Source organism: Canis lupus, chromosome 21 (genome assembly GCF_048164855.1).
Source record: "Canis lupus baileyi chromosome 21, mCanLup2.hap1, whole genome shotgun sequence".
In the NCBI taxonomy this organism is placed as follows: Eukaryota; Metazoa; Chordata; class Mammalia; order Carnivora; family Canidae; genus Canis; species Canis lupus.
Window position 1 is genome coordinate 16,122,504 of NC_132858.1, and position 60,948 is coordinate 16,183,451.

General features: G+C 36.1%; 7 protein-coding genes and 1 non-coding gene across 8 annotated transcripts in view; all 8 read left to right on the forward strand.

The window, feature by feature from the left end:
* LOC140613617 (olfactory receptor 5D13-like) overlaps positions 1-296 on the forward strand; it is a 3,979-nt gene extending 3,683 nt beyond the window's left edge. Inside the window, exon 2 of the mRNA XM_072792048.1 lies at positions 1-296. This exon is cut by the window's left edge and continues 694 nt beyond it. Coding sequence (XP_072648149.1) covers positions 1-296 — 296 coding nt within the window.
* An 8,805-nt stretch (positions 297-9,101) lies between these two features.
* LOC140613387 (olfactory receptor 1165-like) lies at positions 9,102-10,052 on the forward strand. Its single transcript, XM_072791916.1, has one exon. The coding sequence runs from the start codon at positions 9,102-9,104 to the stop codon at positions 10,050-10,052; it is 951 nt and encodes a 316-aa protein (XP_072648017.1).
* Positions 10,053-22,038: 11,986 nt separating this feature from the next.
* LOC140613388 (olfactory receptor 5D13-like) lies at positions 22,039-22,989 on the forward strand. The gene has a single exon (XM_072791917.1). The coding sequence runs from the start codon at positions 22,039-22,041 to the stop codon at positions 22,987-22,989; it is 951 nt and encodes a 316-aa protein (XP_072648018.1).
* Positions 22,990-25,629: 2,640 nt separating this feature from the next.
* LOC140613675 (U6 spliceosomal RNA) lies at positions 25,630-25,731 on the forward strand. The gene has a single exon (XR_012014567.1). It is a non-coding gene; the product is annotated as a U6 spliceosomal RNA (small nuclear RNA).
* A 4,721-nt stretch (positions 25,732-30,452) lies between these two features.
* On the forward strand, positions 30,453-31,397 carry LOC140613618 (olfactory receptor 5D13-like). The gene has a single exon (XM_072792050.1). It carries the CDS (start codon positions 30,453-30,455, stop codon positions 31,395-31,397), a length of 945 nt encoding a protein of 314 aa, XP_072648151.1.
* A 7,750-nt stretch (positions 31,398-39,147) lies between these two features.
* OR5D14 (olfactory receptor family 5 subfamily D member 14) lies at positions 39,148-40,059 on the forward strand. The gene has a single exon (XM_072791918.1). The coding sequence runs from the start codon at positions 39,148-39,150 to the stop codon at positions 40,057-40,059; it is 912 nt and encodes a 303-aa protein (XP_072648019.1).
* An 8,520-nt stretch (positions 40,060-48,579) lies between these two features.
* On the forward strand, positions 48,580-49,521 carry OR5D18 (olfactory receptor family 5 subfamily D member 18). The gene has a single exon (XM_072791919.1). The coding sequence runs from the start codon at positions 48,580-48,582 to the stop codon at positions 49,519-49,521; it is 942 nt and encodes a 313-aa protein (XP_072648020.1).
* An 8,056-nt stretch (positions 49,522-57,577) lies between these two features.
* On the forward strand, positions 57,578-58,513 carry LOC140613391 (olfactory receptor 5L1-like). Its single transcript, XM_072791920.1, has one exon. The coding sequence runs from the start codon at positions 57,578-57,580 to the stop codon at positions 58,511-58,513; it is 936 nt and encodes a 311-aa protein (XP_072648021.1).
* The last annotated feature ends 2,435 nt before the right edge of the window (positions 58,514-60,948 follow it).

Sequence of the window (60,948 nt, forward strand, 5' to 3'; positions counted from 1 at the left end):
CCTATGTTTTTATCTTTATCACTGTCATGAAGATGCCTTCAACTGGAGGTCGCCACAAAGTCTTCTCAACATGTGCCTCTCATCTGACTGCTATTACAATCTTCCATGGGACCATCCTATTCCTCTACTGTGTACCTGACTCCAGAAGTTCATGGCTCATGGTCAAGGTGGCTTCTGTGTTTTACACTGTGGTCATCCCCATGCTGAACCCACTGATCTACAGTCTCAGGAACAAAGATGTGAAGGAGACAGTAAAGAAGTTAATTAATGTTAAATTGCTCTGTGACAAAATATAAAGCCAGAAATATTAATTAGTTCTTTTGGAGAGTATTGGTAAGAGTTGTTCAAGGCTCTATCAGTACATACGTGTATGACAATCTTGCCATTGAAAGTCCATTATCTGTTCACTCTAATATTTACTAAAGTAACTTTAATACTACATATGATATTAGGGATAAAAGATTAAGCTATTTAAACTCGAAGTTTTTGATTCATAAATTGGAATACAAAAGTTTCTATGTCAGTGTACATGACTTTTTAATTGCCTAGGCCAAATTTCAGTTTAGTTCATGTCATGTGAGGTGTGATATTTTTGAGATGATCTGAAGAGTTATGGCTTATAAAAGAGTTAGCGTTTATAAAAGTAGAACATTAAAAGCTGTTTAACACAAAATTCTAAATTTCTAATATAAATATTATATATAATTCCTAAATTTCTAATATATATATGTTATATATATTACATAATTAAATATATATATTTAATTCCACAAGAACCATTTTGGTATTAGAAGACTCCCAGGAAAACAAAAATAAATAAGGAATATGTCTCCCTTAAAAAGTCCATAATACAATGTAAATTATAATTGGTAGTATAACCAAATATAAAATATTTTCTATGTACTAGCACAAGAAAATAATATACATTTTGAAAATATATATCCATTACCCTAGTTTTTCTATTTATGTCAATGTGGTTGTCCTTTACTCATTTATTCAAAATTTTATTGGAATAGTTTTAGATCTGAAAATATAAGAAGTGATAAAGAGATTCCAATTATTTTTTACCCAGTTTTCCCTCTGATCATATAATACAACAACCAGGATATTAATAATGATACAATGTACAGATCTTACTTGTGCATCAATATTTTATTAACAAAAAAATCTCAAATCCCAGAGGGTCATAACAAAAGCAATCCTTTAGAACCAGTGACTTGACTAAAGTAGCTCTGCTGATACCACCTGGGTCACTTGGGTGTCAATACTGAGCTGACCATATCAGCTAACCTTCAGCCTTTGGCCTGTTTGTAGGTCATCTTTATTGGACTATTCAACTAATGATCTCTGTTGTAAGTAGAGTCACAATAAAGTAGGCAAAAATAAAAGCATATTTTAAGCACCTGTTTGTGTCTTACCTGTTAACATTTTATGAGTTCAAGCAAATCATATGGCTAAGCCCAAAGTCAAGGTGTGAGAAATGTATCTGCCTCTTGTGAAACTGTTAAGTTATAAGTCAACAGTCAGGGTATAAGGAGATGTGAAGAATCTGGTTCAAAATTTACCAAAGATTGATGAAAACATTTACCTCATTGAACACATTCCTCCTTGATAATGACAGGTAATTTTATGGCCTATAACAGATAACCCATGACTGGGGTAGGTTTCACCCAAGTTTTCTAACAGTTGACAGGTCACTGGATTGCTTTAAGGAAATGACTGGTTGAGATTAAATATAAGAACTCACCTTTTCTTTTCTGTCTTATTAATCATGATTAAGGTTTACAAGCAAAGAGTAGGGAGATGTTCTTGTGTGGCTGGTCTAATTCAACCATTTAATCATTAACTTATTTCCTTCCGTAATTTAGAGTCTTATTTTCATTTGAAAATTATCTGCTCTTTCCCATAATGCTTTATGCTGAATCAAATATCTTATGTAATTAAGAATATGTAAAAATTATCAATACTCATGGTATATTGCAACAGTAACAAAGGATTTAGTTTAATTTTAATTGTCAACCAGTGATCATAAGTAAATGATCCTTTCAGATAACTTTAAAGTGTGTATGCCTCTGTGTGTGTGTGTGTATGTGTGTATGTAGCTTAAGAAGGATCTTTCTGAAACACAAAAATAAGTTAGGAAGCTTGAGCATATATCATTGAATATTTGGTATATTCAATATGTTTTCTAAGATTAAAAATTAGAATATATTGGGATGCCTGGGTGGCTCAGTGGTTGAGTGCCTGCCTTGGCCTCAGGGTGTGATCCTAGGGTCTGGAATCAAGTCCCACATCAGGCTGCCTGCATAGAGCCTGCTTCTCCCTCCACCTATGTCTCTGCATCTCTCTTTCTGTGTCTCTCATGAGTAAATAAATAAAATCTTTAAAAAATTAGAATATATTATTTTTAAAGATTTTTAAAAAAGATTTTATTTATTTATTCACGAGAGACACAGAGATAGAGCAAGAGAGGCAGAGACACAGGCAGAGGGAGAAGCAAACTTCATGCAGGGAGCCTGACTTGGGACTTGATCCCGGGACTCCAGGATCATGCCCTGGGCCGAAGGCAGGTGCTAAACCCACTGAGCCACTCAGGGATCCTCTGAATATATTATTTTTAAATACTGATTTTGAAGGTATGTAACTTGGAGTTTGATACTTTAGTTTTCTGTCTTTTAGTGGAAAATAAAACAAGAAAAAGTAAGGAGTTTGCAGAATCCTTTAAAACATTATGTTCCTTTAATTTGGTAAGTGTTCTTGCATATGCAGCTTTATTGACACAAATATAATGCAAAATTCTTTTCAAAAAGCCTCAGGTTGTACTTTCAACCTGAAAGTTGACATTCTAATCATGAAGCTAAATGAATGTTAGGTAATATGCTAGTTCACTAATGATTGTGTTCAGTGATAGTTACGGGCTATTTTTTTTTTCTACCAATGGATTTATATATTATTCTTCCTTTAAAATTTTGGATGTAGTAGGCATAAGTGTGACTTTTTCTTCTCCAAGACCTGTGACAAAACAGGTACAAATGGTTAAAATATCAACACTACGACCTCTGTGATTGAACTGAAGACTGCAGCTGGATCTATAGCCAAGATCAGGATAACTAACATGTCTCCACTCTCCCAACCCCCCGAGGGCAAACATATCAGCAAAATAAGCCTTAATGGTTGAATGTAAAAATATCTATAGTATAATGTTAAATGTGCTTCTATATAAATCCAAATGGGATCACATAAGCAAAATTAAGAGACTTAGCAAGTGTTAACACATGTAGTGTTATCCTAATAACCATAATTATGTTGGGATCATTGGGATAGATATGACTCTAATTTTTTCATAATTTTAACAAGTATAACATTGATAGGGAGCAAATTATTATTTTATTTTATTTTATTTTATTTATTTTATTTTATTTTATTATCTTTATTTTATTTTATTTTTGGGAGTGCAAACAGGAGGGGCAGAGGGAGAGGGAGAGAGAGAGAATCTTAAGCAGGCTCCACGCCCAGCACAGAGCCCCATGTGGGGTTCATCTCAAGACCCTGAGATCAAGACCTGAGCTAAAATCAAGAGTTGGATGCTTAACTGACTGAGCCACCCAGGAGGCCCAGGAGCAAATTATTTTTTAAGATGTAAAGATCAATCTGTCAATGATTTGGAAGAAATTATAGTCCAAGTTGCAGAAGAGCAATTCTTTCTAATTATTTTGTTTGTAGCTAATGGCTGCACATGCTGTCAGGATTCTCTGGAGTCTGTGTCCCCAAGGTTATATACTTAGAATAAAACCAACACCATCATGGCATATAGTTTTCAGGTCTGTCTACTCCTGAAGTATATCTCTGTACTCCCTCCAAAATCTCTTGACCTTCACAAAAAATGACATTTCTTGATATCTTTGTTCAATGACATTTTGCCAAAATTATCAACCTTCTGATTAAAGAACTGAAACTATTGAACAAAAATTTCAATTTTGAGACAGAAAGCATATGCAGTTTATTCATACTGGCAAGGAAGCCTTCAATTAAAATGCATCAGGAAAATCTGGTTTTTGGTGAGTTCATTCAACAACCTAGGATTGATTATATTTTCTTTTTTAAAGATTTTACTTATTTATTCATGAGAGACATAGAGAGTGAGGCAGAGACATAGGCAGAGGGAGACATAGGCTCCCTGCAGGGAGCCTGATTCAGAGCTCAATCCCAGGACCCTGGATAATGACCTGAGCCAGAGATAGATGCTCAACCACTGAGCCACCCAGGCACTCCTGATTACCTTTTCATTCTCCTGTGAAAGACACTGGAATCCAGCACATTGCAGGAGGAACAACCTATCTGAACTGAGTAGTAACTGCCATCTCTACTTGGTTTATGTTTATACTCAGCCGGCTGCATTCTGCTTGCATTATCCCCAGGACCATTATCCTGAACTTAAAAATATGTCTCCACTGGTTAAGCTAATCACATTAGGGGTTCATAAAGAAAATGTTAAATGTGAGTCTTATTCTTAAGAAGTGATTTTCTTCAGGGAAAAAGCTGATGCACACATACATGCACTCATGCACACATATGTAGCAAATGTGCCAGGCATTGCACAAGCTTTGTGGTAATGTGAGTGGAAAGAACATAGAATAAGAGAAAAGACATTTAGATTAACCAGCAGTTTTCTTGGAAGCTCTGTGGTACCTAATGAAATGGTGACAAGATATAAAACAAGGGTAAAGATGCCATTTCAGAGGGATGAATAGTGGATCAGAAACTACAAATGCTTGTTTTTGTACAATAAAGATTTAAAATCCTACTAAGGGGATGCCCGGGTGGCTCAGCAGTTGAGTGTCTGCCTTTGGCTCAGGGTGTGATTGTGGAGTCCTGGGATCAAGTCCCACATCAGGCTCCCTGCAAGGAGCCTGCTTCTCCCTCTGCCTATGCCTCTGCCTCTCTCTCTCTCTCTGTGTCTCATGAATAAATGAATAAAATCTTTAAAAAAAAAAACCTACTATGAATGTAAAAGTATTGTAGTGGCTGCAGGATGCCAGGAGGTATTAAAGACATCTAGGCAGAAGAGTTTCAATGTGATTCATTTAGTATAAAATGCCCTCAAAAATATTTATACTGCTGCGTTCCAGGCTAAGTGAGAGTCAACAAAAGTTAATCTTATAGATTGGACTATAGTTTGACAGTTGACTCATATCCAGATGAGTGGATAGTAGATATAGTAAAAATGAAGAAGGTGACTTTGACTGTTCTCTTTTTCCTTCTTTCCTGATTGCCTTTCCCACAGTCACAGATACAAGATAGCAGAAGAGTCAGAAAGAACAGAAAGGGTTAGGAAAGCAAAGGAAAATTGAGATTATATGTTGCTGGATTAGAAACATACATCATTGGGAATCCCACACTCAGTGAAAAATCTAAAATTAAGATGAGTCCAGGACATAAAACTTAAAAAAAAAATTAAATGTTTTATTTATTTATTTGAGAGAGAGTGAGTGAGTGAGAGAGAGCATGAACAGAGGGATGGACAGAGGAAGAGGAATAAGCAGACTCCCCACTGAGCAGGGAGCCTCACATGGGGCTTACTCCCAGGACCCTGGGATCATGACCTGAGCCCAAGGCAGATACTTAATGGACTGAATCACCCAGGTTCCCCCATATAATCCCTTTAAAAATAACTTTCCAAATACGCAGTGCAAAGACATTTCAAAACTCAGAATTCATACTAATTTCATGGAGATTAATTCTAACATTAGACAATTCAGATGGAAGGAAACTGGTTTTGTGGAGGCCTTAACCAAGTGCAGGATTTGTTCCCAGATATTCTAAAGTTAGTTCTCAGTTAAGATGTTCACGCTAAACATTAAGTGAGCTAGCATAGTGTTATTACCCACGTTTTATAGATGACACAATTGAGGCTCATAAAATTAAACAATTTGTTAAAGAAGCTTATGTGAAATGTGACATAGGCTGAATATGAACTAATGGAATCTGTTTCCTAACCCCAAGTGCTCTATAAAATAGCAGGATGTGAGACTGCCTTTTCTCCACTCATTCAAAATAGCCTCTTCTGAATGTAGAGAACAGAAAAGGTTGATAGTACAGTTTTATAAGAAAAGTTTCTGATAAGAAAAGGTAAGTGGGGGCTGCCTGGGTGGCTCAGTAGGTTGGGTGACTGCCTTCTGCTCAGGTCATTATCCAGAGTTCTGTGATGGAGTCCCGTGTTGACGTCCTTGCTCAACAGGGTAGTATGCTTCTCTGCATTTGTACTCTCTATCTCAAATAAATAAATAAAACCTTTAAAAAAAAGGTAAGTAGGATAATTTATTTTCCGTTTTCTGTGGTGTAATGGATACAATTTCTTTATTCAACCCCAATCATATTTCCAGATACCAGGCTGTTAGTTAAAAATACTCAAATTGCTTTGATAAAATCATCACCATAACATTATTGTTAAGATAATATTAACAATTATTACCTTCTTTGTGCATTTTTGTACCTGCATACTTTGTAAACCAGCAAATATATAATGTAAGCCTGGTCCTCAAAAGGATTTTGGAATGGGTGAAGAAGTCTCACGTTCATTGTAAGTGCCCTTGAGCTCTTCTAGTCCTGAAGACATCCTGTTATTCTTTTATTTAAAGTTTACGTGGGGCACATGTTGAATACAGTACGTTCACTCTTCAGAAGTGAAAGCAAAATAATATTTACCAAAAATTTAACAAATAGACCAAATAATGAGAGTGATTGGTGATACAAATGGAATGTGAAGGCATTCTGGGCAGACAGATGGCCCGAGAAAAGGCAAGCAGTAGTGTGGTCTTCAGCAATTCAGTTAGGCTGAAAGGCCGTGCAAGCAGCAGAGAGAAAAAGGAGTCGACAGTGCATGAAATTGAATAACAAATGCACAATCCTCAGCTTTGAACATTCCAAGCGCACAAATGTGAGATTTGTTGCTTTCTGGTAAATCCTGGACACAGTTTGACATGGCAGTAAATTGACCTAACACAGCTCAAATATTTGACTACAAGTACTCAGGCATTATTATTAGATATATAACATATGGAAGCAGATTGCAGAGTTCATTGCCTTTGGCTTGGCAAGGTAACCCTGAAAAGATTAGTCTTAGTTTCAATATCAGCTCAGAGAGTCTATGCTATCGATACCCAGAATATTGAGTAGGTAGGTCCTCAGGAGTATTTAGAAATCAGTATGAGGAAGAAAATGGAAAAACAAAGCACAACAAAACAAAAACTTTAAAAATGCTTATCCGGAGGGTAAGAGAACAAGAGATCTCTTTTAATGTCCTCAAATATTTGAAAAGTCTCTTGATGGAGAGGGTTAGCTTTAATTTCTGAGAATTCCAAAGAAAAAGAGAGAAAGAGATCCATTTGGATCTGGAAAGCACCAGAAAAATACACTAGGATTTATACTGCTCAGGATAAATTTTCAAAGAGAGGATTGACTATGGTGGTTACTGCTTTGGTAATTTCCATTGACTGATGCTGAAAAGAGATCATTAAATGTGAGGACAGAAGCTTTAATATAAGGAGGGGGCAGTGGAAGTATTACTAAAGAAGACTAAACTAAAGACATGTGAAAATATTCAGGAATTCTCCACTTTTCAACTGTATCAGGTCTTGTCTTAATTTAATTTGGAGTCTTTGCCAAAGATGATGGTAATGGTTCCCTCTAGCGCTTGGCAGTTATAGCAGATTCTATCTCAGAATTTTTAACCTGCATGAACGTGACCTGATAAAAGCCATCAAAGTTCCTGAATTTAGAGAGCCATTTTTTTTTTTTTTAAAGTAGATACCCATAACTAAATGCATGAAGTTCACTACAGGTCAACCCAATCTTCTATGTAACGGAAAATGTGATCATGTACCTGATGCTTTGCTCCTGATTAGTGGTAGATTTAACGATAAGCTGGTGCTGGTTACAGACAAAGCTAAACTTTGTGAAAGTTCACAGATGTGTTCAAGATGACAGCAACATATTCACTGTGTCTCCATGTCCACTTCTAGATTTAATCATGTGAAGTTTTAAAAAAATTACTCATGTGAAATGTGTAATGTTTAAACTTCTGTTGGTTTATGGAAACAAAATACTCATATTTTTTAATCTAACGTATTTTTTCCCATTCTTCACCATTCAGGCTTGTTGCATCAGAAAAAGGCTTTGCGTTGTTGTTGTAAGAGATATTTCTTTTTCAGTACTATATATATATATATATAGAGAGAGAGTGTGTGTGTGTGTGCACACGTTATAATCACTGGTAAATAAGCAGACTTTTTTCCACTTTGATACAGTTTGTACTACCGACAGCATAACCAACAGAAGATAGTTATGTGAAGCTTTCAAGACTTATTTCCAAGACACTGCTTCTAAAAACAGTTTTAAATGATTAAGCATGTTGAGCCTTAAAAATGACCATCTGATGGGGATGTAATTGACAGAACATAGTTATTATTGAAATTTTTTACCAGACCAAGTATAGAGCCTCTTAAGTAGATGTTTTGTGAGTCCCTGATAATAAGATATACTGAGAATAGATAAACATTCAATATATCAATAAATATTTGTGATTATCTGATGATGTATTCCCCCCAAAAAATTTACTATTCTGTTTTTCTTTATGTATTAGAAATGTTTAAAAAAATTAAAAAAAAAAGAAATGTTTAATCTTCCCAAAGCCACTTCTGCTGCAGTCACATGACTACTATGATACGCTCAATTGTTTCCTGATTTTGCTGTTTCCTTTGTACTCATATACTTCTATTTTATCATGGGGCCATTCAAGGGGCTCAGGATCATATATATTTACAGATCATTTATGTCACATACTACTGATAAGTCCTATTCTTATTCCTTATTTTCCAGATGAAGAAACTAAAGCCCTGAATGATACAGCTAATTCCGCAAAAAGTCAGTAAGTTGTTAAGTAAGATTCTAAAGTGAAGCAGAGCACCCATGAGAACCTGCTGGCCATATTGCCTTCCCTGCCTTACACAGACCTGCCCCAATTTCTTTCTACTCTTCCTTCTCAAGTTCTGCTGCTCAGTTTTCTGTTCTTCTCCTTTATTCGTCTTTTAAAATCAAGAGCCATGGAACTAGATGAAGGAAATCAGAGCTCTGTGACCACATTCATTCTCCTGGGTTTCTCAGAATACCCACACCTCCAGATGCCCCTCTTCCTGGTGTTCTTGACTGTCTACACGGTCACTCTGGTGGGGAATCTGGGCATAATCATGGTCATAAGGATCAATCCCAAACTCCACACCCCCATGTACTTTTTCCTCAGCCACCTATCCTTTTTGGATATTTGTTATTCCAGTGTCTTTACACCGAAACTATTAGAAACCTTGGTCACAGAAGACAGAAGTATCTCCTTCAAAGGATGCATGGTGCAATTTTTCTTCATTTGTGCATTTGTAATTACGGAAATGTTCATGTTGGCAGTAATGGCCTATGACCGATTTGTGGCTGTCTGTAACCCTCTGCTCTACACAGTTGCTATGTCTCAGAAACTCTGTGCCCTCTTGGTAGCTGGAACCTACACGTGGGGTGGCATATGTTCCTTGACACTCACATACTCTCTTTTGGAACTATCCTACTGTGGTTCCAATATCATAAATCACTTTGGCTGTGAGTATTCTGCCATCCTCTCTTTATCCTGTTCTGACCCCTACTTCAGTCAGATGACATGTTTGGTCATTTCTACATTCAACGAGGCTTGCAGCCTCCTGATTATCCTGGCCTCCTATATATTCATAGTTGTCACCATCATCAAGATGCCTTCTGCTGGTGGACTCCAGAAGGCCTTCTCCACCTGTGCCTCCCACCTGACCGCCATCACCATCTTCCATGGAATAATCCTTCTTCTCTACTGTGTGCCCAACTCCAAAAGCTCGTGGCTCCTAGTCAAAGTGGCCACGGTGTTTTTTACTGTCATGATCCCCATGTTGAACCCCCTTATTTACAGCCTGAGGAACAAAGACGTGAAAGACACAGCCAGGAAGTTAATCCATACCAAACTGCTTTCTCACTCAATGTGATTTTGATTTTTACACACACACACACTTTAAATATTTTTATACATTGCATTGATGGTTATTAATTTTTTCTTCAAATAATTGGAGAAAATTTATTCAGGAAATCAGTTAATTTATATACATCTGTGATTATTAAGTCTCACTGCACTTAAAAAAAAAATCACTCGCAGGTGAAAAGAAAAGAAAGAAAGAAAATTCTGCTCAAGTTCCACTCCCAAAGCATAGATCAGGGGCCTCTAAAGAAGTCCTTGTCCTACCTCCCAGAACCAGTGAATATGTTACCTTTCATGTTCCCTTTCTCCCCTCACTCCTTATTCTTCCCTTCTCTTCCTCTCTCAAATCATGAACTATGACAAACAACACATAGAGAAGCAATTTTGAATAATTTTTCTGTGCATTACCTTCTCCAAGAAAGTAAAGACAAAACATTATCTGCAACTTTCAAAATACTCATAAGCATTTTCTAATCATTGCTTCTTCAGCATCCCTAGGGGCAAACTCCACTGTGGAGTTTGTGACAGTCAGAACTCTTTCTGTTTAGCTACAAGCCCTATGAATTGGTTATTAGAGTATAAATGTTAACCTTGCCTCCTTTTGAAATTCATATAAGTGAAACCTTAGAGTATATATTCCATTATGTCTGGCTTCTTTGGCTCAACATTTGTTTTAAATGGATGTTGAAGTTATTAGCTGTAATAGTAGTTCATTTCTATTGGTGAAGAATGTTCCATAAAATAAATATGCCACGATTGGTTTATTTATTCTGTTAATAGACTTTTAGTTATTTACTCTTCTTGGGTTTTATGAAAATGCTATGAACATCCTTGCACAGACATCTGCTGCCCTCACATGAGCAAGCATTCTTTTGGTGGGATGTGTCCTATGACTGAAAGTTCTGGATTGCAGGGAGCTGGTTTTTTCTCTTTTACTAGATGCTTTTTTTTTTAATTTTTAATTTTTATTTTTTTATTGGTGTTCAATTTGCCAACATGTAGCATAACACCCAGTGCTCATCCCATCAAGTGCCCCCTCAGTGCCCGTCACCCAGTCACTCCCACCTCCCGCCCACCACCCTTTCTACCACCCCTTGTTTGTTTCCCAGAGTTAGGAGTCTCTCGTGTTCTGTCTCACTTTCTGATATTTCCCACTCATTTTTTCTCCTTTCCCCTTTATTCCCTTTCACTATTTTTTATATTCCCCCAATGAATGAGACCATATAATGTGTGTCCTTCTCCGATTGACTTATTTCACTCAGCATATTACCCTCCAGTTCCATCCATGTCAAAGCAAATGGTGGGTATTTGTCGTTTCTAATGGCTGAGTAATATTGCATCAAATGATTTTCCAAAGTTGTATTAATTTAAATCCCCCGTATATAGTGTGTGATTTCTAATTATTGCCCATTCTTGCCAACATTTTTTTAATTGAAGTTCGATTTGCCAACATATAATATAACACCTAGTGGTCATCTTATCAAGTGCCCTCCTCAGTGCCTGTCATCCAGTTACCCACATTTAATATTGTCACATTAGATATGTTAATATCTTCAGCATTGGTAGGTGAATAGTGGTATCTCATTTTGGTTATACTTTAAATGCCTCTTAGTATTGATGTGGTTGAATTTCTTTTTTAAAAAAGATTTATTTATTTATTTATTTATTTATTTATTTATTTATTTATGACAGATAGAGAGTAGAGGGAGGGGCAGAAGGAGATACTCTTCAAGCAAACTCCCTGCTGAGTGCGGAGCTGGACACAGGGCTCCATCTCATGACCCATGAGATGATGACATGAGCTGAAATCAAGAGTCCAATGCTTAACTGACTGACCCACCCAGGCATGCCTTGAATTTCTTTAAATATGGTTATTCGTAGTCATTTGAGTCTTTTCTTTTGTGAGATGCTTATTTAAGTTTTTTGCCCACTTTTCTATTAGGCAGTTGGTCTTTTATCATAAAATCTAGTTCATTTTAAATAAATAAAATACATTTAAATACATTTTATTTAGCTTAAATTACATAAAATACATTTTAAATACATTTTAAATAAAAATCCTTTGTTTGATAAAAGTACCATGACTATTATCTCCTAGTGTATGGCTGTCCACTCTCTTGATTATGTATTTAGGTCCACAGATTTCCTAATGTTTACTGAAGCAGGGTTTATTGAACTATTCCTTTACAGAGATATGCTTCTAATATCCTATTCATGATATATTTATTTCCTCTAAATGAATGAAGATATTCCCATATTTTATGTGCTAAGTTGTCCCAAAAATTTCATACATTATTATGTCTTTTCTATTATATTCTATCTTCTCTTGGATCCTAGATTTTATTTTTTTTTTCTCTTTACACTGGTTTTTTAATTTATTTCCAAGATCAAATTGGAATTAAATTTTGGTGTCATATGAAAATCAGCTGATTTTATTTTTTAACCTATGGATATATATTTTCCCAGCAATCTTTATTGTAAAGTCACTCCATTAGCACTAGCCCATAGTGCCAGGATTTCATAAAGTAAATGTCCCTATATGTTTAGCATACAAGCTTTCTATATGTCTCTCTCTGTTTTATAGCCATACCTATCCATAACTAACAATGTATGGTATCCAGTAAAGCCACTCCTGAAAAGTTACTTTTTTTCTTTCAGGTTAATTGAGATATCTTTTGAACCTCACCTTTTCAAACACATTTTAGTCATTCCTATTTGGATTTTAGGTAGAATTACAGTAGAAGTATAGATCCATTTGGAAAGAAATAGCACATTTGCATCTGTAAGTTTTCCAAATCATGAGCATGCTATATCTTTCTGTTTGTTTAGATTTACTTCAATTTTTGCAATAAACATTTTACTACATTGTTTTTCTGTAAAGTTCTTGCATATATTTTGTGAAACTAATCCCTGAGTATGTGATCTTTATCATACTATTTTAAGTTTCATTTGTAAGACATGTTATTTTTAGATCAGAATCTAATTTACTGTTATATGATTTTACTTTGGGCCACTCTACCAAAATCTCATAATAATTTTATAATTCTTTTGTAGATTAGTTTGGATTTTCAACATGCATATCATATAATCTCCAATTAAACATACTTTGATGTTGTTGTTTCCATTTTATTCCTTTTAATTACTTTTTTGTTTTATTTTGTTTTTGCTAACTGTCTAAGAATATCAGCATAATTTTGAATAAATATAGTAAAAGTAGGCATCCTTAATTTCCTCACCTCACAAAGAAGGCATTGAATATTTCATATTTAAAATGATGTTTTTTAGGTGTGCTCGAGTGGCTCAAGTCAGTTAAGTGTCTACCTTTGGCTCAGGTCATGTCTCAGATCATGATCTCAGGGTCCTAGGATGGAACTCTGCTCTGGCTCCCTGCTCAGTGGGGAGTCTGCTTCTCCCTTTCTTTCTGCCCCACCTCTCCACTCATGCTCTCTCTTTCTCTCTCTGTACTAAATAAACAAATAAAATCTTAAAAAAAATAAATGGTGTTTCCTATAGATTTTTGTACTTTCCTCCCTCCAGATTAACAAAGTTATCTGCTTTCTCTGTGTTTTTGCAATATTTTGGTTTTTGGTGAATAGATGTGGAATTTCATTAAGTTGCTTTTTCTTCATCTGAGTTCCTTTAATATTTTCATGTGGCAACTTACATTTTTTTAATTTTCTACTATTAAATCAAGTGGTTTTTGTACTGAGAGCATGAATTTAAATGTTATATAATAGAATATTCTGTTAGTTGATTAGTTTGTGTCCATATTTTATTTATAATTAAAAATTCTATGTTCATGAGTATAATAGTTTTGTAATTTTCTTTTATTGTACCACCCTTGTTAGTTTTTGGCATCAAAATCATATTAGCCTCTTCAGATGAACTGATAAGAATGTCTTCTTATTTAACTCAATGAAAAATATTGCTTAATAGAATTCACTGAAACATAAGAGGATTTTTTAAAATATTTTATTTATTTATTCATGAGAAACAGAGAGAGAGAGAGAGAGAGAGAGGCAGAGACACAGGCACAGAAAGAAGCAGGCTCCATGCAGGGATCCTGATGTGGGACTCGATCCCGGGTCTCCAGGATCACGCCCTGGGCTGAAGGCAGATGCTCAACCGCTGAGCCACCCAGGTGTCCCCACAAGAGGATTTTTGATCACATAGGAATGTTTTCAATTATGAATGCCCTTCTAAAAATAGTGGTAAGAAAATCTAATCCCAATTTCTTCTTGAGTCAGTTTCATTGTTTTGTTTTCACTTTTTGGAGTTCATTCATTCATTTTTGCTGTTTTCAAAGTCAGCAGCACAACTTTTTTCATAATAGTTTCTAAAGTTGGAAGGAGCTATAGTTGTGATCAGTTTTCATTGCTGATACTAGTTATTAGCTATCTCTGCCTTCTCTCTCACTTGTTTAGATATATGAGACTTTAATTTTATTGGTTTTCTTAAACAGCCAGTTTTAGATTTGTTTATCCCTTATATTTTATATATACTATTTATTAAGTTCTTCTGTTTTTGCTTTTTAATTTTTTTTTCTTTCTTCAGATGTTTTCTTACTGAAAATACTTGTGACTCTATCTGAAGGCTCTTTTTTTTTTCTTTACTATTTGTGGGAGTATCTTCAGTCCACACATAGGCCAGGTTGAAAGTGCCAAGCAGTTAACATCTCCAAGAATAGCTCTCAACTAATGGTAGTAAATGGTAGTAGGTCCATAAATACCCCAATTTCTTCATTCCTTTGCAGGGTGGCAAATATAAATTAGGTTCTACATGTTCTTCCAGGAGTCCTCATTGGGACTGACCCAGTTGTCCACGCAAATAACCTGTTCATGTAATGTTGTCTCTCTTTTTCCTACTTAGTTTCAGGTGCTGCCTAAGATCATTTTCCAAATAAACTACTTGAATCCAAATCCTTGTTTTAAGGTCTGCTACTGTGGAAAATCAACCTCATATAGAATGGAAAACATTGTTGGAACATCTACGAGAGATACATGTAATAGCTATTATGAAAGAGCTCCTACTTACAGTGAAGTACAAAAACTCCAATAAATATTAGCAAACATATCACTTACCAGAGTTTATCCCCTGGGCCAGATCCTATACCCATGCCTTAACTATCATGTGGGCACGTTGGCTCTGTATAGCTGAGGTCAGTCCTGATGGAGTTCACTGCTGGGAGAATAAGTCCCTCCTTGAAGAGGGATTTGTATGGTGCATTTCTGTGCCCACCACAACAAGAAGGGAGGGGTGGTGGATCAAGCATTCTCACATTGCTGGTAAGAGTAGAAATTAGCAGAATTACTTTAAAGAGTAGTTTGGTAATAGTTATTCTAAGAAAATATACATAGCAATACTACTTCTGAGAATTTATCCTAGAGATACTTTGAAAAAGAAAGTAGAGAGATATACATGTAGATACTTCTGAAGCATTATTTATAATAGCAAAAGACTAAAGAATCTGAAATACTCATTGGTATGTGTTTGGCTTATAAATTATAGTATTTTTTAAAAAAGAACATACTGTGTAACCATTAAAAATCCTGTCTTTTTTAAAAAATATTTTATGTATTTATTCATGACACACACACACACACAGAAGCAGAGACACAGGCAGAGGGAGAAGCAGGCTCCCCACAGGGGGACTCAGTCCCAGGACTCTAGGATTTTCACTTGAGCCAAAGGCAGACGCTCAACGACTGAGCTACCCAGGTGCCCCAAAAGTGTTGTCATTTTTATATATACTCATATTGACAAAATAAACTGTTCCAGAAAAATTGAGCAAGAACCACACAGTAGTCCTAATTTAACTTCATTTATGTAAGGAGTTCATCTGCATATCTCTGTATATATGAATATATAAATGCACGGTTTCTTGATGATCCAAAACAAATAAACAAAAATAGGTAGCATGTGGAAAACCTGATGGGTTGACAGGCAGAAGCATGAGGGAGATTTCTTTTATCCTATCTTTGAAATCACCTTAGGTAAATATTATCTAATGAAAGACCATTACATTTAATTTATCACAAATGGTTTTAATATAGAAATTGTTGAGTGAAGTAAGTCAATCGGAGAAGGACAAACATTATATGTTCTCATTCATTTGGGGAATATAAATAATAGTGAAAGGGAATATAAGGGAAGGGAGAAGAAATGTGTGGGAAATATCAGAAAGGGAGACAGAACATAAAGACTCTTAACTCTGGGAAACGAACTAGGGGTAGTGGAAGGGGAGGAGGGCGGGGGGTGGGGGTGAATGGGTGACGGGCACTGAGGGGGGCACTTGATGGGATGAGTACTAGGTGTTATTCTGTATGTTGGTAAATTGAACACCAATAAAAATAAATTTATTATAAAAAATAAAATAAAATCTTAAAAAAAAGAAATTGATGTTTAAAAATGTTGTCATGGTCTGTCAATTTTGCAATCACCAAGGTATCTGCTTCTAGTTTTTTCTTTACGTAGATTGATGGTAGATGCCTATATTCACAGATAAAAACACACATTATACAAGTAATAGATATAAATATACGTTAATATATTTGTATTTTGTGTATTTCAATATTTACATAATTGATCTATACATTTCAGATTGTAAATATATTATATTACAAATATCCATATATTACTTTGAGAGCCAGATTATATTGAACCTGTAAAAATTGAAATAAAATTTCATTAAGATTTATCATCACTCTTTTATTCCATAAGTTTAGAAGAATTGCTATTGTCTTCCTTGAACTGTAATATTATGCATCACTTTTGAGTCAATACTTATTTTAACAATTTCTGGCAATATTGATATTTTATATCAATCTTAGCTTATTTCATGAAATTATGAACTTTCAATCTGTTTTCAGATTTTGGTTATTTTACTACTTATAATTGACTTATATTTCCAGAAATTTTCCATTGTGCTCTATTGTGTGAAGAGTTATAGGGGGTTTCAAATACTATAGAGAGTTAATGGTCTGGGGAATGGTCCAATTCCTACTTCTAATTAGCAACACAGTCTTGGAGTACTTACAATAATTACCAGATTGTTAATATCCAGAATCCAATTATCTATATGAAAATCACATTTTATGACCAGGTAGACATTAGAATCTCATGATAATTCCATTTTTTTTATTTCAAGAAACAACTGAGATGATATGTATAGAATTGCTTTATAAGTTGTAATTTTAGTTTGTAAGTTTATGGCTAAAACAACACTATGAGATGTTAATTTTCTTTTCATTTCACAAATATTAAATATATTACTGAGCTATACACTAAATAAAATGCACTGGGAGCTGAAAGTGTCAATAAGGAGATATACAAGAAAAACAATCAAAACACAACCTTAAGATAATTGCTATAATGAAATGTGTCCTTAGTTAGCTGTAATTTTGTGGGATCTCTTTACATGAAGGACTGGGATTTGAATCCTGACTTTTATACATATCAATTTTGTGACTTGGAAAATTATACGTTATGTTTAGTTTACCTTTTTGTGATACATGTGTATTATTAGAATATTGCATGTAAATTTGAATTCACTAAATAAATTATATTTTGTTAGTAATTAAGAATTTGAAAATGTTATTTACTACCCCTTACACCTCTGACCTCCAACCCCCATTTCCATGGCCATAGACACTAAAAACAAAGTGGCAAATGGTATAACAAAATAATTCAAAGTGGAGGCAAATGTGGATATTGAGAGGCTACTTGTTACATTTATACTATTTCAGGTCTAAGGTGATAGTGTCTTGGCATAAAGCAGCAATGGCTGTGATGGTGGAGAGTCAATGAAATGGGCCTATTTAATATGAATGTTGACATTTTAAAAATAAGTTTTAAAATTTTTAATAATTTCCAATTTATAAAATAAATTGCAAAGATACTTCAGAGTTTCCATACACATCTTATTCATTATCCACATCGCTAACATCTTATGAAATTACCATAATGCATTTTCAAATGCTTCTGCACAACAAAGGGAATAATAAATCATAAAAAGGGAACCTAAAGAATGGGAGAAAATATTTAGAAGCCATATATTTTATAAAAGATTAATCTATATTTCTTATGAATAAGGAATTCATCAATTCAATAGCAAAAACAAAACAAAACAAAAACAAAACAAAAAACTAAGAACCAAACCTGAAAGTTGACTAAGAACTTGATTTAGACATGTCTTCTAAGATATACAAATAGCCAATAGATATGTTAAAAAAATGTTCCATGTCACTTAATCATCAGGGAAATGCAAATAGAAATAATCAAAACAATAAAATTCTCATATGTATATGTATAAGTGTTGGTTAGGATGTGAAGAAGTTGGAACCTTTATTCATTATTGACAGTAATGCAAAATGGTACAGTTGCTATAGAAAACAGTATGGAAATTCTACACAAAATTAAAAATTTACCTAATATGTGATTTAGTAATGCTACTTCTGGATTTTTGTTGAAAGAATTGAGCTCAAGATTTCAAAAATATTTTAGCATTCCTATGTTCATTGCAGAACTATTCACAATAGTTAAGATGCAGAAACAGCCTAAATATCCATGGACAGATAAGTGGAGAAAGAGAATGTGGTAGATATGCAATGGGATACAATTATGCCTTAAAAAGAAAGGATATTCCACAATATGTGACCACATGGATGAACTCTGAGAATATTAAGTAAGTTAAATAAGCTAGTCACAAAAAATAAATTTGACTTATATGAAGTATCTAAAATACAAATTTGTAGAATCAGAGTGGAATGATAGTTGCTAGGGACTAGGGGAAGTGAGAAAGGGGAGTTACAAATCAGTGGGTATATTTTTCAGTTAAAAACGATGAGTAAGTTCTAGAGATCTGCTATACAAAATAGTATTTGTAGTCAACAATATGTATTGTACTCTTAAAAATCTCTTAGGGTAGATCTCACATTAAGTGTTCTTACTACAATAAAATGAAAAATTTGAAAAGAAGAATTGTACCTCACTGGGGGAAATGGGTGGCTCAGTCAGTTGAACAACTGACTCTTGATTTTGGCTCAGGTCCTTGTCTCAATGTACTGAGATTGAGCTGCATGTCAGGCTCCACACTTGGCACAGAGTCTGCTTGAGATTCTCTACCTCTCATCCTGCCCCTCCCCCTGCTGGTACACACTATAAATTAATTAATTAATTAATTGATTGATTAATTAAAACCCTCTTTTTTTAAAGCATTAGTATATTATGGTCACTAAAATCTAAACTTCATATAGATTATTTTTTTTACCTCCTCAATGGTCCCTTTCATGTCTGAGTTCCAACCCAAGGTTACCACATTGCATACAGTTATTGTGTGTTCCCAGTCTACTCTGGTCTGTGATAGGTTTTCACTCTTTTCTTCTGTTTCTTGACTCTGACAACTCTAATGAATACTGGTTAGATATCCTGTAGAATGCTTCCAAATACAAGTTTGCATCATGAATTTTTCACTTTAAGCTGGGATGATGAGTTTGGGAGAAAAAAAGGTGAGAAAAAAGGAAGCTTAAAAAAAAACAAAAAAAATTTAAAAAAATTAAAAAAAATTTTTTTAAAAAGTGAAGCTTTTGTCATCACAAGGCTTCAGGGGGTAAATGATATCCTCAATACATCACTGATGATGGTCACCTTCATCCTTTTTCTTAAGGTAGTGTTGTCCAAATATTCCACACTAATTTGAAATGCAGTTGAGTTAATAACAGCTATTTCTGGATTGTTCTTCTCTTTTCTTATTTCAAGCTCAATAGCCCATGTGTTCTTCAGTTAATACATATTATTTTAATAATTTGATTTCTAAAGGCAATTAGTGGAATAGATGTGGTCATGTAATTATCCCTAATGCTTTACAAGAAAATGCATATACAACAATGACACAAGAGACAGAGTTTTAACTGATTGTATGTTTTGTAGTACACTGAGGAACACTCCAATTATAATTCTCTGTGGTCTCTATCTTCATAGACATGGAGGCAGATATAAGAACCAGAGTTCGGCAAGAGTTTAGATTGTGGATTTATCTTTCAGGTTTTTTCTTTGTATTTCCTAAGATTTCTTATGTCCTGGAAATAAAATGTCATTTTACTGGCATACCTATTAAAATATACTGCTATTTTATTTCAAACCTCAAGCCTGTTGCTATTTTAAAGAATGTTTTATTACTAAGAAGAAAAATGCCTGAGATTCATTAATCATAAGAAGAAATTCTCTGTAAGTTAAATAAGCACTGCTGGTTTCAGGTCAGTTCATTTCTTTTTTTCGGTAGCTTTCAATTTATGTGGAAAACATGGAGCTCCAGCTCATATAGATTATTCCAAGAATTATACACAGTCCCTTTTTGTGGTCAGGGACATTTTAATGTTCACTAACAAGCCATAAAGTGTTCCTGATGAATAAATCCTGTATTACAGAAACTGGCAGCAGTGAGCAATGGTGAAGTTACAGAAAATTATGGAGTATTTGTTGATTTTGTAATCCTGCAGGCCTAGTCTCAGTTTGAAGATAAACCTAATCTTAACGCATTGATTTTCACCAAAATCATTTGAAAATGCTAGGGTTGGGATACCAAGTCTTTTTCTTGAACACATTTTTGTTATTGACCTAATAATTTGCCAATAAGCCAAAACGGTAGTAGCAATCTCCCTAATAAACCAGGGTTTTGCTAATATGGTCAAATGTTGAAGGGAACACATTTATTAAAATAGTCTGAATAATAATGGATGTTTAGACTATATCTGCCTTATCCCACCTACTGCTGGAAAGAATATGCTGATGATGGATACTCCATGTGTAGGGTTTCTTGAGGTACGTGTAAAGGTAGGTACTCATGTTGCTGAGTCTGGAACCTGATTCTTCCAGGCAAACTAAGATGACACAGATAACTCACCTAATTCTGTTGTCAAGACATAGACGTGGGACCTTTCACTTTGTGTGCCTACTTCTCTTACTTCCTAATTTTTCCCAAGTTTGCCTCATTATAAGAGAGGGCTTACTTCTATTGGTCAAAAACATGTGTAATTTTCATTGTGTCATAGAACATATTTTATATGGAGCTATTGTTACTGAATATAAGATACTTCTGTTTCTCAAAAAAGTATGTATATACAATTTAATTATGTATTTATGATTTTAAAATATATAACAGAATGGATGACCTAAGGCACATTAATAGTTCATGAAATATGAATTAAATTTAATTAATAAACAAATACATGCTGACCAAAATGTTAATAGGAGACCTACAAAACTGCTTCTGGAGGCAGGACACCCATAGTGGAAGTTTTGATGGAAACCAGATGCTCATTCATGAATAGGTCTGTAATGGATTGTCAAGCATTAGGTGGATGGTACAGACTAGATACATTTTAAGGTTTATTCCAACTCCTAAATTCCAGGAGTATTTAATCCTGGATAATGCCTAGAAAACACTAAATAGATAAAAACCATTAATACTGAGGTTTATGTGGCACCATTTGCAATGCCAAGTGATCTTGACCCTTGATATAATACTTAGAACCATAACAAAGTATTCTGTGCTACTTTTCTGCCTCTCTCCCTCCCATTTTGTACAATTCCTTTCATGCTCTAAATTTATATTTCAGTTCAGCAGTAATGATACTAACAAGGGATGAATTTTAAATAATAAAATTATTAATATATATATATATATATTTCATATACCAGTGATCCCCATAATTTAGCAGGCATCAAAATCACCTGGAGAACTGGTTAAATCAAGAATAGCGAGCCCCATCCTAGAGTGTCTGATTCAGAGTGCTGGTGATAGGGTTAGAGAATTTGCAGCCCTAACAACTTGTCAGGTGCTCATGCTTCTGTTGATTTGGGGGACTGACCATACTTTGAAAGTCACCATCCTATATCAACTTCACAGAGGCATATGAAGCCTCTTAGTTCTCTGGTTCACCTTCCCATTCAGTTCTACTTTTCAGAAATAACTTTTGGTTCTTTATTCAACAGGAATCATGATGTTACCTGAAGGAAATCAAAGTATCATACCCACATTTATTCTCTTGGGTTTTTCAGAATACCCAACACTCCGGGTTCCTCTCTTCCTGGTTTTCTTGTCTATCTATATGGTCACTACTGTGGGAAATTTGGGCATGATAATAATTATCAAGATCAATCCTAAATTCCACACGGTCATGTACTTTTTCCTCAGCCACTTGTCCTTTGTAGATTTCTGTTATTCCACTGTAGTTACACCTAAATTGTTGGAGAACTTGACTGTGGAAGACAGAACCATCTCCTTTTCTGGTTGTATTATGCAATTTTGCTTTGCTTGCTTATTTGGAGTCACGGAAACTTTTATGTTAGCAGCGATGGCCTATGACCGTTTTGTAGCAGTTTGTAACCCCTTGCTGTATACCACTACTATGTCTCAGAAGCTTTGCACTCTGCTGGTAGCTGGGTCTTACTCATGGGGTATAGTCTGTTCCATGACACTCACATATTTTCTTCTTGCATTATCCTATTGTGAGTCTAGCATCATAAATAATTTCATCTGTGACCATTCTGTAATTGTTTCTGTCTCCTGTTCAGACCCTTATATCAGCCAGATGCTGTGTTTTATTATTGCCGTATTCAATGAGGTGAGCAGCCTGATGATTATTCTGATGTCTTATATACTCATTTTTATCACTGTTATGAAGATGCCTTCTGCAAGTGGGCGCCGGAAAACCTTTTCCACCTGTGCCTCTCACCTGACAGCCATCACCATATTCCATGGGACCATCCTTTTCCTTTACTGTGTCCCTAATCCTAAAACTTCTTGGCTCACCGTTAAAGTGGCATCTGTGTTTTACACAGTGGTGATTCCCATGCTGAATCCCTTGATCTACAGCCTTAGGAACAAAGCTGTGAAAGACACATTCAGAAGACTAGTGGTAGCAAAATTGCTTTGTCACTTAATATAATATTGTTAGATTCGTTACTTTATTTCTGAAAAAAAAACCTGATTTACGATGCTAGAGATTGTCCAACTCTTATAGTGTAGTTGATGATTAAAATCACTTTTTAAGGCTATGAGTTAATATGTCTATGGTTGTACATTTTACAAATATTGATTTTTGTGTATATTAATTTTAGTGAAATATCTCCAGACATGTAAACCAAAATTAAAAAATAAAATTATTTGATTGTATTATGTAATATTTGTAATTTTTAAAAACATTTTAACAGATTGTATAATTTTATATGTATGTTTCCAAAATAAAACTAATTGCCAGTTCATCAAATATATGCAGATCTAGAATGGTTCCCCTAGAATTGCAATCAGGCTGCTCCTATTCTAGAAATGGCTTTAGCAGTGTTTCAGCTCACTGCACCTCATGTCAGCCAAACTTTTGCTATTTGTGGTATTGAATTGTAGAAGCTGACTTTTATTTGAGAACATTTAATGGATCCAAGCATATCTGGTGCTTCAAATTTCTTTGGATAGGTCATTATAATTCAATGGAAAAAATGATGATTTTCAACATGCAGTGCGGAGAGACTAGATATCCATAAGGATGAAGGAGGCTTAACTCTTTTTTTTTTTGTTAATTTGTGAGGGACATAGAGAGCCAGAGATATAGGCAGAGGGAGAAGCAGGCTCCTCACAGGGAGCCTGATGCGGGACTCCATCCCAGGACCTCGGGATCACACCCTGAGGGTAAGACAGACGCTCAACCACTGAGCCACCCAGACGTCTCAAGGAGGCTTAACTCTTCCCTCATACCACACACAGAGATTAACTTGAATTCAGTGAAATGGATCAAAGTTCTGAACATAAAATTAAAACTAGAAAATTTTAGAGTAAAACAAAGAAAATATTGTTTGAAATTAGGGGTGCTAATTTTTTTAGATAAAATACAAAACTGATGGATCTTCAAAAAACTGATAAAAAAAACTTCATCAACCTAAAAATCTGTTGTAAAGGGGCACCTGGGTCTGTGCAGTGTCTGTCTTTTATTTTTTCAGAATTAATAACAATTTGAAAATCACTCTTTTATAAACAAACCGCACCCTTACTTTGAATCTCAAAAGGATAATTACATGGATACTTTTATGCCTCATCAGTACAGTTATCAAAATCTTGGTATAAGAAGGTCATCAAAGGTAAAATGCAGGAGATTTACATACTTCAGCACTTGTATCTATATAGTAGCATATTTTCTTTACATAAATCAATATAAATTTCTCCCTGTTAATGTGACAAAAATATTCCATATCTTTCTTGCCATCTCCTGTCTACCTCTGAGAGGTCTATAGAGACAGCTCTTCATGAAAGAAAAGCTAGTCCTTCTATAAAAATCACTTTTGAAAGGAACAAAGTCAAAAAAATTAATGAAAGCGTGGGGACACTTGGGTGGCTCAGCAGTTGAGCATCTGCCTTTGGCTCAGGTCATGACCCCGGGATCTTGGGATTGAGTCCCTCATCAGGTTCCCCACGGGGAGACTTTTCCCTCTGCCTATATGTGTCTCTCATGAATAAATAAATAAAATCTTTAATAAAAAGTTTATAAAAGGGCAAAAGTTTCTGTTATACGTTGCTTTACTTACTCTTCTATTCCATATATTAATGCATACACCAGACAGAACAATTTTCTCTTCAGTTAAATACAGTGGATTTCATTTCTCATGGATGAATAGCTAGAAAGTGAATTGTTAAAGTGTGTGGGAAGTGTTCATATAAATTCAGAAGACACAGATACACTGTTTTGTTTTAATTAATTAATTAATTTATGATAGTCACACAGAGAGAGAGAGAGAAGCAGAAACATAGGCAGAGGGAGAAGCAGGCTCCATGCACTGTGAGCCTGACAGGGGATTCGATCCCGGGTCTCCCGGATCGTGCCCTGGGCCAAAGGCAGGCACTAAACCACTGCGCCACCCAGGGATCCCAGCTACACTGTTTTAAAGTCATTCTATCTTTTACCCCCATCTGAAATAGGTGAGCACACTACTTGCTCCACATTTTCACCAATATATAACATTTCAGGCTTCTTTATATTGGGCATCCATACTGATGAGCAGTGGTATATCACTGTGTTTTTAATAAGAATTTCACTGATGATTAATGATGTTTATTATCTTTTCCTGCATCTATATATGATTAGTATGTCTGGTTTTGTCACATGTCAGCTTAAATATTTCATTTTTAACTAGATTGTCCATTATTTTGAGTATAAAGAGTTTTTTATATGTTCTACAAACAAATACTTTGCATACATGTATATATACACATACATATATGTACATGTGGCACACATATATATATGGCAAATATTTAATCCCAGCCTGTGGCTTACATTTTTATTTTCTTAGCAGTATCTTTTACCACTAAGAAACTTTATAACAGATTTTTTTTTTTTTTAAGACAGTATTTATTCATGAGAGACAGAGAGAGAGAGGCAGAGTAAATTGGTCAGGGAGAGAAAACAGGTATGTTTGGCTTTAAACAGAGGAAAATTAGAAGAATGATTTGTCATAAAAGTCCTAGAAGGCCTGCTGATATAAAAGGGAAAAGAAGCCTTCTGGTGATTAGCAAAGAAACCATCAAAATCAGCCATCCTGTGCTCTCTTTGGCAGCACATATACTAAAATTGGAACGATACAGAGAGGATTAGCATGGCCCCTGTGCAAGGATGACACGCAAAACCAGCCATCCTGTGATTCACTCCTGTTCCTCAAGTGTGGTTGGCTTTTGATTGAGAACTAAGCAGTATGTAGTTCTCTCAGATCTGAAAGTGGGCAATAGTTGTGCTCCATCTTTCTGGTATTGGAGTGTAGTTCTTCCTTCTGCTGCCCCATGCAGCTTAATAGCCCGACAAACATTATGAAGGGAGAGATGTGAGATGGTCAAGCCCTTGTGGAAGGTCTCAATTCTCTAGTGAGATTTTTTTATTTATTTTTTTTCCTTAAGCACCATGAAATTTCTGTAGGGCGTTTCAGTCTACCTTTCTGGTTCAGATACCCAGCCTTCCACAGAATCCTAGAACACAATAAATGCTCTGTAGGGAAAATTGGTCATGAGTTTAGGGTTTCTTTAGTTTTTAATGTATCGTAAATTCTTAGATAAATTTATTAGATAAATTTCTCTTGTGTCTACACAGCACAGCTAGATTATTTTCTCAGTCTTGTCCCTCTGCAAGGGCCAAACCTGCTCAGCCTGTTCCCAGAACCAGCAGAAATCTGAATGTGAAGGAAAAAGCTTGTGACTGTCAGGAAAAAAAGTCATAAGAAGACTTCTTCAAGTAGAGCAAAACCAGATGCATTTTGGAAAATAACCACAGACCATGGAAAACAATCAAATAGTAGCCTTTGTGCAGACAAATATGGCTTAAGACACTTTGTGTGCAATCATTGATTTGCCAAATGTATTATTTTCCTTTCTAATTTCATTTATTTTTCATTCTTTACAATTTATTTATTTATTTATTAGAAAGAGAGAGAATGAGATGTGTGTGAGCAGAGGAGGGGCAGAGGAACTCCCAAGCAGACTTCCCGTTGATTAAGGAAGTGAGGTTCTATTTCATGTCCTGAGCCGAAATCAAGAATCAGATGTTTAACTGACTAAGCCACTCAGGTGCCTCCCCCTTTCTAATTTTAAAAGGAAATCAGAAACAATTCACATTCCCAGAGCAGAGAGGTGTCAGTGGTGGGAAGCAGAGGCAGTGTAGGAGTGATGCCAATCTCAGTGGGAGAATAACAATGAAGACCCCAGGGATCCTGGAGCAAGACCATGTCATCTACAGTAAATAATTCTACTCCTTGTGATTAATAGCCTCTGTTATGTTGGGGTTCCGGTAGAGTCGCCCAAGAGTTGGTCAGGTTGTCAGGGGCCCAGGGAAAGTGTTAAATGGATCTAACAGGGTAACATCTGGGTAAAGTAGAACTAATGGATTGGTTGACACCCACTGGTTTTAGAAAGAAACAAACTTTCAAAATACATTTGTGATTTTTAAGAATATATGGACACAAAAAATTGTATTAATATAACCTTGGAAGAATAGATTTTCCATATTTTAAAAATTTAGTTTCAATGGGGTAAATAAGAATTTCCATGGACAAAAATGACTATTTAATGTCAAATGAAAATGCTAGAATCCAAATTATGTTGTTTATACATCTCAAGACAAACACATTATGCAGAGAAAAAGAGAAAAATCACATAGCAAATGTTAACAGTAGTTATCGCTGAATGGTTTCATATTGGATGGTTTATCCTTCTTGTGTTTACTGTAGTCACCATATTTTCTAAGTCAATTTGTATATTTTCTATAATTATGTTTATAGAGGAAATTCGTGAGGTAGGCTTGATGAAACATTGTCTCCTATGATTTAGAAGAAATTGCATTCTTGTAAAATGCCACACAAGCTAGCATTTAATCCGATTTCTGAGTTTCTTGATGTGAAAAAGAAATAGTTCAGTACAAATTCTCTAGGGTCTGAATCCCTGAGGTCATGTAGGCATACATAAACCCTACATCTTGTTCCTATGAGTCAGATTCTCTCTCTCTCTCTCTCTCTCTTGCTCTCCTTTCCTCCATCCCTCTTACCTGTCTCTGAGTTAGTTTTTCTGGATACTAAAAAGAAAAACATTCCTGTCACATTAATTAAACATTATTGTCTACTCCTGCAATATTTACCAACTTCTCAATATTTTTAATAATGTTTGAATTCTGAGTGGAAACTTTCTTGGATACTCTTAATAACAGGGACAGGATCTTCAGGTGAGTTGATCTCAGGTAGGCTGATATATTTTGTGTAGTCTTTTATTTATATGGAGGACATTGAAGTCCTACAACCTTTGAGACAGGGAACATTCCTCGTTAGTCTAAATGTTATGGTATCTCTGGAGTTCATCTTTCTAAAAGCTCATATTGTTGAGCTTTGATTTCTTCCCTCTTCTCTAGAGTATCACCCACATTTTCACCTTGAGGATATCCACCATGTGCCTAGCATAGTATAGTCACACCGAGAATTTAAGAAAAATATTATAAATCTGAGATTGTCCTCAACATCTCAAGATTTCATAGAAAGAGATAAGAATCATATGTATAACATAAGAGTGAACACAACAGGTCATGAAATTTTGATTTTTGTAATGTCTGTAGGTATGCCAAGAAGGTGGAAAATATTGCTGGAGTAAAAAGGAAAGGTTTCTTTGTGATAGTAGTTTTCACTTAACGCTGCATTTGTTGCAAGCGGGGCATCAGTAAACCAGAGAAAAGAGGTTATGTCAGGTCAAAGAAAAATCAAGTAAGCCAGATAAATGGCCATGTGTTATCAGCTGAGGATATTGGCATGAAACAAGGTTGGGTGCTAGGGAATGGCTAGGGTCAGGTTTTAGGGAAAACTGAGCAGAGACATTTAGATTTGATGAATTAACTAATGGAAAGAAATCCGAGTTTTCAGAGCTAAAGAGGGTCCTAACAACTACAGTAATCAAGGGAAGAGGAATTTGATGTTCTCGCCACACAAGCTAGCAGCACTACGGGAAGGCTGGCTGTGCCTCGGCGGCTATAATCCGCCTGAGCAATGATGACAGTTTGCTAAATTCCCACAGGTGCCAACCTGAGAATAGGAAGGGAGGATAAGAAAGTATCAGACAATAATGAGAAAGCAAAGGGGGAAACAGAGAGAACTTACTGAAGGACGGTAATTGGCAAAAATAAGAGAAACAGGGTGAAGAGGAGACTCAGGAAGGAAAACTGGGCTTTCCCGTGGAGTCTCAAATTATACCCACGTGTCTATTGTTGCCCACTTTGGCCCTTGATCTGTTTCTTAGATTATTTTTAATAATATTAATTAGTCATAACACTAAGAATTTTTTTAAAAGAGGGAGAGTGCATAATAAACCCACATCGCCCGGATTCCATAATTTTCAGACTCTGTGGTAAGTACATGAACATCATTTCCTAATTCAATACTTAGACACTAGTACAATATGTATCATCACTTCATTATTACTGACAAAATTGAGGCTCAGAGAATTTGAGTAATTCACCAAAGATTACATAGTAAATGACAAACCCTGAAATTGAATTTAAATCTAGGTTCCAAGCACATGCTTCTTTCATTAGCTCTTTGTCACTCTCCCACCCGTTCCTTTTCTGCACACAGAAAATACATTTTCTTAAGTATCAACAAATAGCATTTAGTGATGAAGGAGGTAATAGTTTTTAAAAACTAAAATAGTGTCTTTATTTATGAGAATCATGCTAATACAGGCTTTTTAAATCTAAACATTTCAAACATGTGCCTGTTACTGGTTAATTTATTTTTTTAGTTACTGTTAAATGATTAAAGATACTTATGTGGTTATAAACTGCTTGTGAACACAAGGTGCTTTGCTTTCTCAAAATAACAGGTACAAATAAACAAAGACTGTATGACTCACAACAAGGTAATCATATATGTGGCTTTAATCAAAACCAATGTCCCCACTAGAAATTTTCCGGGTGATTATGTAACCATAGGTGTTTACTGCCTTATTCTCTAGCTGGAGAGGCTTGAGCAAAACACATTTTAAGTTGCTCTCCAATTCAGATATTCTTCAAGTATTTGATATTATTATGAATAATAACATTTTCAGATTAAATACTAATAGTTACAAGGTAGAATTATGGAATCTAGATGAGTGTGTCGAAAGCATCGGTGACGCTAAGTGAGAATATAGTTAAGTAGGAAAGAAAATGCTGGACTGAGGGGACTGCATGACACAAATGCAACTTTATTTATTTTACCAGGCTACTACATTGTTTTTGGAACACTGAGGAGATTATTGTAACATTTGGATAGAATCAGTGGAAAGCTTGAGCATAAGGAGGCAGGACTATGTTCTGTCTATATCCCCGTATTTTTTGAAAACTTGAAAATTCTTGTGGTGGCTTCTAAGGGCTGCCTTCCCTATGAGCTTCCATTTGAACGTCCTGACTGTAGAGGTATTATTGCCCCTAACGTTTTACTTCTGATCCTTCTTTTAAAATTTTGAGTGCTAAGTTTATTTGCATTGTTATGTTAGTGAACTGAAAAAGCACACATCCTCAGAATGACAGAACTGTGAAAGATACATATTTTCTACAACAATGTACAGTAGTTTTCTCTCTGTCCCTAAATTAATTCATGTTCTTTTACTCAGGATCAATTTCATAACCCCTGCTCGTAAGCCGTGTAACCTCAAACAAGTTCCTTAACTTTAGTAAGTTCCTGTCCTTAAGTAAAATATGAGACTACTTGTTTTACAATTCACAGTGTTATTGGAAGATCAGAATCAATATATTTTAATATTTTAGCACAATATCTGCCACATGGCAAATGTCATAGAAATGTGCGATTGTTGTTATCATTGCTACTATTTTATTTTATTTCAGGTCTTTCTCCGACAACCATCATGTTGTTAGCAGAAGGCAATCAGAGTGTTGGAGCCACATTCACCCTCTTGGGCTTCTCGGAATATCCAGACTTCCAGGTTCCCTTGCTATTGGTGTTCTTGACCATCTACACAGTCACTGTGGTAGGGAACCTGGGCATGATCATGATCATCAGGGTCAGTCCCCGACTCCACACCCCCATGTACTTTTTCCTCAGCCACTTGTCCTTTGTCGATTTCTGTTATTCCACCACAGTTACACCCAAACTGTTGGAGAATTTGGTTGTGGAAGACAGATCCATCTCCTTCGTAGGCTGCATCATGCAGTTCTTCTTGGCTTGTGTATGTGCGGTGGCAGAAACATTCATGTTGGCAGTGATGGCCTATGACCGATTTGTGGCTGTTTGTAACCCTCTACTCTACACGGTTGTCATGTCCCAGAAGCTGTGTGCGTTGTTAGTGGCGGGGCCCTACATATGGGGTATAGCCTCTTCCCTGACACTCACCTGTTTTCTCCTGACATTATCCTTCTGTGGGTCTAATATCATAAATAATTTTGTCTGTGAGCACTCTGTCATTGTCTCTGTCTCCTGCTCTGACCCCTACATCAGCCAAATGCTTTGTTTTGTCATTGCCATATTCAACGAAGTCAGCAGCCTGGTCATCATTTTCACTACTTATATTTTCATTTTTGTCACAGTCATAAAAATGTCTTCTGCTGGTGGGCGCCAAAAAGCCTTCTCCACTTGTGCCTCCCACCTGACTGCCATCACCATCTTCCATGGGACTATCCTGTTCCTTTATTGTGTACCCAACTCCCAAAACTCATGGCTCATAGTCAAAATAGGTTCTTTATTTTATACAGTGGTGATTCCTATGCTGAACCCTCTGATCTATAGCCTCCGAAATAAAGACGTGAAGGAGAGTGTCAAGAAGTTAATAAATCACTCAATACAAGTTTGTTGAAGATTTGTATTTCCATCAGAGGTTTGATTTATTGTATTGAGAATTGTTTGATGCTTCTTGTAGAGAAGATGACTTAAATTGTTTAGTCAATTCACTGGATTTTAAAATCTATTGTTGTAATAAGCCACTTTTTTGGTCATTTGATTTCTGTTCACTTAAATGTTTAGTAAAAGAGCCATGAATCATATGTGAAGTAACATAGTGTTGTGAGTTGAAAAGCATCCCTTAAAATATCCATGCACATCCAGAAGCTCAGAATGTAACCTCATTTGAGGGCGGCCCAGGTGGCTCAGCGGTATAGCACTGCCTTCAGCCCAGGTCATGATCCTGGAGACCCGGAATCGAGTCCCATGTCAGGCTTCCTGCCTGGAGCCTGCTTCTTCCTCTGCCTATGTCTCTGCCTCTCTCTTTGTTTCTCTCCTGAATAAATAAATAAAATCTTAAAAAAAAAAAAAAAAAGAATGTAACCTCATTTGAAAAATAGGATCTTTGTAGATGTAATTAAGATAATGATTGAGGTGAGATCACACTGGATTAGGGCAGGCCCTAAATCCAGTGAGGATGTCCTTATAAGAAACAGAAAAAACAAGACATAGAGAAGGCTTTGTGAAGATTGGGATTTTGTTGCTACCAATCAGGGCGCCCTAGGAGGATGCAAGGAAGGACTCTCCCCTAGCATCTTCAGGGGGAGCATGACCCTACTTGCACCTTGATTTCAGGCTTCTAGTCTCAAGAACTATGAAGCAATGCATTTCCATTGGTTTAAGCCACCACATTTATGATAATTTAGTGCAGCAACTCTAAGAAACTTATTCAAAGGTAAATATCAGACCATAAAATCCAAATCTCTTGAATTGCCTATTGGCATGGTAAATCACTTTTGAACTCTTCTTCAGTACTATATAAGCAATTGAGAATATTAAGGTTATGGAGGATTTCTGAAAAGTGGTAGCCAAGTAGGAATGTAAATATGGAAGAATTAGTTAATGAGCCTGGAGGTGCTCTTTCTAAGACCTGGCCGACTTCTTTGCTCCTTCTTCCAAGAGCCTCTTGTACTTTTATTATAGTATAGGAAGTGATGTGAAACATGATAACTTTAAATATCAAGTAAAAGTTATTTTACATGAATTTATAAAAGGACTACCAAAGGGACTAAAAACAAAAACAAAAACAAAAAAATCAGATCAGTTATCTCACAGGTCTCACACCTGATGTGTCAAACCTGATTTCGTAGATGCTGTTTACTAACATTGTGAATGTTGTACTACATTTCAAGCATAGTTTGTATGATTCCTGTTTTGCTTTTAAGGTTAATCTTTAGTTAATTGCACATTTTACTTGCTGGTATCGCATCATCTGCCAGACAAAATGGCATGGTTGCAACTGCTTTGATTGAAATGTTCTCTAAAATTGATTATTCAGGGGCACCTGGGTAGCTCAGTTGGTCAAGCAAGCGTCTGCCTTCAGCTCAGTGTTCTGGGATTCCTGGGACTGAGTTCCCAGTTGGGGCTCCCTGCTTAGTAAGGAGTCCGGTTCCCCCTCTCCCTCTGCTCCTTCCTGCCTCATGCTCTCTCTCGCCTCCTCACTTTCTCAAATAAATAAATAAATAAATAAATAAATAAAATCTTAAAATAATCAATTATTCCTTTGTTGGTTTTAACCCAGTGACTGACTTAGGGAAAAAAAATAAAATAAAAATGCTATGTTTGTTTCTTTCTTGCTAATCATGGTTTGTATCACACAAGGTTCCCAGGGTATACACTGCAGATATGCAATATTGTTGCTCTATATCTCCTTAAAGATAATAATAATTGCATCTCCAAAAGCAGGTGTGCTTACCTTAAATATGACTTTTTAATTTCATCTTATACTGCAAACATAACAAGAACCTTGGTTTTACATGTGAAAACAAATAATTATGAAACATAAAATAAGTAGGTACCCTACTTTTAATTTTCCTCACTTACAAATTAGAGATTCCACGTAACTTTACCATATTATTCTGACTAATTGCTAATATACTGTATGGCACAAATTCCAGATTATGCAACTCAAGGTTTGTTTTTCTCTGGGAAATGAAACAACTTTCTGTTTTAATGTACCAGGGAGGACTGTATGATTCTCTTTCTCCATGTGTGTGCAATGTTTTGTTTTTAAAGGATACAAAATAAATACACTCCTCTTCCAACCTTTATGACAAAGTAAGCATTATCAGTCACTACCTTACAGAATTAATTGATTTATTATATACTTTGTGGTACATTGGCTTACCAATGAAGAAAGGATGAATTCTCTTTGTACTTAGGTTGTTTGTGAATAAAAGAGGAAAGGAGGAGATCAGCAACCATGAAGAGAAAGGCAGAAAAAAATACATATGTTCATTTATTTATTTTTAGTTTAGTCATATATCTTGCCAAATCACCAGAACTTCTATTAAGCCAAAGGTATCAAAACTAGTGATTTTTGCACTTTATTCATACAGATCATCTGGGGGGGGGGTATAAAATGCAGATTTTGGTGCAGAGGGCATGTTAGGGGCCCAATATTCTGCATTTCTAATAGATGTCCAAACGATGCTGGTGATAGCAGCCATTAGACCACAGTCTGGGTAGCAAAACTTTAGCCCAACAGATTTTATTTTAAACAAATTCTGCTGGTGTAGACTCATATCTAACTGTGTATGGAGCCCATAGAGCGCCTATAAAATAAACTCCTGTTTCTCCTTTCTTACATTGGCAACGATTTGAATAATCATAAAAATGATTTTAATTATGTTTAAAATAAAAGTGATTTTAATTATGAAACCTTAATAATTGCACAAACTTTGTAACGAGCACAGTTTTGTAAATATATGAAACATTTAAATAGAAAAATAAAAGTTTTGTCATCTTGTGGTCCTAATATACTAGCCTTTTAAAATACCTTTGAATAACTTAAGTCTTTGCAGACAAAGTTTCTGCAAGAGTGAGCCAGGTGAGGAAGAGTAGGACAGGGAATCAGAAAGGTAGGAAACATGATCAAGCAGGGCTTTTTAGCACATTTTAAGAAATTTGGCTTTTACTTCAAATGAAATAGGGAATCACTGCAGGGGTTTATAAGAGTGATTTGGTCTAATTGAAATTTTAAAAGAAAAACCCTGGATGATGTTCAGAACAAGCTGTGAGATGAGAGAAAGGGTAGAAAGGGTAGAAAGTATTTAGAAGTCCATATAGTGCACAAAAGATAATGGATTTTGGTGTTCTCTCTTGCCTTCTAAACCGCATGCAATTCTTTCTCTCTGCATATAAATATTTTTCTATATATTATATTTATATTTTAATTTTTTAATATTAAAGATTTATTTATTTATTTTATAGAGAAAGAAAGAGAGAGTGCAAGAGAGGGGTGTGGGAGGGGCAGAGGGAGAGAGAGAATATTAAGCAGGCTCCATGCCCCAGTATGGAGCCCCATATAGGGCTCGATCTCACAACCCTGAGATCATGACCTGAGTTGAAATCAACAATTGGGAGTTTAACCGATTGAGCCACCCAGGTGCCCCTATATTTTATTTTTTGATATTGTTAACATATAATGTTATATTAGTTTCAGGTGTACAGCATACTGATGTAGCAATTATATACATTGTGAAATGCTCACAATGATAACTATGCTTATCAAGGTGAGCATTTTCCAATTTTGCAAATGTATTTTGTTCTGGAGAAACTCAGGCACATATGCACAAAAAGAGATATACAGAAGTGTTCAGTTGCATGTGGCATATAATGACAAAATTGAAAATAGCCTAATTAGAAATAAAAGGAATGGTCATAGGGGCACCTGGGTGGCTCAGTCAGTTAAGCATCTGCCTTTGGCTCAGGTCATGATCCTGTACTAAACTGTACAAAACTGATCCCAGGGTCCTAGGATCCAGCCCCGCATCCAGTTCCCTGCTCGATGAAGAGCCTACTTCTCACTTTCCCCCCATCCGTGTTTTTTTTTTTTTTTCTCTGTCTCTCTCTTGCTAGCTCTCTCTTTCTCTTAAATAAATAAATAAAATCTTTAAAAAAAATAATGGTTATAATTATATGATTGAACTCTTTACAAGTTAAAATGATTGTATTTTTTTTAAATGATTGTAGTAGAGAAAATGTACCAGTTTGTTTTAAACCTCAGAAATATCCATATCATTTATATACTTTGAAAGTATAACGAATACTATGTATTCTCATGAGTATTCACATAGGTACAAAATGAATTATGTGGGAATGAAAATCACCCAGTTAAAGATGAAATTTTTCAACCAGGGGAGAGAAGGGGCTGAGATAGCAGTAAGTTATGAAAGGTCTTTAATCCAAGCTGTAATGTAATGTTCAAAAAAAAAAAAAAAGCAAATATATACTTTTTTTTATCAGCCACTTAGGGCTTTAAAGTTGAAAGTATAACATGAAGCATATATCATTTGCTGAGGGAACAACACAGAATTTAGTGGCTACAAGCAATGTGTTCTTTCTCACCACTCTGTGGGCTGACTACAGGATTTTTATTTTGAGAGAGAGAATGAGTGGAGAGAGATGGAGAGAGAGAATCTCAAGCAGGCTCTATCCCCAGTGTGGAGCCCAATGCAGTCTTGATCACATGACATTGAGATCATGACCTGAGCGGAAATCAAGGAGCTCCTGACTGCAGGATTCTTCTGTCAGTCTCACTTGGGCTCATCATGTGGCTGCGATCATTCGGGAGCTCCAGCAGGACTTAAAACTTTAAATGACGTCACTCCTCCATTAGGTGACTTAGTGCAGACTGGCTGCAGCACCCCAGTTTCTCCCACAGAGGCTCTTATCTGCTCGTAGGTTACACTAGCTTCCTTATGTGGTGATCTCAGTACAGTTTGTAGAGCCTGGAGGTGGAAGTTGTAAGGCATCTTTGTGCCTCTACTTCAGAATCTATGTAGCATCACTCCCAGTGCTTTTTTTTTTTTTTTTTTTTGGTGAAATGAGTCACAATTCCAGCTTTGTGGATCCATGACTGTGTTCCCTAGTGGAAACATTATTCTTTTTCTGCAGTTCATGGGTTCTTACCAGGAGCATATATTTAGCAGGTGGATCATTAAGGATAGTAGGTATAAAAGCCGCTTCCATTTCTACCCTGAACCCATAAATTCTGGGTCCCACAAATTATTGGAGAAATAGCCATGTATCCTGGTTTCAGACTTAGAGTACATAACACATTCTGGAGGTGATTATTCCAGCCTTCTAAAGTATTGATAACACAGCTTGCCCATTTATAACCAAGTCTAAAAACAGCAACAACAACAAACTACTCCAATGTCACAAGCATACTTCTTGAATTTCTGAATATTAGATGAATTTTTCTTCTTTGCTGTTTTTCTGGAAAACCACAGGGCAGGATTGGAGCCCTACAATGGTTTGTTTTCCTGTGTGGTGCCCGAGTATCATATCACGCAGAAACATCTGAAAATAAGGCCCAGCTGTTTTCTTCCATATTTGGGTTGTCGTCATAGGGAATGACTCATGAGACTACAAGTTCAGGCTTTGAAGGAGAAAGCAATACAACAAGAGTATGGACTGTGGATGGACTGTGGGTATCTGGATCACTTGCTCATGCAATTTACTTCTGTCTTCAGGAACAGGAGTGTTGCTAACTGCTGCGCATGCCTAATGTTATGGATTAGTGAGATAGACAACACCCAGTTCATGATGGAGAGTGTAGGTTGCAGAGTAACTTGGTAGCCTCCTGTCACGTCCTTCAGTCTTTATTAGGCTCCAAGAAAAAATCAGAAGCTGTTTCTCAAAAGGTGAATAGCTATCTGCAAAGGAAGTTAATGCTTTGCTTTAAAATTCTAAAGGTGTGATTTCTTTTTTAAAAAAAACTATTTATTTATTCATGAGAAACATGGAGAGAGAGAGGCAGACACACGGGCAGAGGGAGAAGCAGCCTCCCTGCAAGGAGCCCAATGAGGACTCGATCCCAGGACCCCGGGATCACACCCTGAGCCAAAGACAGACGCTCAACCACTGAGCCACGAGGCATCCCTTAAAGACATGATTTCTAATTCACTATCGAGGCTTATCCAAAATTCTGAATAACTCGTTGTTTGCAAATACAGCTCAATGGTAGTTACGTAGGTTGGGTCATGTGGTGAAAATAGCACAGCAGCTGGCTCACAGACTAGACTTGTTAGAGTTTTCTCTTGTTTCAGGACCCACTCAAAAAGGACAGGTTTTTGGGTAACTTTGTAAATGGGTAGGAGTAACTTGCCTAAAATTGATATATGGCCTTTGCAAAATCAAGGAGCTCGCTGAACTGAAGCAGGGTTAGGGAAATACTATCTCACCTTAGTTTTTTCATTCATCCAGACGGCATTTTAATTATGTGCCAACAAAGCCTGGTAATCAATTTCAAGCTGCAATTTTTCCATGTAATTTCAAGGAAATTTTAGTCATTAAAAATTCTACACATCACCTGGCTTTTGGCTTAATTACCTGTTTTGATGCTTGTGAGGAATAAGTTGCTAGTGATTCTCTAGAGTTTGAGTCCCCAGGGCTACAGGGTTAGATACAACAGCCTTGGTGGCCCAGTCATACTCAGCTTACAGAGAAACAGGGGGTAGTGGTCTGTTTCTCTGTAGCAGGTAGGTTTATTTAGGTTTTCTGCAAAATGGTGGGGATATCATTTTCCTGATATGGTAACTAGGGCCTTCTTTTATTTTATTTTTCATATTAAGTCACTGTAAGCCAGTGAAGCTGATTGTGAAGCCAACAATATTAATGAAATTAGCACTCTTGGAAAGTTAACACTCATGGAAACATTTGGCTTTAAGTCAATTTCCAATCATTTTACAAAAAAAAAAAAAAAATAGAATAAACTTACCAGCTGGAAATAGGTATTTATTCATATCCTCTTTAAATACACCTGAAGTTGGCATATAAACATTCTCGCAAAAATGAGAATGTGTTAATTCTGAGAGGACTCCTACCTGGTGAATCTTGGGGCCCATAAGACTTATCTATACAATGCCTGACCTATAAAAGAAGCTAACATTTTGGGTCTAAATCTTAATAAAGTGTACGTTCCCCTCACAAGTCAAAAGGATGCATTGTCCTTCTGAATCCTCAGGAACTCACCTATTTGATGAGAGAAGCAGCCTTTACTAAACAAAAGATATTAAGATAGGATTGCTATGCTATTTCCTAGATTTCTCTAACATTTTGCTTTGACCTTAGATTTTGTTTTGTTTTGTTTTGCTGTGACCTTAGAAAAGAAACATACCCTCTTAAAGATTTTAACTGATTTGTGTGTATAGGTAAAGTATAATAGCAATATATGTTCAAGGGCAAACTGTTCACATTTTTTTCAGACTCTTTCACTAGTTTATGCATCTACGTGCAAACTTTTACTATCAATTATGTGCATGTTATGCTACTAGAAAATGTGTGAATGTACACACTGCAATATGGTATTTCTTTCTTACGGAAACACAAAGTGCGATGGAAATGCCGAGACATTTCAGAGTCTCAGCTCAGAAACTGCTTATACCCCTAGCAGTGATCTGCATGAGGCATGTTCTGTATGGAAAGGATAACTCTTGCTTCTCTTTTTATGTCTACAAAAAATGTCATGCCTTTTTGTCACTAACTCCACAAAACTTCTCTTTGACGGAAACAACCTCTTCCCCGACACCCCCCTCCCCAACCCCCAATCTCCTTTCAAGGGCACTGTGGTGATGGCTGTAAGAAATCTGAGTGTGGAGATGACCTTTGCCCTCTTGGGTTTCGCGGATTACCCAGAGCTTCAGATTCCTCTCTTCCTCTTGTTTCTGATCATGTACATTATCACCGTGGTAGGAAATCTTGGGATGATAGTAATCATCAAGATTAACCCCAAATTTCACACTCCCATGTACTTTTTCCTCAGCCACCTTTCTTTTGTTGATTTTTGTTACTCTTCCATCGTTACTCCCAAGCTGCTTGAGAACCTGGTCATGGAGGATAAAAACATCTTCTACTTTAGCTGCATGTTGCAGTACTTCTTGTCCTGCACTGCTGTGGTGACGGAATCCTTCCTGCTGGCAGTGATGGCCTATGATCGCTTTGTGGCCATTTGCAACCCTCTGCTTTATTCAGTGGTCATGTCGCAGAGGCTCTGTGCCCTGCTGGTGTCTGGGTCGTATCTCTGGGGTATGTTTGGTCCCTTGGTACTCCTCTGCTATGCTCTCCAGCTAAACTTTTCTGGACATAACACAATCAACCATTTTTTCTGTGAATACACAGCTCTCATTGCTGTCTCCAGCTCAGACATACTCATTCCCCACCTGCTGCCTTTTGGCTTTGCCACTTTCAATGAGGTGAGTACACTGCTGATCATCCTCACTTCATACACTTTTATATTCGTGACTGTACTAAATATCCATTCTGCCAGTGGGCGTCGCAAAGCCTTCTCCACCTGTGCCTCCCACCTGACTGCCATTACCATCTTCCACGGGACCATCCTTTCCCTCTACTGTGTGCCCAACTCCAAAAACTCCAGGCAAACTGTCAAAGTGGCCTCTGTATTTTATACAGTGGTCAACCCTATGCTGAACCCTCTGATCTACAGCCTGAGGAATAAAGATGTGAAAGATGCCCTCCGGAAATTAATAGACACAAAAGTCCCATTCCACTGAACGAATCTCAAAAGATGTTTTTAATCCCAATGAACAATGGGGACAGAGCTCTGTAAAACCCTTAGCATATATTTGCATGAGGTTTTTATATATGACTTTGATGTTAATACATTGTGACTTGGTAAGCTCAAATCCCTTGAAAAAGGGGATTCTTCAAAAAGTTAACTCTTTTGATCCATAAAGCCTCTATTTCTTCAAATTGCCTAAAAAGAAACACATAAAATATTACGAAGCCCAATAGTTGGCTCAATGTGGGAGAATAAAGTTATTGAAGGATCATATTAACTCACCATAGGAAGGTCTTGCTGATTTGTTACTGCATATGAATGAGTTCCTTGCCTTTAAAATCATGTGTGTGGTAGTCACTGAAGCATTGTCTTTGCTGGAAGATGAAGATGGATATCCTGATTCTTTTTTGACACCTTCATTCCCTGGTCTCCTGTATTCTATGAATGGATGGTCTTATACTTCAAACAGCTTGTGTTGAGAAGTCTACAGAGCAAAGACAATTATACCTATTATGCAGATAATGACACAGAGTTTCAAGAAACTAGTCTAGAAATGACTGAATGATCGATCTATGATCAAAGCATCTCAACTCTGTTGACTGTAAATCTGGTCATGATAGACTTTCATGTCCTTTCATGATAGTAAGCTTTCATGATAATAGACTAAGGTGATCAGTCTGAGAGGTCACAGAAGTCTGTGTTGTCTTAGATTATCTGGGATAATCTCTGGAGTCATTTCAATATTCCTACATTATGCTTGGATAGGATTACTCAGAAGGCTGCGTTCCCGGTATTATCAGGTCTGGAAATCTCTACAAGCATAATCTAGTCTAGTTCATATGTATTAGGCCTGGGATGAAGGCAATATATGTTCTACCTGGGAATATTGAGGAATCATTTAAAAATTTCTGTTCTAATATTTATATGAGTGGCTAAACAAGCACAAATATCTGGTAACAAACACTTTAAAAATTAAATTAAATTATAATAGGGGGCAGCCCGAGTGGCTCAGCAGTTTAGCGCCACCTTTAGCTCAAGGCCTGATCCTGAAGTCCCGGGATCCAGTCCCACATCAAGCTCCCTGCATGGAACCTGCTTCTCCCTCTGCCTGTGTCTCTGCCTCTCTCTCTCTCTTTCTCTCTCTCAATCTCTCTCTCTCTTTTTCTCTCTCTGTATCTCTCATGAATAAATAAAATCTCTTAAAAATTATAATAGGAAGGATAACCTTATTTTAAATTTAAAGTTATTGTTATTAAAAACAGTGTCGTATTGGGATAAATAGAGAGCCATATGAGGAAAAAAAGATAAAACTAGATCTTTTCCTTATTTCACACACCAAAAGAGAGTTTTAAAAGCAAGTTTAAAACTTGGATTACATGAATATACACAACTTCTTGACAAAACAACAAAAAAGAGATTAAAATGACAAATGAAAAGCTAAGAAAAAATCACTACTTATGTCACATATAGTAGAGAAAAAATGACAATCTTACAGGAAAATAAACAACCTATATAAAAGGAATAAAAATAGCCTTTAAACATTTGAAGAGTTTTTCAAGCTGACTCAAAATAATAGAAATACAGATGAAATCTGCCCTGAGCTATCACTTCTCACCTATCAGAATGAAAGAAATACAAAAATTTAATGACCTTTCCTATAAGTGAATGCACAGGGAAATAGACATTTAATGCATTGGGGTCAGGAAGATCACATGTTCTATATGATAGAAGCTCCAACTTATATACACATTCATCCTCTTTCAAACATTCATGGTTCTAGGAATCATCCCCCAAAATAGAGTAGCAGAAAAGCTAAAAGTAACGTACTCCCTAGCATTATTCATAATAACAATAGACTGGATGCAATCCAACATAATGGTGGTTAAATATCCTATGGGTCCGGGTAAAAAAGTATCTGGTTGTGAAAATGGGAAGAGGAAGGCTTTTATTTATTGCCATAGAGGACTTTTTCCATATTCTCAGTATATTTTCTTAAGTGAATAAAGACAAGATGTAGAAAAGTTTTTTCTGATATGATAACTTGTGTGAAAGAGAAGGAAGGATAAAACAAAAGTTGATAAGGATAGGAAGAGATGAAAGAAAACTCTTCAGAATGTACCTTATAATAGAGCTTTGATTTAGGGGAAATATGACACTGGACATATTTTAAAAGACATACATTTAGGTCAAAAAGTAAAATTAGTTTTTAAATTTATTTAAAACTTGAAAATAGATAATAATGAATCTGTTTATAATGTTGGAAACATGATCGATCACACGGTGTAAAACATTTTTTTCTAAAGGGCAGCACTTAGAGTATACCTTCTCATTATGCAATGTTTATTTTAGTATAAGTAAATATTAAAATGCCATTGAAACTAAAGTTGTCAGCATAAAAGAAAAATTATAGCTCTAAAGAAAAGGTAAATAAAAAACTTTTTCATCTTAATTTGAATTAGAAATCTAGTTCAAAACTATTTTTTTCACTCTTGTAAATAATATCACTAATAATGACAACCCAGTAGCAACGAATACCCAAATTTTCTCTGAAAGGAAATATTTGCTTTCTAAATAGAACTGGAGTTTTTTGACAAAAGCTGATCTGAAGTCTGAGGTAGAGAGTTAATGAACCTTGAGCAACTTGATTTTCCAGAAAGAAAGAACACTATTAACAGCTAGTTGCGTCATTTCAAAAAGACATAAGGAGGCAATTTGAAATGGATCCAACTAGTTTATAGTTAACATACAAATGAACATTGAGTACAATTAATTTAAAAGCATCAAATATGTTTACGTCTAAAAATTTAAATCTAGATGATTTAAAAAAATAAGTCATTGGTTACTGTTAAAGGTTGCTGGGCATACCAAGGCACTACTCTGAAAATTGGTAAATAAAAGAGATAAATATTTATTCAGCTTTTCTTTTATGAATTGCATTTCAGGGTTAGCTAACAGCTTATGAAGGAAAATTCAGAAAGAATAAAAGCAGAAAATAGGATGGAATTAGAAAATCACTATTTCTGATATTCTAATTAAAAAAAGATCAAGGAAATGACTTCAATAAGTATTAAAATCATTAAGCAAAATGTTGGTGGGAAATGCTAAAATGAAATAATCTAGCTGATGCTACCTGAATTCACAGATCAGCCTGAGGATCACAAGAAGTCAGACAATCAGTTAACATGTGCTTTGCAATTTTTTGCAACATGAGTCATCAGAACCATGTGTGAAGAATTCTTGCCTAAAAGAAGCTAAAAGAGTGACCCAGAACTAATAAGATTTCTTGATGTAACAATAAAGAAGTTGTGGCATATGTGTGTGTGTGTGTGTGTGTGTGTGTGTGTGTGTATAGTGGCAACTACTAAGCCATCAAAAAAAAAGAAATCTTGTCATTTGCATTGACATGATGGAGTCGGAATATATCATGCTAAGTAAAATAAGTCATTCAGAGAAAGACATATATCAAATGATTTCACTAATACGTGGAATTTAAAAAATAAAACAGAAGAACATATGGGAAGGAGGAAAAAAGAGGGAAGCAAACCATGAGATACTTTTAATGATAGAGAACAAAGTAAGGATTAATGGAGGGAGGAGGTGAGGGATGGGCTAGATGGCAATGGGGATTAAGAAAGGCACTTGTTATGATGAGCACTGGGTGTTATATGGAAGTGATGAATCACTAAATTCTACTCCTGAAATGAATATTACACTATATATTAATTAACTAGAATTTAAATGAAAATTTGGGGAAAAAAGAAAGAAAATGTGATGTATATATGAATAATATATAATATATTATATATATGAATATATATATTCATATATATGATACTTATGATATTCATATATATGAATATATATGATTATATGTCATATATATGATACTTATGATATTCATATATATGAATATATATGATATATATGTCATATATATATATATATATGAATCTTTTTGGCAATTAAAGAAGAATGAAATCTTTCCATTTGTTGAGTGTGTATTTGAAAATAAGGTGTACTTGCTGTTTCCTTTGCCCCAAACCTCATACTTTTCCCCAATCTTTGTATGACTTATTCTCTTACTTCATAAGGGTTTATGTCAAATAGCACCTCACCATATTGTCTGACCTCCCTATTTAAGATGATACTTACAATTATATACTTTTAAACATTTATAATTACTGAAAAATGATCATTTATTTATTTGTATGCCCCATTAATAGAAATTTGTTGACAAAGGAATATCCTTTCTCTTTTTCCCCAATATCTAGCTCATCATAAGCTTGTAATAAATGAATAATTATCTCTCCTCAACCACTTTTCCCTGGTTCATGTAGCAAAAAGCAAAATTCACAAAACTGTCACTGCTTTACACTCTTCAGTTTTTCTTCAATGGTATTACTTATTAATTATAGAGAGATCATATATCTTTTGAAAGAAATGCTTTAATGTGACCAATTTCTATATTATTCTTATATCAATAGTGCAACCTTGCATCTCATGTATATGCAAAAAATGCCGAATGGATGGACGTGATAAAACTTTGGCAAAACTATCTGAAAATTTTCTAGAGGAGAATGCTTGAGATATTTTCCATTAGTCAGTAACTTTACCATGCTGTACATAATCTTGAAATTTTCAAGATTTCTGATATAATAAATTTGACTAGAGATAGGTAGTTCAGTGGAGTGGGCATTTGTTTTGGTTTGTTTATGTTTTGTTTTATTTTGACTGCACAGTTTCAATATTATTTCTGAAGCATGCTTATCATACTTTGTGAAATATCTCCTCTCTGCACTGAAATTCCTCATTGTTCTGATAGTTTGGCTCTATTCCCAGTTCCTCTGGAAAGTCATATTTATTACTCAATAAAGACTCATGGTACACTGACCATGCTCATCTTTCACCTAGGAGCTTGGAATATATTAGCAAACAAAACAGTGAATGGTCTCCCTTTTCCTGGAAATTTTATCTAGCTGGAGAAAAGCAATATACAACAAAAGAAATAGATAAGGATTAAAAATATATCTGAATCACGTGAAGTACTTTAAACACTAAATTGGGTAGTAGAGTAGCTCTTGCAGTAAAATAGCATGGTCGTGGAAGGTTTCCCTGAAAAGGTGCCTTTGAACAAAAACTTAAGGAAAAGCATTTTCAGCATGCAGGAAATATGAGTAGGAAAGACCCTAAAGAAAGAGTTGGGAATATTTTTTGAAAAACAAAAAGCAAGGGATAAAAGCAAAGAGGTCAGACTAGCTGGGAGAGGTAAAGGCAGAAAGAGTAATAGAATAAGACAAGATTTCAAAGGGACTAGATCATTTTCCCAACTTGCTATTTAACCTTATAAATATTTCTACTTTAACTCTCAATGAGTCATAATGATCTAAAAGATGAGTTCCTACACTTCTGCAATGGTCAAAGTGGAGGTAGGGAGGAAGGGGTTATGCCTGACATTTGGTAGTCACTCAATATTTGATAAGGATGATTTTTTACTAGTTCTATAATATTGATAATTGTAGGAAGGTATGGGAGTAATCACAGATTGGAAAAGTGATTTTAAAATATACATTTTTATATAAAATGCTCCTAACACTGCTCCAGGTTTTCAAGAATTACATCAGAAAAAGATGATTAATTTTAATTATTTATTTCATGACCTCAAGAGAATGGGGCAAGACATAATCCCTAGAGTTCATGTCCCAAAGGTTGTACTATACATATAAGAACATACCCACCAGTCCCAACCAGGAGCCACCTTACCTTTGCCATCAGCAGGTTTGTTTTAAGATTCTAGAGACAGATTGACATTAACTTCAATGTTAATATGGGAGGGGGAACTTACCCTTTAGATCTAGACGGTTCTTGAGAAATATTTAGTCACAGCAAAGTAACATATCTGAACATGCAAGGAAGAGAAACTGCATTTATTCACACATTTTTGTATGAGAGGACTTGGCTCAGATGAACAAGAGGTACTTAGGGTATGAGAATAGAAGAGGTCTGAGAACTTTGGGGATGTGCCTTGTCTTGTTTCCATAAATTAGTGAAGAAATAGGCAAAGTAAGAAAGTGATTCAAATAAAATGAAACTAGCCGAGATTGAACAGACTCTCTTGTGAAAAAATTTAAAAGGGACCAGCTTTAATTAAGATTCTAAAGCAGGAAACACGTGTCTGAGCAAAAATTACAACAAAATGGGGAAAACATAGGTATGAAGATTCTAGCTGTTATATTTCTTGGATTCAATGATGTAGAAGATTTTTACTAATAATTTGACGACAATATTTGGGATGCAAGAACCATCACGTTAAATGTAACATTAGTTTAAAGTAAATTCTTAAATGCTTTAGATAAGTTAAATATTGTATTAAGCCAAAAACATAATAATCAGAATGTCTGGCTTCCTAATGGATTATCTTTTGAGGTTGTCTTTAATACTCAGATGTAGGAGTATAGGGACAGAGAGGGCCACTGAGGTCTCAGTATCAAATATGATCTGACATCTTTATTGATGGGCCATCTAAAACTATTTCTTGGGTTGTGAGATCAGAGATAATCTTACTGGAGCGATGATTACAAGTTTCCTGGTATGGAAGCACCTGGGTGGTTCAGTCAGTTGAGCATCTGACTCTTGATTTCGGATCAGGTCATGATCTTAGGGTCGTGGGATCCAGCTCATGCTCAGTGCAGAGTCTGTTTGTTCCTCTCCCTCTGCTCCTCCCCTCTCTTTCTCTCTCAAATAAATAAATAAAATCTTAGAAAAAAAAAGAGTTTCTTTGTATGGTAGGATCTCAGAGGTGTTGGGTACCAACTGAAGAGATATAACGATTCTTTTGTATTACTATTTTCTCCTAAAATGTCTTCATTGTGCATTACTACCTCAAGTTTTGAATATTTTCTCCTTCAAGATAATATTGGGACAGAATGAATATTCTCCACATCTTGAAGAGAGAGGAGAGATGAGGGGAGAGAGAGGGAAAGAGAGAGACAGAGAGAGACAGAGTCCTAGGCAAGGAAAGTTCCTTCTTCTTCTTTTTTTTTTTAAGATCTTATTTATTTATTCATGAGACACAGAGAGGCAGAAGCATAGACAGAGAAGAAGCAGAAAGCCCTCCCTCCTCCTGCAGGGAGCCCGATGCAGGACTCAATCCCAGGACCTTGGGATCACCACCTGAGACAAAGGCAGACACTCAGCCATTGAGCCACCCAGGCGTCCCAGACTGACTTTGAAAGTTTCAGAATCAGTCTTTACTACACTTAGTTATTTCTGGGAGAGCACACGTCCCCAAATTTCATTTTTATTTCATCCTGGTGCTGCTTTCTAGGGTGGCTCTGTGGTCTGTACACTGTCAGACAACCCTTTCCTATAAGTCCAGAGACCCTGGCTTGTCATAAATGGCAAGTATGATCATTAATAAAGGAAGTATATCAGTATCTATTACTAGAACATGGATCAGAGTCTGATGTGGCTGGGATTCTAATCAGGGTTCTAGTCACAGATGTGTAGATTGGTCCTTATTTGCATGTCATTGGGAAAGTCAAGGTTTGTCTAGTTTCTGTCTTGTCACCTCCAGAATAAGGGAATAGACATGATTATCTTTATCATCTATTCTAATTTTGTTATTCATCAAGCAATGAGGTAGGATTGACAATTGGGAACCCACTACTTGAGAAGAAAGCTCTGAAAAAACTAATTAAGATTTATTATTTTTTAAAGATTTTTAATTTATTTATTCATGAAAGACACACACACACAGAGAGAGAGAGAGAGAGAGAGAGGCAGAGACACAGGTAGAGGGAGAAGTAGGCTCCATGCAGGGAGCCCGACATGGGACTTGATCCTGGGTCTCCAGAATCAGGCCCTGGGCTTAAGGCGGCGCTAAAACACTGAGCCACTGGGCTGCCTGAGACTTATTCTTTTATATCAGATTTATATATTAATTTTTATATCAGATTTGCTGAGCCAGAAAAAATGTGTTATATGAAATTAATAATGAAGGCACAACTATAAAGTGTTAGGGGTATTTATTCTTAATGTCACAATGTGAACCTATGGTATAAAAATTAATTTGTTTGGAAATTCCTCATGTCTGTACTGATTATAAGGCTGATGTCATCAGTCATACTTTACTAGCCATTTCTTTTATCAACTTATAATGTTCAAGGAGAGCTGAGACTATTATAGGAAGATTTCATTTAAAATAACCGTAAAACCTTTTATCTCATATTCTAATTTGTAAATATTAAACATAACAGTTGAGAACTTTAAAAATTGACTTAAAAGTCAATAATTATATTGCTTTTTTACTTAAAATTTTAAAAATGATTTTCATCTTTTAGAATATTAGACGTTTAGCATTATCTTGCATAATAAACACATAGAGAAATTATGAAAAGATATTTTGCTTCCTCTTCCAGTCTTGGTAAAGGGTAAAGCAAGATTCTTACATCCTGACTCTCCTTAATATTTCTATTTTCAGGACAGACCCAGATTCTGACAAGCAGAAACCATCATGTTACTGTCAGAGAGAAATAAAAGTGGGGCTACATTCACTCTCTTGGGCTTCTCAGATTACCCAGAACTGCAAATCCCTCTCTTCTTGATTTTTCTGGCCATCTATAGTGTCACTGTTGTAGGTAATCTTGGGATGATAGTTATAATCAAGATTAACCCCAAGCTGCACACCCCCATGTACTTCTTCCTCAGCCACCTCTCAGTGGTGGATTTCTGCTACTCCTCCATCATTGCTCCCAAGGCCCTGGCAAACCTGGTTGCAGAAGACAGAACCATTTCATTTCCAGGATGTGTAGTACAGTTCTTTTTCTTTTGTACCTTTGTGGTAGCTGAATCCTTTTTATTAGCTGTGATGGCCTATGACCGCTTTGTGGCCATTTGCAATCCTCTGCTCTACACAGTGACAGTGTCCCAGAAGCTCTGTGCCATGCTGGTGGTCGGATCATATGCATGGGGAGTAGCATGTTCCTTGATACTCACATGCTCTGTGGTCAAATTATCTTTTCAGGGTTTCAACACCATCAATCATTTCTTCTGTGAGTTCTCTGCATTGATCTCCCTGTCTTGCTCTGATACTTACATCAGTCAGTTGCTGCTTTTCATTTTTGCCACCTTTAATGAGGTCAGCACACTGCTCATCATTCTCTTGTCTTACGTATTTATCGTTGTCACCATCCTCAAGATGCGTTCAGCCAGTGGTCGCCGCAAAGCCTTCTCCACCTGCGCCTCCCATCTGACTGCCATCACGATCTTCCATGGGACCATCCTTTTTCTCTACTGTGTGCCCAACTCCAAAAACTCAAGGCACACAGTCAAAGTGGCATCTGTGTTTTATACAGTGGTGATCGCCATGTTGAATCCCCTGATCTACAGTCTGAGAAATAAGGATGTCAAGGGTACAGTCAGTAAGTTAATAGGTACTAAAGTATTTTCTTTTTGAGCATTTTATTCTAGGAGCATTTGTCCCTGATATGTAAATAAAGTGTGCCCATAAAGGTTGGTTGATTGTAAAGATATCTTTAAAATTAATGAAGAGTTAATGTACAATGGGAAGGATGTAGATTTTGATTCAGAGACTACTCTTGATTCTATCTCTTGCTTATTGGGAAAAAAATCAATAATCTCTCCCATCTTTGGTTTTCAATCTAGAATAATCATGGTAACATGAGCTAGCTCCTAATCTGATTGTGAAGACCTAAAGTTAATATAGATATCATTTGGAAAACCTTGTATAAACATTAAATCTTAATAAACATTAATTTCATCCCCTATCTTATGGAACACCTGGAATAGACTAAGCTCTCAATAATCACATGAATTTATCTCATAATATTACAAATATTTAAAATGAGACACAGTCTTCATCTTCAAGGAAGGCAAAACCAGTGTTGACAGTAAGGCAGTGAAGAAAGAGGCCCTTGTAGAAGGTAGAAAATGAAAGGTATCATAGAGTGTTTGAAAGAAAGAAAAGTTCAAGTCCATTTGGGGACTTTAGAGTAATGCCTTAAAAAAATAGGTACTGTTTGAACTTAGCTTTGGATAACAGGATGAACAAAGCTTTGGGAGCAAACAAGGTACAAGTTTTATTCAGAAGACCAAACCACGACAAAAATCAAGGAGGTCAAAATGTAATACTGAGTCAGTAATCCAACAAATATTTTATTGAGTGACTACTATGTAACATGTGTGGTTGTGTGTTGTATGTATAGGTTACTTGGCATGAGTGAAAAGTTGATGAGAGAAACATGGTCTGTATCCTGAATATGTGTTCAAAGGAGCTCCAGGGTGGCAGTGTGATAAACTATAAGAGGCTCCACCAAAGGCTTAAAGATGTGAGACCAGATCTCAGAAATTGTATATGCAAAAAGTAAACATAATGAGTGTCTGCCTCGCCCATATTTCATACTATTGTTCTGCCTATGAAGACATCAAAAATATTATCAATCCTTTATTTTTTTCCTGAACGTGATCATAATCTCTGAATCCTTCTTAACTGAACTCCCACTTTTAAAAAAAAGTACTGTAAACCAATTGGTTACCTAACTTTATTAAAAATACAATAAAAACCAAATAGTGATTAGCATAAAGGCCTATTTAATCTGGCAAATTAAAAATATCAGATCTCTGTAACATTAATAACTCACCTTACTTGAATACCTTGTATGTTTATTTTTCTCTCTATTCAATATGGCTAGTTAAAATTCCAAACAAATCATTAATATAATAAAAATAATTTTCCAGGTGTTCTGGCAAGGGAGAAAAATAATCTGGGGAACAGTTTTATATGGGCTCAATTAAGTTACTTGAAATGTAGATATTGTTTTAAACTTGATCATTATTAAAATTTCTGTTCATATGATTTTTAAAATGAGGAATCAATTAAATAACCATTTTATATGGAAAGATAAAATACATAAGAGACCGTGTTTTAGATATTAGATGTCTGATGAAGGAATGCTTTTCTCTTTTATTGACTTCTGTTTCTCTGAGTATCCTCAAATTTATCTTCCACTACACATCTGCACTTATACGATTCTTCATGCTACTTTTTTAAAAAAAATTTTTATAAGATTTTATTTATTTATTCATTAGAGACAGAGAGAGAGAGAGAGAGAGAGAGAGAGAGAGAGAGCAGAGGGAGAAGCAGGCTCTCCATGCAGGGAGCCCGACGTGGGACTTGATCCCAGGTCTCCAGAATCAGGCCCTAGGCTGAAAGCGGCGCTAAACCACTGAGCCACTGGGGCTGCCCTTCATGTTACTTTAAATTCAGGAAATTATTTGTATGCATCTTAAATTGAATCAACAATGGGTAATCCCTCATTGGGGAGAATTTTATTTTACTTCTGTCCTGGTTGGACAAAGGATGATTATTTTGTGGTAAAAGTAACACCAGCCATTTAGATTTTACTCTGGAGAAACCAAAGCCCATAACACTAAAGTGACCTGGCCAAGGTTGTACAAGCAATTGGTGACAGAATTAAAGCAGTCAGTTAAGACTCCAGACACATCAGCAAGCATTTTTTCCCCACTAATCACTAGTATACAACCTTCTATTTTTTTCATTTTCAAGCTGTCACATTTGCGACTGTTTATGGTAGATCCCGTTGCTTCTATATAGAACATGACATATTAGTAATCTACACATGTTTTGGTCATGGGCCTCTCAGTTTTGAAAGCATTTAATTTGCATGTAAAATATTTCATCATAAATTTAAATAGCAGCAAAAAGTGTGATTTCCATTGCAAAGCATAATTCATTTAAAAAACATAAATAAGAACATCTGAGGCAGATTTGTGTCTTTCATCTTCCTGAACTCATGTTCAACTCTACTCCCCTCCAATGAATATTATAATTTTATTAATCATAGTCATACTTTTTATTTCCCATAATCATAAAGCTTTTGGCAATATCGAAAGTTTCTTTTTCTGGAGTAAGCTAACCTTGTAATGTTGCAATAATTATTGTGCCACTAATCAAAAAGATAATTGTATTGCAAATTTGGATAAAATAGAATTAATCAATTAAAGAAAATGCATTTGCAAATATTTATTTTTATGAGAAATATTATATGTTTGGATTTTTATTTCAATTAATTAAATGTATCCTTGGAAAGACATCACTTAATTCTAGAGAGCAAGAGGGTTTAACATCACCTCTACTTCTACTTTTTAATAGATGAAAATACCAAGACTGGTTATGTTAAGGATCAGTGAGACTAGATTCTGTCAGGAATTCTTCCGTCATTGTAATGTCACTCAAGTCTTTCAACTCCATTCAGGTTATGTTCCAATTTCTCACAATGATTTTTTTTCATCAGAAATTTTTAAAAACAATGCATTAAACAAACTTAGACTGAGTTCCTCCAATTTTGTCAAAAAATTGGGAGGTGGGGGAATTATATCTTTCAAAAGGATTTGTTACCCAGTTTGGTAGATTGCAAACATGGTCCAAATTCTCTAGTCCCCTGGTGTCTATGCCCGTGTACAGCTCTACTGAACACCTGGTGGAATCAATTTCTCCACTCCTGGAAGGGAGTCTGCTTTTATGGCTAACTTTGGTTAACAGAGGGTAGCTGATGTGACACTGTGCCTCTGAGAGGCATTGTGGCTGATTCACAATCTCTTGTGATAAAGTTGCCTAGTGAACAAACACAGAATAGCATATTGGATAATGAGAAACGTATCTCCATACCTCAGCATGGGAGCTGGCATCCAGCCAACAACCTCACCCGGGCGTACAGCCCTCTTTGATCACCTACACTGCCAAGCTGGTATCATACACATAAACTAACCAAGCCTAGATCAGCCATGTCAGGATCAGATCAGCAGAGCTTACTTACTGACTCCGGTAATACTGGCCCATGCAATTAGTAGTTGTTGTTTTTAACTAATATGTTTCAGGGTGATTTGTCATACATGCATGGAACCACTCACATTCTTAATTTCTGAGAAGGTTACCACAAAGACCTTCCCAAGACTTTTCATCTAACAGTTAAGTATGTCTGCTATTCTTCCATTTTCCACTTGGAAGCACCTTGAGTAAAATAATATAATTTTAAAAATTGGGAAATTTGATTTCATTAAAACTCACCAATACAGGGAGTCTGGGTGGCTCAGTGGTTGAGCGTTTGCCTTTGGCTCAGGTCATGATCCCAGGGTCCTGGGATTGAGTCCCACATAGGGCTCCCCAAAGGGAGCCTCCTTCTCTCTCAGCCTGTGTCTCTGCCTCTCTCTCTCTCTCTCTCTCTCTGTCTTCCATGAATAAATAAATAAAAATGTTTTTTCAAAAAAAAGGAAAGAAAGAAAAGAGTGTTGGGGAAGTAAGAGGAAAAAAAAAACAAATAAATTCGCCAATCCAGTTTACTAAAATAGTATTATGTGTTTTAAACACACTTCATCAAAAACTTAGAGCTTCATCTTTATTAAATTTTTGGATGAGACCAAGAAATCAATTTCAATAATTTTTTTAAAAGAGAGGGATAGAGAGAGCTCACCAGCAGCAGGGAAGAGCAGAGGGAGAGAGAAAGAGGCAGAGAAAATCTTCAGCAGGCTCCACTCCCAGAGCAGAGCCCAACACGAGGCTTGGTCTTAACGACCCTGAGATCCTGACCTGAACGGAAATCAAGAGTTGGGGACTTAACCAATTGAGCCTACCAGGCACCCCTAGAATTTTTATATTAAAAAAAATACTTGCCATGTCTTTAAGTCTAATAAAAATAGATAAAGCCACTTTCCTCTGAGTGGGTTGCCCGGATGATGTAGAGCATCGTTACCAAAGATACTCTTTATAGATGCTGTCATGAGACTGTTTCCTTCAGAAGGATGATTTTTATGACAATAGCCGGAGGGTGCACTAAGAAGAAAACGAATAGGTGTTAAACAAATATTGTCATTGATCTACTATATGTCTGATTTCATGACATCTCTATATTGGTTAAAATACATGTCCTAAAGCCATTAATTATCATGAAAAGGAGCATATATTAAACAGGGAAGTGCATAAGCAGCATCTTAAGTGCTTTAAGCTGCATCTAAATCTGATGTTGATGTTGGAAGGGTATATATATATATATATATATGCCAGAGAGAAACAAGAGGTCCTAACATGGGTTTTGAAGTATAAGCAAACTTCAGAACTGCCTGGAAAACAATATTTCAAAATGTTCTTATGTTTTAGGTTTTGGAAGTTTGCTATTTTTTTTAAATAAGGGATCTTTGCTTCTGAAAAGAAAAGAATTAATGAAAGTGGTAGGTGGAAAGGACATGCAGAAACATACTTCAAACTCAGGGAATTATCAGATGAATCAATCTTAGGAAAATGCATGTACATTATTGAAAACTTGATTATCTTAACTAATTATATCCATGGAACTCTTGAAATGCTTGACTGTATGCAAGGGCACAAACCACAGGCAGCAGTCTGCACCCCCTTGGTTTAGAAGGCATTATATATCCAGTGAAGGAACAGACTTAGGAGAACCCTTGAGCCAACTCTGTTTAATGGACTCTGGTGTCCAGCAGGGAGATGCCATCCCAGCACCATCGACAGTTCTGCTCTTCCTCACTCAGTCATATGGGTGGCACAGATCAAAAAGCAGCACGTGGTCTCATTTTATCAGAGATTACCTGTGTGACTTTGGGCAAGTTACAACAGTCTGTGCCTCAGTGACCTTATCATAAAGGCGTGTAACTACACTGACCTGTTTATAATTTTATAAAGATAAAATGTGTTAATAGTTGTATTCAGAATAGTACCTAGGACAAAGAAAGTGGCCAGTAATGTGAATATTTTAATATTCTCAGTAAATACCTGTTTCTGGTATTTGATGGAACTCTGACTTGACTTCAGACCCTACGCCTTCCAGGAAAAAACTTTTGAGTACAATACAGGCAGAGTCAATAAGACCTATTCATATATTTCATAATGACGGTATGATCCCTGCTTCTCAGAGCAGCGCTTGGTTGCAGCATACGATGCTCTGCGATTTATCATGAACTCTGAGAAGAACTTTGTTGGATTATAATAATGTGTACCAAGCTGGAATAACTTTTCTCCCTGTTTATATCTCATAGAAATCATTAGTTGTTTGAGTCTCGGGATGGTATGGTTTTCTTGAGATCTCATTGATATCCCACAGAGATCAGTAATTGTTTTGGGAAGCTTAAGGAATATTATGAGTCCCAGAGACACATACACACAAAAACATAAAGCATTTCCCTGATAGCATCTTCAGAAACAGAGGAAGCAACTTTTACCCACAGGTCAGCTGGGCTACACTCTCTTTCCTTGGGAATGGAGATAAATATTTTCTGGGAGTTAGAAGCTTTTTATCTTTTTTTTTTTTCTTATAAGAGTAATTTATTATAGTCATGTATACAAGACTGTAGTACTAAACATATATTTTTAAAAACATGTGTTTGGCTCTTTCTTTAATTAGAAATTGTTTTAAGAAATGCCATGTTTGGATCGCTTCCTTATGAAAACATTTTTCCTTTGTGCATTGAGAAACAATCTTAATGGAGAATGGATGGAACCTGGCAGACTGCATGGTTACTCTGATGCAGAGGGCAGCCAGAAGGGGCCCTCCATCCAGTTTGTGGAGAGGCACAGACATGGGGACCACCTGTGAAGCAGAAAAGAGAGGAATTATTTTGGTTTTGGGCACCACACTTAGAAATATTATCCTATTGTAAGTTTCTCAACCTTGGTACCATTGACCTTTTGGGCCACATAATATTTGTGTGTTTGTGTGTGTTGTTGGTATGTGGGGTTGGGGGAGGCAGGGCTGGGGCTGCCAGGTGCATCTTAAGAGTGGTCAGCAGTATCCCTGGTTTCTACCCACTATATGTCACTAGCATCCCTCCCTAGGGTGACAACCCAAAAAAGTCTTCAGCAGAGCCAACTGTCCCAGAGGGATCAAAATCCCTCCTGGTTAAGAACTACTTCTCTACAAATAACCAACAGTCTGATTTTTTCACCTTTAGACTTGTAAACAGGCAATGTTTTCAAAATCATATACAACATTGAGCTCAGAAAAAGACAACTCCTTTTTAACTGGCTGTTGAAGAGAGAAAACCATATTATCAGAACAATTATTTGTTTTCACCATGGGATTTCTTAAGGCACATATAAATGCTTTGCTTCTTTGAAATCATTTTATTAAGGAGGAAATATCTGACCATGTTGAATTTTAGTGCAGACTGTCTTTCCTCCAGGAATCATCAATGTATCTCCTCATCATGAATTAAAGTACGTTTCTACATTTTTTTAAAGGATTAGAATAAAATATTCATGGTTCATGGATTTTGTGAGGATTAAATATGCGAAGAAACTGATATATACATATATAATATTCTATCTGTGCAATCTGGCTTACTATTTTTAAACTTATCATTTTTTCATAGTTACTTGTCAGGTCATTAAATGTTCTTCAAAAATATCACCTTAATAGTTGCATAGTTTTCCATAATATATATGTGTCATAGCTTTGACCCTTTGCCTTTTACTTGACACTTAATTTCTGAGTTTTACTATCATAAACAGTGTTACAATGCAGCAGCAAATATTTAATGCTTTCATATATACATCTCTGGTTCTTCAAATAAATTTAAAGCAGTGAATGCATTTGTCATATAGGTCATTATAAGGCTTCAGAGTAATAGAAACTTTTTTTTTAAAGATTTATTTATTTATTCATGAGAGACACACACACACAGAGAGGCAGAGACACAGGCAGATGGAGAAATAGGCTCCTTGCAGGGAGCCTGATGAGGGACTTGATCCTGGATCCTGGGATCATGACCTGAGCCGAAGGCAGGCGCTCAATCGCTGAGCCACCCAGGCCTCCCAAGGAACTTTGAATCTAAGCACCAATTCCCTCAGTAATGGCCTGTGTTGAAAAGTATAATTGACAAATTCACTATGTTAATTTTATAGAAAAAAAAATGCAGGTATGGAGCACAAAAGCAACTTCTCCATCTAAACCATATTGATAAAAAATGAACACTTATGGATTAATAATCTTCAATACCAAAGAATGTTCATCATTTCAGTGGAAAACAGAGAATACTGTGTATTTCAAAAATTTATTTCCTGTGATCTCAACATTTTCAGTACTCATTAAACATTCTGCCTGGAAAGAGGGATTTCAATTTCATGAAACAATCTGGCTAATTCAATAATGTTTGATGTCTTTCTAATGATTCAACTTCAAGCTCAAAATTGGGTAGGACTCGTTTAAGGAATCATATAAGATGTAATGGATATGAATGTTTTTGTGTGATCTCTCAGACTGTGACCTTATGCATCTTTGCTACAACGCCTGCACATTTCCTAAACTTTATAAAAGCAATGTCCTGTTTCTTCACGTGCACAAAAATTAATTACCTTACCTATTATCACATCTTTATTTAGAAGATAGTCAAAAAATGAATTCGGGATCATATAATGGAGAGTAACTATTAATATTTTCCTCCAGCCTCAATAAAGTGAAAACATGGGTGAGGAGAACTGCACCAGTGTGACAGAGTTCATTCTGCTTGGATTAGCAGATGCCCCAGAGCTGAGAGTCTTCCTCTTCCTGCTGTTTCTTCTCATCTATGGAGTCACGGTTTTGGGAAATCTGGGCATGATCGCAGTGATTCAGGTCAGCTCTCAGCTTCACACTCCCATGTACTTTTTCCTCAGCCACTTGTCCTTTGTGGATTTTTGCTACTCCACGATCATCGTGCCAAAGATGCTGCCCAATATCTTAAACAGGGACAAAGCCATCTCCTTCCTCGGTTGCATGGTGCAGTTCTATTTATTTTGTACATGTGTGGTAACTGAGGTCTTCCTGTTGGCTGTGATGGCCTATGACCGCTTCGTGGCCATCTGCAACCCACTGCTGTACATGGTCACCATGTCCCAGAATCTCTGTATGGAGCTGGTGTCCTGCTGCTACCTCTGTGGGACGGCCTGTTCTCTGATCCACTTGTGTTTAGCCCTTCAGATCCCATCCTATAGATCAAATGTGATTAACCACTTCTTTTGTGATCTACCCCCTCTCTTATCTCTTGCTTGCTCTGATGTCACTATGAATGAACTGTTGCTGTACATCGTGGCCACCTTCAACGAGCTCACCACCATCCTGATCATCCTTACCTCCTATTTGCTGATTCTCATCACCATCCTGAGGATGCGCTCTGCAGAGGGAAGGCGCAAAGCCTTTTCCACCTGTGCCTCCCACCTCACAGCCATCCTTGTCTTCCATGGAACGATCCTTTTCATTTATTGTCGCCCCGGTTCGGGCAACAGTATGGATGCTGACAAGGTGGCCACAGTGTTCTACACCATAGTGATTCCCATGCTGAACCCCCTCATCTATAGTCTGAGGAATAAGGATGTGAAAGAAGCTCTCAGAAAAGTGGTGAGCTCCAAAATGTTTTCCTAGAAAATCTTTTCTTAGCAGGACTCAGAGTCCCAAAGTGGAGGCTGGTGGACACGTGAATGGGTGGGTTGTAATGTTGGAGTGGAGGGAAGAGCCAGGATGTAGGAGTGATCCTTTTTTTATTATCTTGCCTTTGTGCCTCTTCAATTTGCTTCCAGGTTAGGACTGACCACATTTCAAACTTGAAGCCTACTTCTTTGCTTTCCTTCAATCTAGTGTCTTAAATGGATATGAGTAATGCACTCTTCAGACGCATTTAGTTTGCTCTAAAACCTTCATGAAATTAATGAAGAACACTTGAGGATAACACTTTCTTTCAGTACCTATTATGGAACCTTGGTCTTTTCCAAGGTTGAATTTTTCTTAGTTTTCAATGAAGTACACATCTTTGTTCAACAGTTTATGTACAGAATGAGATTTCCACATGGATATGGGTCTATGATATGCTTGTATCTTTTTTAAGATTTATTGCCTATATCTGGTTTTTGTTATTATTTTTGCTGTTGTTGTTGCAGTGTCCAGTGATTTTGGAACTTCAGATATGATCTCATGTGAAAATATGGGGATAGTACTAATGATGACTTCCCATGAACGTTAGGAAAACTAAAGTACATGTCATGTTCAAAGAGCCTAGAATGATCCCTGGCACACATTTAGTTCTCCTTCTCTTCCCCCTCCCTCTCTTATATTGTACTTCTATACATATGTACTGCCTGTCTCATAACTTCACACACACTCATATATACACATATATATGAGTGAAATTATGAGACAGACAGTATATATGAGTGTGGATATATATAAAATCTCCAGACACACATAAACTTGCCATTACTGAATAATCAGTACTATCAGTACCTGCATTTCTGACTTAGGTCACTCATCCCACTTTTTGTTTGTTTTTTTAATTTGTGTCTCCATTCTAACTCTCCATTGTGGATAAGATGCTGCCACTAGAAGTGGAATTCTAATCTATTTGTAGAACACATAAATATTTAATTTTTGAGCTAAATTATGGAAGGAGCTCAGTTGTCCATCAACTGATGTATATTATAAAGATAGGAGATATACATATATATTCATATATATATAAATATTACTCAGCCATCAAAAATAATGGAATCTTGCCATTTGCAATGATGTGAATGGAGCTAGACTGTACTATGCAAAGTGAAATAAGTCAGTCAGGGAAAGATAATCATCACATGATTTCACTTATATAATTTAAGAAACAAAGCAGATGATCATGGGGGGGAAAGAGAGGCAAACCAGAAAACAGGTTCCTAACTACAGAGAAGAAACTGAGCTTTTAAATAAATAAAATCTTTAAAAAAAAAAAAAAGGGCAACCCGGGTGGTGCAGCCGTTTAGCGACCCCTGTGGCCCGGGGTGTGATCCTGGAGACCCGGAATCGAGTCCCACATCAGGCTCCCTGCGTGGAGCCTGCTTCTCCCTCTCTCTGTGTCTCTGCCTCTCTCTGTATTTAATTAAATAAATTAAATCTTAAAAAAAAAAAAGGGAAAGAAACTGAGCTTTGCTGGAGGGGAGGTGGGCAGGCGATGCTTTAAATGTGTGAAGGGGGGACGCCTGGGTGGCTCAATGGTTAAACGCCAGCCTTTGGCCCAGGGTATGATCCTGGAGTCCTGGGATCCAGTCCCACTTCAGGCTTCCTGCATGGAGCCTGCTTCTCTCTCGACCTGTGTCTCTGCCTCTCTCTGTGTGTGTCTCTTATGAATAAATAAATAAAATCTTAAAAAAAATAATAAAAAAAATAAATGGGTGAAGGGTGTCAAAGAGGGCACTTGTGATGAGCACTGAGTGTTGTATGTACATGATAACTCACTAAATTCTACATCTGATATTAATATTACACTGTATGTTAACTAATTGGAATTTAAATAAAAACTTGAAGAAAAAAGAATTAAAGAAATTTATTTTCAGGGTGCATAATGCACCTCTTTTTCAATCATCTTTGTAGTTATTGCATTCATTCTATCTACTCTGATGGTGTTTGACAGCTTCGTGGCCATTCCCAACCCTTTCCACTACACCAGTTGCTGTGTCCCAGAAACTCTGTGCCATGCTAGTGGTTGTATCATGTGCATGGGGAGTAACAAACATATTTTTTGATCCTCACATGTTCTACTTTGAAAAGATCTTTTTGTGTTTCAACACAATCAATCACTTCTTCTGTTAGATCTCTTCACTAATGTATTTTTCTTGCTCTGAGCCAGTTGCTTCTTTTTACTGCCACAACTTATGAAGAGATGAGAACAGTCCTCTTCAATCTGTCTTATGTGTTTTACATTGCCACCAGCCTACAGATGCATTCAGCAGGTAGATGCACAGAATCATCTTGACCTGTCAGCTTCACACCTGACTGCCCTCACAATTTTGCACAGCACCATTCTCTTTTCCTACTGTGTGCCATAACTCCCA

Excerpts from the sequence above, each read along its gene's own strand:
- LOC140613387 (XM_072791916.1), top strand. The coding sequence starts at position 9,102 with ATGGAACTAGATGAAGGAAATCAGAGCTCTGTGACCACATTCATTCTC.
- LOC140613388 (XM_072791917.1), top strand. The coding sequence starts at position 22,039 with ATGATGTTACCTGAAGGAAATCAAAGTATCATACCCACATTTATTCTC.
- LOC140613618 (XM_072792050.1), top strand. The coding sequence starts at position 30,453 with ATGTTGTTAGCAGAAGGCAATCAGAGTGTTGGAGCCACATTCACCCTC.
- OR5D14 (XM_072791918.1), top strand. The coding sequence starts at position 39,148 with ATGACCTTTGCCCTCTTGGGTTTCGCGGATTACCCAGAGCTTCAGATT.
- OR5D18 (XM_072791919.1), top strand. The coding sequence starts at position 48,580 with ATGTTACTGTCAGAGAGAAATAAAAGTGGGGCTACATTCACTCTCTTG.
- LOC140613391 (XM_072791920.1), top strand. The coding sequence starts at position 57,578 with ATGGGTGAGGAGAACTGCACCAGTGTGACAGAGTTCATTCTGCTTGGA.